The sequence below is a fragment of the Uranotaenia lowii genome, chromosome 3 (genome assembly GCF_029784155.1).
Source record: "Uranotaenia lowii strain MFRU-FL chromosome 3, ASM2978415v1, whole genome shotgun sequence".
Taxonomy (NCBI): domain Eukaryota; kingdom Metazoa; phylum Arthropoda; class Insecta; order Diptera; family Culicidae; genus Uranotaenia; species Uranotaenia lowii.
The window spans coordinates 187,479,376-187,540,323 of NC_073693.1; the positions used below are offsets into that span (position 1 = coordinate 187,479,376).

Below are 60,948 nucleotides of genomic sequence, written 5' to 3' on the forward strand. Positions count from 1 at the left end.
TCAAATTCGAAAATTCAAATAGCATGCGCTTTTTTTTGTTTATAAATGATGAGGGAAATTTTTTCGTTATTCGTTGGTGTCAGCTGCAAGTGTCTCGAAAAAAAGGTTCTGTCCCGATGAAAGGATTTTGGCGAAAACCGACATCGGAGTTGATGAAATAGGAACTAACTTTGGATATGGCGACGACTCTAAGGAGGTGAGGTGAAACGAAGAAGCGATCCGATTTTTGAGCCCACAACCGAGTAGAAGAAAAACCGCTCCAAACTGCAGATAAATGCAGATGGAAGGACTGATGATTGTGTGAGAAAAAAATGGTTTAAAAAACACCTTATAATTACTCTCAATCTTCGCTTTCAGGATAAACTCTCAGCGACAATAAAAGTATCAGAGCTCTTGAATGTATCACACGAAGTTGTCTTCTTACTGCCACCGGAACAGCGTGGTCCGCTTGTATCGTATTATTTGCTGTTCCTGTTTTCTTTACAAGCACATATGTAGCAGTGATTGAAATCCTCACCAATTTTCTCATCAGAGGCATTCAAAATACACACTTTGAGGCCTCCCATAGCTATACAGGAGACGATACATATACATTCATTCAAACCTCCCCCCATGAGGAGGATCTGCTCTGAGAGACACTGTCCGTTTGCTGCCCCGAACGAACTCTCTCAACGTTCGGTTGCTACATGATGCATGAAGAAGACGAGGCACACATACTCATTTACGTTGTTGAATTTGAATCACTCGAGCCGACCGCAAAGGTTGAGGCAACAACAAAAACAACCGAACTTATTGCGTTGCACGGCCCGCAACGTATGGTGAAAGAGGGGGGAAGAAAAAGAAATGAAAAAACTAGCTGCCTGCGTGCGGTTGCTGTGCAATAATAGCAATAGCAGAAAAACCTCACGCATTCGATCCAGGCACAAACGAGGAGACTCGGGTTTGCTCTGCCTTTTGAATTCGGTTCCCTCAAGGTTGTGACAGGAGATGAGTGAGAGCCATTCGTTTGGTTTTTTGGATTCGCTGCCTCGAATGTATATTGCTTCAAGAAGGCGGCCATGTTGAGAGCGTATACATCATCGGTTTTGTCGTTTTCGCTGCCTCAAAGCAACCTTTGCTTCCGAGTAAAGCGTTGAGCGAGAGATGGTTGATCAACTCATGCTCAGCAAAATTCAATCACTGATATGTAGGAACGCCTTATTTGGTTGCAGACCCCTGACATTTGAAAGTCTTCGCAAAAAATTGTACCGACCTGTACTAAACCAGGCCACGCTAGTTGGGAGTTCAAGTGCAGAAAATTATCATCGAGTTGCATCTTCACGAGAGATTTTGTATTGCCCGGGAAGAGAAAGATGCGCTGGATTCTTAGTTTCTATGTAAAGAAAAGAAAATAAATGACATTTTATGCCTATGCTGTTCTTAATCTGTACAATAATTCATAAATTCCATTTTAATTAGCTTGTATTCATATTCCATAACAATTTCAGTTGTTTTTGTTCAGATCTTCTAAAAGGGCTTTCAAGCGTAAATTAATAGGAAAAATTAAGAATTCACGAAAACCACCATTAAACCAATTTGAATTGTACTCCAGAAATTTAAATCTAAATAGTCTCAGTGATGATGAATTTAATATTTTTTTTATTCAAATCTTGATTCGGCAGAATGTGAGGAGAAATTTGAGTTTACGTAAACAAAAATCCTGTTGATCATGTGACGTTTAATTTTTTATGTTTACGCGGTATCGTCGATCAAATGAAAAAGTTTTGCGTTTGAAAGCTTGCATGCAAGTTTAAAGCTTGAAGACTTTTTCGCTGAGAGGCAGCACCGTAAACAAACGTGTCGATGTCCCAGACTACTTGTTCAAAAAACTATTAAGCCGGGTATCTTGTTAGAATATAATATCTTTGGTATTACTCACCTAATTATTGCATTTGAGTTGAGAACGACACACCAACTTTTTCTTCAGGGTGGCCATTTTGAACACGTGAAAATCTTAGATCTTATCTGTCAATAACACATACATTTCATAATTCGAATATGAATTTTATGTGTGACATATGATTGTCATATGAAGCTTATGAAATCTAAGTGTAGAACAATTTTGAAGACGTATATGTAAGGGAAACATACATCCGAAGTGTGGATTTTTTGCAGTGTAGAAGTTACCTTTTTGGCTTTTGCGAGCGTTCACCTTTGCTGTCTCGGTAAATTTTACCTTTTTATTATTTTCCGTGTTGACTTGCCTTGTTGTTGTTGGTGGTGGGAGTAGAACGTTGTTTGTTGTTGGTTGGCTGTCTCGCTGCACTTATTTACCTTCTGCGGGAGCTCGGGCAAAGTGTAGATGCCACACCAAAGTGGGAATGCGACGGATGATTGTTTACAGTCGAGAGAGATGTCCTTGTCTCGCCGGCCGGGGATATCGGATGATCAATAAAAAGAGCAGCAGAAATTGGTGATTTATTGATGAATGCGGTGGTTACAGGAGATTACAATTTCGGATAAACGGTAGGTTTCTGTTTTTTTTTTTGTTTTTACGGTTGTGTCGAGCAGGACTTCGGGTGGGTATCGCACTTTAGGGTGTTGAGCTCAGATCGATCCACGGCCTCGGGTAGGCGAAAGGTGGGGTTGGTGAGGCACGGTGGGAGAGCAAGTGGAGGCGACACTATGGCTCGATCATCCATAATAGAGCCAGCACAATCTTAAATAATTCAAGCCTTTACCTGCGAGAACCGTGGAGATCTTTATGCTGGTGGGTTGCCGGTAGTATCGGAAAATCGGTCAGACGGTATTTGGAGCAGCTTGGAACGAATTGCTTAGCAAAATATTGTTTTTAAAACGGAGCGAAACGGTGATGTAAACAGAAGAAACAGTGTTGCTAGTTGCTAGTTGCTGAAAAATCAAATGAAACAGTTTAAAAATTTGTAGTTTTCAATATATTTGTTATGTCATAATGCATAAAGCACCAACATCAGTAATTTTTGGTTTTGTTTGAATTAATTTTTTTTTCTGTAAAAAATGTTTATAAAGAAAAAGTATAGGGGTGCTGCATGCATTTAGGGGTAAAAAGTACTTTAAAAATTCTACTAGCCTAAATCATAGAATTTAATGTTTGGATGGATGAAATTTTGAAATAAACAAACGCGTGATGATAAAAAAAAATCCAGAATCCAGAAAAAAAGCAATGTTCCAGATTATGGAAACGAGATTTCAAGGTGGATCTTTGATTTGCATTAAAATCAGTTTAGCCCAGGCTTGGAACTGAATCATAATAACATTGATTTAAAAAAAATAGGTGATTTTCCGCAAAATATTTTTACACCAACAGTGTTGGTATAGGATAATAAAAGCAATATAACGTTTGAAGGTGGTATCATTAAGTTATACAGGGTAAAGTTTATACATAAATGTGTACATCTGCTGCTGGATTTTTGTAAATTTCTATGAGAATAAAAAACTTTTAAAAACTATCTCACTATGTAAGAAACTATACCATCATCATTTTGTTATCATTAAATGAATACTTTATTACATTATATTGAAATAAAATTTGAATAAGAGTTGTGGTATATTAATGTTGCATCTAACCCTGCTGTTGAACGATGCCCCTTTTGACGGTACCTACATTTTTTCAAGTTCATCTCCCACGTCGATTGCATGTCAACTAGTCACGATTACTTCTCATCCTAGATCTTCTCGGCTTTTGGCTCAAGCAATAAAATAAGCAAATGTTTTACACATATAGACAAATTCGTAAAACGACAGTAGAGTTTGAAAAAAAATTATCAACCCTAAACGCCTAAATGTAGACTATAAATTTGTATATGTATAATATGAGTAAAAGTTTTTTATAAGGTATTTTTGTTCTGCCAAAAATACATCTATAAACCAAAAAACTGTTTTTCAAAATTTGACAATTTTTCCATTTACCCCGATGTAACTACTTCTTTTTTTAACAGATTTTAATTCTGACGATCCAAAACTATAACAAATAGCTCCAAACGCCTTGAGTCTATGAATTTATAGAAACGTTCAGAAATCAAGCAAAAACTGTTGTAAACGAAATGTTTTACCCTATAACTTTTTTTTTTAAACAATACGGAACTAAAATACGCCTTTTTTTCTTATAGAGAGGGGATAATCCAAGAAAAAAAACAAAAAAAATGCCAATATTTACTTGAATGGAGGCTTTGAAAGTAACGTATTGGCTGACAAAGAAAATCAACTGCCCAATTGCCTTAGGTGAACTTTATATACTCATTAATGAACTTGGAAGTTGCAAAAGTTATTTTATGTGTATGTTGTAAGCTACTTAAGTCAAATAAATGACACAAAAGTGCTCAAAGCGGGACTAACTAAGTCATAAACAGTGCATTTAGGTGCTTTCATCCTGGCTGCCAGGCTTTCTGGTACGGCGGGTGCGCCTGCAGGTATGCTTTTTTTTTGTTTTTTTTTGTTTTTTTTTTTTTTTTAATAAAACTGTTGTAATATCGAAATAAATAACTCAAGTTTGTATCGGAAAACTGATATCGTAATCATCTTTATTCAAGTCAAGTGATGTTAAAAGGTCAGGTTACAATAGTGATTGATATTGATAAATTGGTAATCTGCCATATTGGCATCACTTCTCTATTGGTTTCCATAGTGTTCAACTGGCAACACTTCCAGTGAACACTACGAATTCACTCTTCATCGATTGTTGAAACAATAGCGAATTGACGTTCTCACTTGAGACTCTCTGTTATTGTTTACATTCGCCACGCGGTCAGTACCGTATAATCGCCGCGGTAAACAGTCGTTCGTCCGTCGGTCTTCGTCGCGAGTGAGTTTCAACACCTCCCCTCAATTCGCACGTTCAACTTCGTCGAATCGTTGATTCCATGATCTGCTAGCTTGTTTTAAGCCATACAAGCTTTTCTGCAGTCTGACGAGTTGTGAGTTGCCCATTTCGTCGTTCGGAAGTCTCATATATATCTCTTCCTCCAATTGACCATTGAGGAAGGCTGTTTTTACGTCCATCTGGTGAATGGTTGAACCAGACTGGTTAGCTAGGGACAAAATTGTACGAACGCTCTCCATTTTGACAACGGGAGCAAACGTTTCTTCGTAGTCATAACCAGGTCGCTGTGAGCAACCTTTCGCTACTAATCTTGCTTTGTACCTTCCGTCTTCTTTAATCGCAAATACCCATTTCGATGAGATCGATTTTCGTTCTTTGGGTAAGCTCTCGACCTTCTTCCAGGTCTTATTTTCGTTCAGGGCTTTTAATTCTTCGCTGATGGCAATTTTCCACTTTGGCCAGTCATCCCTCGTTTTCAACTGGTCAACAGTTTGTGGAACGTCGCTATTATCTGTTGCTATCTTGGCAGTGTAAAATTCTGGCGCCCTTCTATCGCGCGTGCTACGTCTGATCGGCGAACTACAAGCGGGAACCGGTTGTGACCCAACCTCCCCTTCGCCGTCAGTGTGACTGTCAAGATCTTGTGCGCTATCATAATCAGATTCATCAACGTTACCCACGTGATGTTCTTGAATTGATTCTTCATCGTCAACCACGATGACTTCGGGTTCGTCTTCAACATTCTCATTACCCACGAGATGCTCATCTTCGTTACCCACGAAGTTCTCAGACGCTTCTGAACTTTTTGCTGGAGGTTCGGATTCTATAACTGGCGTATTTTGGCTTGCTGGTTGCGAAATTGTAGAATGAAGAAGATCATTTCGACGATCTAGCAATTCTTGCTCATCAAAGACTACGCTACGGTGTATCTCTACTGTACGTGAGGACTTGTTGTATAACCTGTAGCCGTTGTTTGCGTAACCCGCAAAGATAAGTTTCTTTGTCTTTGGATCTAATTTTTGCCTCTTCTCTTTAGGTACTAGAGCATACGCATTGCAGCCAAAAATGCGTAGATTGCTCAAGTCAGGCTTCTTGCCATACCACATTTCGAATGGCGTCTTGTTATCCACAAGGGCTCGTGTGGGCGATCGATTTGTAAGATAAGCTGCGCAGAACACAGCTTCTCCCCATAACGATTTCGGAAGATCGCATTCGTAGAGCATTGCTCGTACTTTTTCCATCAACGTTCTGTTGATTCTTTCGCTCACGCCATTCTGTTGAGGAGTATATGGTACCGTTAGAACTAATTGGACGCCTTTTGCCTTGCAAAATGCTTGGAAATCTCGTCCTACGTACTCACGGCCGTTATCGCATCTAAGTTTAGCCAACTTTTGATTAAAATGCGCTGTTGCCATCGCTTCGAACTCTTTAAACTTCTCAAAAACCTCGCTCTTGCGTTTCAATGGGTAGATAACGGTAAAATGTGAATAGTCATCTGTGAATGTCACGAAATATCGATGACCATCAAACGTTGTTTCTTCCATATATCCGCAAACGTCAGAGTGCACTAGTTCAAGTGGCCTACTCGACCTCGGTATCTGCAGACTCTTGAACTTCTTGCTTGATTGTTTTCCAGCTAAACAGCTTTCGCAAACTTCGTTTTTGTTGGAAGTCTCGATACAAAAATCCACTCCTTCTACCATTTTCTTTGTTATCAGTGTGGTTACGCCAGTATTGCTTAGATGACCAAGTCTTCTATGCCATGTATCAAAACCTAACCGGTTCTTTCCAAGCAAAGCCTTGGAGTATTTAAGATCCGAAACCAATTCCAGGGAATTGTAACCGTTTGGTACAATCTAACTATTTGTGACTTCGCCACAAAATCCTACCACTCCTGTACTCCGTTGAGAGTAATACCACAGTAGATCCAATTCCTCTTTCCTAAACGCCTAAATGCAGGCACTTTTCTCTGAGGGATATCCATGGGCGTCGGGTTTAGGCAGGGTACATGCCGGGGAAGTGTGATCACCCGGAAAGCGAACACACCCGCGTAAAAATTACATTCTCCTTCGTATGTGTGTCGGTCAAATGTAACGTAGATTTTTGCACATACGGGGCTAGTTCTTTCTGCCTGTGACCGTTTCAGAGAACGGAAGTGCGCGTCGTTATAAGTTCGTTCGAATTGTGAAAATTGTGGTGTAAATGTTTTAAAAGTATTTTTCATATTTACAGATATAAAGTAGCCAAGTAAAAGTGGCTTACATCGGTTAAAAAAAAAACTAGTTAAAATCTTATAAACTAAATGTTAAAAGTAGTACGGTTAGTGGAAGTTATTTTTGTTAAAAATTGTAAAACTTATTTAATGTATATATTAAATAGATTAAAAAAGTGGTTAAAAACACAAAAAACCACATTCAGTGTGAAACCCAAGTCGACGGAACACAACATTAAAAAGGTAAATTGTAAATCGAGAAACAAACAAACATAGAAATTGTAAACCACGTGTAAACTAAAAGACGTCACAGATATATGCTATAACCCTTTTGGCAGGTCCAAGAGGGCCTTTTTTGTGTTTCCCCCAAATTTGCTCAACAGCACGACGCAGCTGACACCAAAGCGGGCAGGAAAGAAGCGGTCGGAAAGCCAAAATCCGACGGACCATCGAGCCTACCAAGAAGCACGTCCCCTCGTGGCGAAAACCCTAACTTCGCCGGTGACATCTTGGAAAGGATCGTGGGCTCTTCCGGGACGCCGGTAAAGAGCCTGTGATACCCTGGGCGGTGCCGTAACAATCAGCCGTCCAACCCTGGTCTCCAAGTACTCAATCAACATGAGCCGTACAACACAACAAAGTTCAGCGGAAGGCCAAAAGTATTAGAACCGCAAGTATACATATCCATGTGACGTCATGAGGGAACCAAATTTGTTAATAAACACCCCCCAAATAATGTAAAACACATTAGGATTTCTGTTCTTTATGGGAGAACTTTTGATCCACTTACACCATTTGCTCGGTAACGTTACTGGCTGAAAGCCGTCCCTCCAAACTTCACTTTTGAACGGTCCAGGTTGGGATTTGCTAGCTCCGATTTATCTTGATTTTCTTAAAGATTTTGACCCGGTTGATAGCATGCGAGGTACCACCCGGTACGTCCCTGTCTAGCTTGGTTCCTTCTGGATATCCCTTCTGTGAGTTCCCCGGAGGAAAGTGTCTTGGGTTGAAAAGCATACGATCCTGAGTTCCATCATAATTTCTTTTCCCATGTTCCCCACCCACTGAGTGTAGCAGCTGTCAAGTTACAGAATACAAACCATCAATTACTGTCCCTTGAGAAATGACCTCCCCCAAGTCTGTAATTGAGACCTTACCATCAGAAAAAGTAACCCTTTTATTCTTAGTGGTAGCCTTTCTAACCGAAAGGAGATTTGTCTCTAGTTCAGGAATAATAAGAACATTATACAATTTTATCTTATTTATTTTGCCATTAACCATGGCCTTAAGCGATACAGTGCCCTTTTTATACGCCTTCATCGACTCACCAGTTTTGGCTGTTGAAAGCTCGATCGGTGTGGCCAGCTTCGAGATATTCTCCACCAATCTCTCATCACATACCATGTGATGAGTCGCTCCGGAATCCACCACAAAGCGAACACGCCTTTCGCTCTTCGTAGTGGCCTTGGTGGCAACCTTCGCCTGACCGATGGCCTTCTTCTGGGTTCCGCTAACCTGCGGAGAAGCCGACTTTAGTATTCCGCCAGCCTGTGGAGGTGCGACCTTCGAAGTTGGGCTCGCCTTCTGAATTCCGTTCGAATGCGGGGCTGCCACACCTGCAACTGTTACTCCCAGCTGCTTGCGACCTGCATCAGATGTCTCGCCAGGAATGGCGACAACGCGCCGCACCGATTTTGCCGCTGATCCGCGTTCGGCAGCTGCACTAATGGGACCAATAGTGCTAACCGCCCTAACGGACGCCTCTTCTGCCAGCTTGCGCTTCACGCGGGCCAACATTGCGTGAGCGCTCACCTTGTCACGCCTGGAACCGTTCTTCTTGGCCGCCTTCAGTTTGGGACAGCGCGACTTGAAGTGACCCTTCTCGCCGCACCCGAAGCACCGACTGTCACCTTTCTTCGACGCGGTTCGCAAGGCGTGGTTAGCTACCGCTGGCTCACCTCGTGGTTGAATAGTCGATGCGCTGGTGTTTTGGAGGAGCTCTGAATCAAGGAACAATCGCTTGATGTCGACGATTGACCTTGAGCTCAACTCCTCTGGCGGCAGAACAGCCAGCGCACCCTGGATGTGACTGTAGCCTGGCGGGATTGCCAGCAGCAACGAGTGGACCTTCTCGCCTCTGCTCAGGTTCGCTCCCATCCGATCCATCTCCCGTATGATGAGGTCGTACTCATAAAATAGAGACGACAATGAGTCAAACCTCTTCACTGCCGTGTTACGCCGAAGTGACGTATAAACCATTTTCGTTTTAAGCGAATAAAAGCGATTTTCTCTTTTTCCTCTTTATTCGTTAATCTGAGACTTTTCATAAAATGTGATCTGTAGAATTTATGCATAGATAGTTGACAAATGCAGCCTTTTGAAACACAACTCTTTATTTTGCGTAAAATTCGTATAATTACTTCAAATGGATATGCGTCAGTTCGGCGTATAAACGTTTGTTTTGATTAGACGATTCTCCGTCGGAGTGACGTTTATCCTTAGTCTTTTCGTGCAGTTGGAACAAATTTCGTTCTTAGTTAAAATGGCCAGTGCGTTGGATCTTCTTAAATTGTATTCGAGTGAGGAAGAAAATTTTAGTGATGCTGTCGGAGAAACTTCTCAAGGTATGTGTTTCTTTGTACATAAAAAACAATTTCCGTTTGTTCGTTTGTGAGTTTTTTTTTTTTTAATTTGACCTCAATTGCCCTCTCAGCCCTAGTTTTAGCGTTAAGATAAGACCTAGAGAACTGAAATTCGGTATAAGTGGGTGCTAATTATTACCAGGAATGAAGACAAATGTCAGATTTGTAGATGACTCATAATGTTTTACATTGGATTTAGATGAAAATTGACATACAGTTGCGTTCAAAAAAGAATAAATTTGCGCGAAGCGGCGTACTCACTTCCAACTTTGACAAGCTGCCATTTCTCTCTCGGTTGATATTTTTTCATGAAATTTTCACACAATTTAGTTCAACTATCTAATTAACGCTCTACGTAATTTGAAGTCTTTTCAATGACTGGAAACAAAGATACAGCTGTTCCCATAAAAAAGGGAAATTCGGAATTGCTTCATTAAATATGCTGTATCTTTGACAATTTTCATTGGAAAATCTTGAAATTTGGTCCAAAGATGTAAAAATGTTTGATCTAGTACCAGGTCAAGTTTCGTTAAAATCAATGAACGTGATCAAAAATGGTTCCGGGTAGAGAATGAGGTTCATTGGACCCAATTTCAAGATTTTTCAATGAAAATTGTCAAAGATACAGCACAATATTGTTGCTTCACAAAAAACTTACCACAAACAAATTTCTTTGTAACAAAAACAACGCAAAATTAATGTAGAATTAGTTTTGTTCTACAAATGTTAAATAATTCCTCGATTTTTTTTAATTAATGTAGATGTCGACGTTTGCATTCAAATTTTATTTATCAAAAAGGCTCGACAACTTCTTTGTTTGGGAACCCTTTATTCTGAGGAAAGGGGGAGGGGGGGTGACTTTTTCATTTTATTCTAAACCGATTGTCATGTTAAAATATGATTTTTTACAAATCTGAGAATGTCGCCTGTAAATTATACGGGTTATTGAAATTGTTCTGTATCACTTTCAAAAACGCATGGATATACGTCACTTCGGCGTATAAATCGCACTTTTGGCGATTCGTTTTTATCGATTTTCTCAAAAACTGTTTGATATTTTCTAGATTTGTTGAAAGCATTTGATAGCTCATAGAAAAACGCACACAATAGCGTCAAAAAGTCAAAATTGAAAGAAATGGATATACGTCACTTCGTCATATCACGGCAGTTCATAGGGAGATTATTGAGGCGCCCACGCATTGCAATGATCGCACTCGTACCTTTTACTAGGTAGGAGTCGCAGAGGATGTCCATGGCGTCTTTAACGAAGTTGACCCCAACAATCTTGTTAAGGACATCGTTGTTGATGGCCATAACAAGCTCGTCCATCGCAGCTTCCTCCTGTTCCATCCGCCTCTGGAACCTTTCAGCTCTGGCGGCTTCTTCCACAGGGTCCTCCAACGACAGCGAGTCCACCTCCTCCGTTGGAATCCGGATCAGGAGAGCTTCAGTCTGGCCAGACGTCTCTCAAGGCGCATCTTCCAGGCTCCGAAGATCTCCGTCCGACCGTCGAACAGCAGTTCTTTCGAGAACCCGGCTGCTGTGTGAGGTAGCGTCAAACCTGCCTCGGCCTGAGGTAGCTGCTGGCCTCTGAAGGTTGGTTGACCACCAACTGCTGGTTGACCACCAGCTCCGCCTACTGCGATGCACCCTTCGAACTTCGGGTTCGACATCGCAATCCAAAAGCAATATCCGAAAACAAAAAAATGAAAACTACTAAACAGTTAAAGCCAGTTAACCACTGGGCCCATAACCTGTTGTAATATCGAAATAAATAACTCAAGTTTGTATCGGAAAACTGATATCGTAATCATCTTTATTCAAGTCAAGTGATGTTAAAAGGTCAGGTTACAATAGTGATTGATATTGATAAATTGGTAATCTGCCATATTGGCATCACTTCTCTATTGGTTTCCATAGTGTTCAACTGGCAACACTTCCAGTGAACACTACGAATTCACTCTTCATCGATTGTTGAAACAATAGCGAATTGACGTTCTCACTTGAGACTCTCTGTTATTGTTTACATTCGCCACGCGGTCAGTACCGTATAATCGCCGCGGTAAACAGTCGTTCGTCCGTCGGTCTTCGTCGCGAGTGAGTTTCAACAAAAACTATTGAATTTGTTTAAAGCTCATTTCTTAGAATCTAGATACAATCAGCAGATATTAAGTCTAGTACTGAAATGCCTCTCAAACACAGTCCTATAGTTCCATCTAATCTCTCTGATACTTTTTTTGAAAGCAAAAAGACTACAACGAGGAAATCTTTCTAAAACAAAACTTATGTAATGTACCACTAACCATAGCAAAGCTTTACTTCGACAATTTGTTTTGTTTTACTGGCAAAAAATTATGTCTTCCATGTTCCGGAATTCTACTCCCATTTGCGACCTGATTATATTTTCTGTCCATTCTTTGATTTCAGTTATTGCAGGACACGGTTCTATTCTGTGGAAGTTGCTGTCTATCTCGTTACAAATTTCGCACATGTCATCAATGGGATTTCTCACGCCGTATTGTAGCAGTTTTTTTCTTATTCGGTATAAGGTCATTCAGCAGCTCGAATATTTTTGAACGATCTCTTGCTTGCAGAAAAGTGCAACTTATATTCGTCAATGCATGTTTCCATTCTATTTCTGGATATAATTCTTCTATTTTTGGAGTCCAGTTTTGCTTTTTAACAAAATATCCATATAACAATGGGCACGTAGTCAAGTCTAATTCATCTGGTATTTGAATCCCTTCCAACAGCCATTCTCTGCCATTCCTAGTTAACCTTGAATGCACTCCAAGATCTTTCAATGCTTCAGAATCATATCACCATATTAAGTTTTAGTTTCAGTTAGAACAACATGCGAAGGTTGCGATTGCGATTAGTGTAGGAAATGTAGGGAAGAAGCAATTGAGCAGCAAATTGAAGAAACTTCGGCAAACCGCAATTTGTCGAGTTTGGAATCCGGCGCGTGGCATCATGGCTGCACCATGTACTGAACATAATAAATAATCAAGAGAAGGTGATGAACCTATGCCAAGGGTGCAATTAAGATAAAGTAAGAATTTTTTGCTCATTTTATGATTTTTGGAAGCTGAATTAAAAGACCGGCGGAATAGATTAAGGTCATTAAGACTTGTTTTGAAACTTGAAAGTTTCAATAGGAACTTAAATTTTGAGCTGCATAGAACGTACTTCATATAAATAATGGAGCTAAGTAAGTTTTTTTGTACATGTTTTATGAGACTTTTGGTAGCTTGGAAGTGTTAGTCAGATAAATGCTTGAAATCAGTAAGGGGTGTTTGGATTTGGAACTTTAGTTTGCATTAGTGATCATACTCTCTGAATAAAAGTTTGGAGGAAAAAAAATATTTTCAACGGACTTAAAATGCACAGGATACATTATAATAATATATATACATTATGGTAATTTTCCTAAACACTTAGATCGTCAACTGCTTTCAACAACTAACGAATCAATGATCTACACTTTTGTTGGATTGTTAAATTTAACACGCATCCTGTCAGCTTAGTGGAAATCCTTTCCATCAGACCGGATAAACAAAATATACCAAGAGAGGAAACTGCCATGGAGGCGTTCAGTAAATTGGAAAAAATCGTTATTGTCGAAAGCTCAAATAGCAAAGGAGAAAATGAACTTAACGCACATCATGCCCTGGGATGTTTGCCTTTGAAGTATACCGAGATAATATTAAATCCACAAAAGCGGTTTCAGCAAGTTCAATCAAATACGATTCCTTTCGGTTCTTTTTTGCCCCACTTTGACAGTGCTGTTTGTTCACGGTCGGATAGATTCGGATCCTAGCACAACAACTTCTCTTCTATCGGCCGTCCTTGTCTGGCAGCAATTTCCGATTTTAGAATGACAAAAATTGAAAATAAACTCAGCTGCATGACTGCAGGCCATCAAAAGATGGACACGACAGATGGACGGACAAAATATTTTTATCCTTTAAATCATATTCAGGCTAATTCACAGATAACCAAAACTATTTTAAACTAAACTAAATTTATGAATTTTTTTTCTTAATAATTTGATAAAAAAAATCACTTTCATCATTTTACTCAAACATCGAAAATGTGTTTAAAATTTTTTTATTTCTCCCATTTCTGTAACGTTAGCATTACTCCTCTCTTCGTCTTACGATTGTCATGAAACAAACGTTACGCTGACGATAATTCATTCTTTAAACTTTGCTAGTTAAGCTGGCCAATGAAAGGGTCGTAAAATTGAATTACGTAGAAAGGAAACTAACAGCGGATTATGGCAGAAACCGAGTCCGCAAACTATCCGCTGCAAATTTGCTCAGTTTTCTCTAGCTGTTTCTTGCGTGTTTGAGGAATTGAACTTAATTTCGACATGGCACTGATAAATGAGAATAGTTTTAATCCCTTCGAAAGGACTTTGCTGGCCATGTTTTGTGATTATCCAGTGTCTGGTGATATCGAGAAGATATTTCAAATATGTGAAATAAAATTACACAGCTTTAGCAAGAGAAATGAGATCGCAATACTATCCAGTTATGCAAATAATCGGAGCGAATATGAATATTGGTGCCATGAATTCGTTTTTTTTTTATCAAAAATCAAAGCGTTACTGAAAATGTTTAATTAATCTTATTGTAGTCATCTTTAATGCATAACTTCAGGGGCTCTCACAAAGAATAAATCAATTCTTGAATCTTCCAACTTTTTGGGCACTGATAGTGTTCCTGTGAACACTCGGAGTATTCGAGCGACGAGTGTTAAGAACCATCTTTGCCGGCCTGCAGGAGAACAGAGTGTGGAGGCGAAGGATGAACCACGAGCTCGCGCGACTCTACGGTGAACCCAGTATCCAGAAGGATAGCTGGACATGTTGCGAGAATGCCAGACGGCTATCCTACAAAACTGCGAAATTATGGTCGTCAAGTTACGTCGTGAAACGGAATACAATGAAAATAAAATAAATAAGTATTCCAACAAGTCCAAAAAGTAATAATATTTTCGACCATATGGTTTGATTACATTGAGCAACATTGAAAATTCAACCGGTTTCTCAAAGAATTTATTGTTAGGAAAATCGCGTTTTCGGTACATCCTTTCGATAAAATTAATCGTTTCATTCTTGTTTAGAGGTTAGGATTGAGGCTTTGAGGTAAGATAGTGCTCGTAAAGATCTATCAATGTATCCTAATAGTGTTACGGATATATGAGCAGCGGTAGACCAGCCAAGCCGAGGTAGGGGAGATGGGGGCATAATGGCCACCTTAAGGAAAACGGTTATTTAACCTTAGAAAATAGCTATAATATGGAGGTTACATTATTGTTTCGTGTTCAGACACTTGAAAAGCCTATTCCCTAACGGGCTGAAACGTGAAAAACTAAATGAAAACGTTAAAAAATGCATTTTAAAAAATTTTGCCAAAAGCTGAAAACCAGCCACTGTGGAGGCATAATGAGAACCCCCCCTGAGGCAGTATGAGCACCATTAATCAGAGCAAGATGTGCGTTTTTGCCGGGGAATCTAGCAGCGAATTCAATTCGATGAAGTCAGGTGAGTCGTAGATTCATCAAACAAAGCAATAACAAAATAATCTAGGTCTGTTTGTAGAATACAAACAATTCACACACGCTCATACATTATGTGCTTTGTTCGGAGGATGATGCTACTAGCCGTATAATGTAACAATAAAAAAATCGATCATGAATTGTGAATGGAAAAAAATCACCTCGAACAGAAATCTAACTCTAGTCTTTTGATTACCTCTCCGACACCTTACCAATAGGCTAAATTGTCGGATGAAAACTAGTCAAGGTGAGGCGCTATAAATTAATTTTAATTCGCTGCTAGATTCTACGGCAGAAAATGCTCATTATGCCTCGATAATATGGTGCTCTATATGCCCCTAGTCAACAAATTTAAGTAAAAACGTGTTTTAAAATTGATAAAAGTGAAAAATCAAAAATTTTTTGATGGAAAAAATTGAGAAACAATGTGTACATCATGTTGCAGTGCGTACATTATAGATCAAGGTTATTTTAAGATCATAAGAGCTTATTTCGTGGTGCTCAAAAATTATAATATTTTCGTAACTTGAGAACCAAGCTAGTTTTTTTTAAATATCTCTGTAAAGATGATAAGGAGATTCCTTTTTTTGTGAAAAATTAATACTATAGGAAGTACGAAACAAATCCTCATGAAAATTTATTTAAGAAAATACGCACAGCAAGTCATAAATGGCGAAAACAGTGATTTGCGCTTTTTTATTTGTGAATATTTAATGCATAAATAAGGTGTGAAATAGTGTGTGGAAATTCATAAAAATAGTGTTAAAACTTCGAGGAGTTACCATAGGATCAGGATAAGTAGAAGTCTTAAATCACTTTGAATTATTTTATGTTCCTTTCGAGAGTTAATTAACAGCAGTATCAAGCGAGAATTGATGAAAATCTATTCAGAGCTTGTGCTGCTGGAGCGTTTTTTTTTCTTGCTTTGTTTTATTCTCCACACACAATTGAACTCAGCCAAGCGAGCTAGCGCGTCCTCCGGGTCGGTCGTTCGTAGGTAGAAACAATGAGTGTGTGCAAAAAATGTGGATTGCAACTGAAGTGCTCGGACCAACCTTTGACCTGTTGGTGTGGATCGGTTTTTCACGCCACTTGCACCAACTTGCAAAGGTCGGTTTCGAAGCTGGTCAATGATAACGTTAATCTTCAATTTAGATGTGATGATTGCATTTCAGTTAAGAATATTGTTCCAAATATCGGATCGATCGGAAGCGACGTTGATGCGTTAGCAAACACATCGTTATTGATTGAAAAGATTCAGAACGACATTCTTAACCAAATTAGTACTAAGATGGATATTGTTGTAACACAGATAAGAAGCGACATGCAAAAAATGTTGGAACAAAAAGTCGATGGTTTATGTAGTAATGTAGATAGTAAATTTTCTGTTATTGATGACAAAATAAAATCTTGGTTTGAAAAAAACGAAAATTTGGTGCCTGGAAACAGAAAAAGAGTTTTTTCTACCAGGAATACTAATTCTGAATCGGGTCTCAATCCAAAAAAGAAAACATTAATATTGAATGATAGAAATGATGAACCGTTGCAAATTGATGCTGATAATAATGAGTTGGATGATGAAGTTTTCAGTAAAAATTCAACGTTATCGTACGCGGCAGTAGTTAAAAGAAAATTATCTTATAGGAAAAAATCAAGATCAAGTAATCGTAAAGTTCGTCCGATCATTGTGATAAAACCTGCGCAATCTTCTCAGCAATGTGAGGATACACGTGAGTTTTTGAAACAAAAGTTGAACCCCAAAATTCACAAAGTTAACAATTTTCGAAATGGGAAAGATGGCTCTATTATTGTAGAGTGTACAACAAATGAAAATATTGAATCAGTTAAAGATGGAATAGACAAGGATCTTGGAGATGAATACAGCGCTGTTATTCCCCCTCCAGCAAGACCAAGGGTTAAAATTATGGGAATAAGTGAAAAATATTCGCCCGAAAGATTCATTGAGATACTTAAGGATCAAAATGATCTTACAATTGGCTTTGTAAACGTTATCAAAAGTTATGAAAATCCACGCTTTAAATATAACAAGTACAACTTTATTATAGAAGTAGACATAGCGACTTACAAAAATCTGAACGCATTGAAACGTGTTAATATTGAGTGGGATTCCTGTTCGGTATTTGATGCTTTTGGTGTCGTCAGATGCTTTAAATGTGGAGAATTTAATCATAAAAGTACGGATTGCGTTAATCGGGAAAGATGTTCCAAGTGTGGTGATTTCCATAAAACATCCGATTGCTCTGCTGATCAAGCTAATTGTATCAACTGTTTAAAAATGAACTCAGAGCGTAAAATGAACTTGAAAACGGATCATACAGCTTACAGTCTGGATTGTCCAGTTTACAAGAGACTTTTGCAAAGTAAAAAGGATAAATTTAACTTTAGCGAATAGCAACCAATTAGAACTGTTTGTTCCGGGATTTCTAGTATAATATACTTAAATATTAATGGGTTAGCTACAAATTATGTGGCTTTGAAACAATTAGTAGAATCAATTCGTCCGTCTTTGATATTCATAACTGAAACACATGTTAAGGTAGCAGAAGCCTACGATCAGTACAATATAATGGGATATAATGCAGTTTTCTGTTTATCTCATTCAAGTCATACAGGTGGAGTAGCAATCTACGCGAAATCATCAATTGTTTTAAAAGTTCGATCAAATGAATCAATTGAAAATAATTGGTTCTTAGGCGTTACGATTTGTAGAGGCATGAAGTCGGGTAACTATGGTCTACTGTATCATTCACCAAACTCAAGTGATCAGCGTTTTCTAGATATTTTTGAAAAATGGATGGATAATTTTCTAGATGCAAGTAAACTAAATATCGTAGCAGGTGATTTTAATATTAACTGGTTGGTTGATAGTGATTCGAAGCATTTGAAACGGATTGTAGAATATCTCAACCTTAAGCAAACAGTTAATGATTTTACCAGAATTTCAAGTAACAGTCGCACTTTAATCGACCATGTATTTAGTAATTTTGAGTCGGTACAGTCTAAAACTGATATTGATTTAAAAATAACTGACCATGAAACTATAATTATTACGATTTTAGAGGATTTAATAGAACCTGAAAGTAAAGTTCGAATGAAATGCTGGAAAAAATATTCGCAGCAAGCGTTATCAGAGCTTGTAGCAATGAACTTAGGTTCGAATGCTTTTAATTGTTGCCTAGACCAAAAAGCTGCTGTTCTAACTGATATTTTGAAAACGTGCACAAATCAGCTTGTAACAGAAAAATATGTACAAGTTACTAATTCCAGTAGCTGGTACAATATTGAACTTTGGCGTCTTAAACGCAAAAGAGATAGACTTTACAAAAAGTTCTGTAGGTCAAATAGCCCTTCAATGTGGAATCAGTACACAATCGCAAGAAACATATATTCAAGGTCCTTAAAAAAGACTAGGAGTGAGTATATTCAAAAGAAAATTGATCACAACAAAAATAATAGCAAAGAACTATGGAAAATTCTGAAAAATCTGATGAATTCACAGAGTGCAACCCCGAAAGTTGTCACTTTTGACGGAGTCGAGGAGGAATCGGCGCACGTTATTGCTAGTAAATTCAACGAATATTTCATTGGAAGCGTCTCTCAAATCCACCAGAGTATCGAGTCTGTCAGTGAGCCTGATGAACTTAATTTTCAGGTTAACTGTGCATTAGAAATTTTTCGAACTATAAGTTACATTGAACTAAAAAAGATTTGTTTTTCACTAGAGAAATCAGCTGGAATTGATAATGTAAATGCACAAATTCTCCAGGATTGTTTCCATGTCATTGCACAACCATTGCTGGAACTTATTAATGAATCACTAGAAACTGGACATGTGCCGCAGATTTGGAAAGAATCACTTGTGATTCCTATTCAGAAGATTGCTGGAACGACTAAATCCGAAGAGTTTCGTCCAATTAATATGTTGCACACACTTGAAAAAATTTTAGAACTTGTAGTTAAAGAACAGTTGATGGAATATTTGAATCGACACAATCTACTCATACCAGAACAATCAGGATATCGAGAAAAACATTCATGTGAAACTGCATTGAATCTTGTTTTAGCAAAATGGAAACATTATATTGAAAAGAAAGAACCAGTCTTGGTTGTATTTTTGGATTTGAAACGTGCCTTTGAAACAATTTCTAGACCGTTGTTATTGGAAACGTTGAAAAAATTTGGAATTTGCGGTAATGTGTTCAAGTGGTTTGACAGTTACTTATGTAGCAGAACTCAAAAAACATATTTTAATAATTGTACATCAAGTCTTTTGTGTAACTCTCTTGGTGTACCTCAAGGAAGTGTGCTTGGGCCCATTTTGTTTACAATGTACATTAACGATATAAAACGAGTTTTACGATTTTGTGATATAAATCTTTTTGCGGACGATACTGTTTTATTTGTTGCCGAACGGGACTTTCTAAGTGCTTTGTCGCATCTGAACGAAGATTTATATTATCTTGATAAGTGGCTCAAATTTAAAAAATTGAAATTGAATATAACTAAAACAAAATACATGATAATAACAACTCGATTTGATAATTTTGATGGTCATGTCAACCTTAATGGTGAGCCGATTGATCGCGTTAGAGAAATAAAGTATCTTGGAGTAACAATTGATGATAAATTAACGTTCAAGAATCATATTAACACTGTTATTAAAAAAATTGCTAAAAAATATGGAATTCTGTGTCGATTGAAAAACGACCTAACAATTGCCAGTAAAATCCAGTTGTACAAATCTATCATTGCACCACACATTGATTTTTGTTCCTCAATAATGTTTTTAGCTAATGAAACACAAATGTCACGATTGCAGCGCTTGCAGAATAAAATAATGCGTCTGATTTTAAAATGTAGTCGATATACTTCCTCTCGATTCCTATTGGACGCTCTGCAGTGGTTATCTATCAAACAGAGAATTAAATATTTAACAATGGTGTTCATTTATAAAATAGTTAATAATCATTTGCCATCGTATTTAAGTAACCGTATAATTAGAGGATATGATATCCATAGATACAATACTAGAAATGCTTCGGAGATGAGAACACCCACTTTTTTTCTAAGCGCAACTCAAAATTCATTGTATTTTAAAGGTATTAGTGAATATAATTCGTTACCACGGGAAATTAAATGTGCTCAAACTTTGGCTGAGTTCAAAAAACTTTGTATTTCACACATAAAAAGAGTAGTAGTTTAAGATAGATAATAAGGGAAGATTGTATGTAACATTTGACGAATTTTGTAAAAGATTATAGTAAAAAGACAAGCAAATCATTGTTTTCGTCCGATGATGATGATGAGATTTGCTTTTATTTCTTAATTTGTGGCCTTCTGCCATTTGTAGAGTAGCGTAAAAGATAATGAGAAAGTCTACATATGTTTGAGCCACGCGCGCGCATATAAAATTAGATTGTCATTAGTTTTTTTGTACTAAATGTGCATTGCAAGCACAAAACAGAAATCAGTCCGTTTTTTTTGCATACTGGTTCTGGAACAACAATACATAAATTATCTTAAAGATAACTCGACCAGCTCAAACCTGTGTAGGGGAATGAGGTGGGACCATCATCATCATCACTTTCGTAGAAAAGCGTAGTTCTCATTATGCCTCGGGTGCTCGTTATGCCCTCATCTCCCCTACTTTAAGAGACCGGCTGGCTACAGGGTAACCAAGGACTTTACGGATAAAATACAGAAAACCGGAAATTTCAGGTAAATTATAATTTTGTTGATGTTTTTATATGGCGTGTTGTCTGTGTGTATAAAACCATGTTCTATGTAATTTCTGGCGTGTATTTGGGCGACGTCGTGGTTTCGGAAATCCAGTTCCGGAAGCAGGAGGGCCGTTGATCTAAGGGCATATCGACGGGGTGCCGAAACCGTCGACGAGAGCGGGCGTTGCTGAACTCGGTCACGAGAGAGCCCCATATCCGGACAGGCCGAGAAGGGAAGTCCTCCTTGGAAGTTAGGATTCCGCAGAATCCGAGGACGATGATGCTGGTCTTTTCGATTAGGCGTGAGACCACTAAGGGTCTGCGGGCCGATCCGTGTAGCACTTTATCTCTCGGGGGAAATCCTTGAATGTTCACGAACACTGTAAGGGAACCGACTTAACTCACGGACGCCTGATTTAGAAGAGAGCAAACTTTCCGGAAGTAAGCTTCCTTTTCGCCTTCCAGTTTCTCCTTTGTTTCATCCTTTTCCTCCTCTGTGAATTGACAGCAGCTAGCAGTGAAAGGTAGCCTACTGTGGTGCTATCTTGTTGTGAGACTAGACAAGGAACATGAATTTTCTAGAGCTAAACATACAAAACTACAAAATTAAAACAAAAATCATACGATTTGTAACCAAGCGGTTACAATAGGTTTATATAGAATGATGGCGCTCTAAAATGCACATGCTAACATTATGAATATTTCCAGAGAACAAATCAAAAATAGACTTAACTAAATTTTTTCATAAAAATATTGTTAACACCATTAAAGCTGAAATGTTGAAGCCTGGGATGTATCAATAAAATAATAACAATGGACAATTAACACACGAAACTCAAATAGCGCTTTCAAACTTTACTTTAAATGGTAGTTTAAAAAATAGAAAATGCATGTTTAAAAAAAATACAATCAATCATTCAAAATTTGATCACACAATTAAATAAAAATATTATTTTTTAGAGGTGCTACTTCGCTCTTTGTCAGTATTCACCGGCAATCAAAGGTTCCCAAAACATGAACAGGTGGTACAATTAATTGCATCGTAAGTATTTCAGAGTGAAATTAAATTTCACACCAAAGCCACGGACTGCAGACATCGGGCTGTTTTTGTTCCTGTTGTAGCACCTCTTTTACTCTATCAACAGTTCAAGAGTCTGCTCTTGCTGTGTGAGTGGGAGATGTTCGAAAATTTATGGGTGGTGAATAGTCACTGAAGCCGAAGTTTTCGGAAGGAAGGAACCAATTAGCAAGGGCTGGGTAATTGCAAGTTAGTTAAACTGATCCCATGGAACATTTTCCAGAGTCACTTCTGTGATAGCTACCTATGTATTTCTGGCTGGGTAGCTGAATTTTTTGGCCTTCCTGGAAGAATAATTTTGCCATCCCACAGTTTAAGTGGAATTAGGATATGTATTACATCGCAATGCATGCACGTGAAACCAGAATTTGTTGTCTTGCTTCTCGTTAAAAAAATAAATAGGCAAATCACTCCCAAATTACCTCCTTTTAACTCGAACAGGTTCATCAAAGCTAAGCCATTTTTAGTGAAACGATTTTCTATAGGGATTTTTCAATTTTTCATAGTAACCCAATGTATTGCTTACATACAGGCGTTTATTGACTTAGCTTTAAAATATAGAGTAGGTAGTATTATAAACTTTGCTGTAAACATTTAGGCGCATTTTTGTAGTACAAACTAGATGCAAGGCGCTGTCGATGATTGGCTCTTCCAATGGGGTGTAATTTTGAGTGACTGAACAATTCGATGTATGTGCTAGTTTTAAATATTAGAAGCTCTGTAAAAAAACTGTTTCTTACTCGTTACTTTGTAACTTTCTTAGATCTTTCTCTATAATTAATACTAGGACTTATCTTATAACGATAGCTTGAGAAGAGGTTAAGAATATTTATTAAAAATGTAACATCCCAAACACATCCCAAACTCTTTGTGATAAATATGTAAGTATAGACAATTTCAACTATTTTTCAAAGTTTTTGTCCTCCTCCCCTCTCCCTCAAAAAATCATTCAGCTCAAGTGATCCAGTCCAGAATTGCGCAATTGAACTTTACCACATACCACTAATGAGCCCTTATTGCTCAATTTCAGTAAGGTATAGAAATTTAACCTAAAAAGTATGTTACAATTCATCCACGGACTGTGGTCAATTGCCTGTGGTTCATTGATCTGTGCCAATTAATGGGGAGATTTAATTTTAATACAGTCCCCCCACAATCATTAGTCACTTAAGATATACTTTCACCACAAAATGGTCGTTTATTCGGATGTTAGTGGACCAAATGTCAAGCTTTGCATGAGTTTCAGTCATTTAATACTTCCTCTTTGAGTTCAAATATGTTTTGATTTTCGATTTTGTTCAGAAATAACATAATTTACCGAAACAATCAACGTTTTTCAAATCCACAATTATGGGTCAAAATTGTAACCCGCAACAATTACACTAGTTTACAAAATTTTAAAAAAATCGTGAACTTGATTAACTGACCAACATTTTTAATGTGAAATCGGGCGCTGAATCCGAAAATGAAATTCTAAAAAATCTCAGTAGAACCGTTTTTGAGTTATGCTCCAAATATGAAATTTCGAAAAAATTAAAAAAGTTCTTTTACTTAGATTAAAATATCTCGGACGGCATAGCAGTAATTTGAAATCTCTCTTTTGCATATTGAAGGTGAATAAGTTTTCTATCGATCATCTGAACACTGTTTTTGCGTTTGACCAACAGTATTGCTGATATTAGTGACTTTTTGAGAAAAAAAATTATAAAAAACGCATTTTTTTAGAGAAAATTTTGTTTCAACGAAAGTTTTAGACTCAATGGTAGCATTTTAAAAATCTGTGCTTTTTTAAATCTCTTGTGCTTGAATGTCAATTTAAAACAAAGATTTCAAGTGGTTATTTATCAAAATCGGTTGAAAATTGAAGAAGTTATGGCTACTTTACCATAACTGTAATTTTTGCAGTTTTTAATAATTTAACGAGCCGCAGTACACTTATCATAGTATAGGAAGAATGAAACATGATAAATCTCACTCGCTCCAAGTCAAAATTATTTATTAGCTTACCAGAAGGTCACATGCCAAGTTTCAGGAAGATCTGACCATAGGGAGGGGTTGCTTAAGTCTCAAACGTGAATAAAATTTTGAGGTATTTTGCCCGGAAGGAACGAAAAATACAGGTTTTTCATCAATAACTTTTTTCATCACTAGCTGATTGTTTTTTGGTTAATTTTCTTAACCTTCCAAAGTCGTTCGGGTCAATATGACCCGAAGCGCACATTCAAATCATTATAACTCTTCGAGAAAAAATCGCAAAAATTTGATTTTAAAAACCTCCCTGGGGAATCACGAAATACACAATCTGTAGTACCAGGCAACTTCCTGTGACCACCGGAAGTGCTCCCTCAAAAAAATCCGTAATTAGGCTGTTCGGGTCTATATGACCCGAGAGTTTGCGTAAGTTCCCCTGGCCGCAAATATTGACCGATTTCGATGAATTTTAATTTATTGTATAGATAATTTATTCTAGTTTCTCAATATTGAAAAATAAAGTCGAAATATTCTACGAAATCACCAGTAGCTGATTCCGAATGAAAAAAGTCCCGAAAAAGAGCTCTTTTTAGAATGCCTATAACTTGAGACAGGTTCCAAATATTGCGCTGATTTTATAATATTTGGATTTGTCAAGAATAAATCTATCCATGGATGTATAAATTTTTGGAGGTCCAAAGGAAGTTTTGGCCGCTATCCCGGAACTTCCGGTAGAAAAAATTCTTACTTCAAAAAAGTCACCCAATTTTGGCTTTGCATTGCTGTATCTCGGTTACCAATGGATCGATTCTCTAAATTCAAATTTTAGTTTTTTTTCGTTAACTTTATTATTATGTTCGTAGAACATAGTTGGTTCCTCAAAAATCTCAGTTGTTCAGTATATGGTAATGAAACTCACATCTTTTTTGTCATTTTTCAAACTCCCCCTCGTGTCGGTGGGTTTACGCGATTTTGTTAGCGTGATTTCTCTAAAATTTGAACTCAAATTGGTCAATTTTTATATACCTAGAGATTCATTAGAATCTTCTCTTCCGATTGACATACATTTTGTGTGGTGTTTTGAAAATTTGTAGCAACGTTTTTTGAATTTACTGAAAGCTGCCAGATTTCACCCAGTTTGGTCCACGTTTTCAACAGGTTGGTGTACAAATCTCGCACCCCTCACGTAGCTGCGGGAGAAACAAATCCTGTAGCTCTCTTTTTGTCGCTCACCAAATCTACCACCCAACCCAGCAGCAGGAGGAACTGCCGTCTCGCCGCGTAGTTTGTTGATTGATTGTGCTGATGCTGATGCCTCTTTGCCTAGTAAATGTTTTGATTTTAAAATAGAGAAAGATTATTTTTCCAAATTGAAATAAGCTTCTTGAATCTTTTTAGATATTTTATCATTAGAATTCTTCAGTGATACATTTGTTTTGAATGTTATCATGATTCTTTTCTGAATTTTCTGAATTTTAGAATTCTTCAGTGATACATTTGTTTTGAATGTTATCATGATTCTTTTCTTTTATTTCAAGCAGTGTCTACTGCAGGAGACACAAAATCTATGATTCAAGTAACAAATATTCTGAAATTTTAATCAGAAACTTTAATCAGAAATCGGAATTTGAATCGGAATCTGAAATTAGAGTCTGAAATTTGAAATTGAATCTGAATCTGAAATCGAAATCTGAATTTGAAATCTGAATCTGAAATCTGAATCTGAAATCTGAATCTGAAATCTGAATCTGAAATCTGAATCTGAAATCTGAATCTGAAATCTGAATCTGAAATCTGAATCTGAAATCTGAATCTGAAATCTGAATCTGAAATCTGAATCTGAAATCTGAATCTGAAATCTGAATCTGAAATCTGAATCTGAATCTGAAATCTGAATCTGAAATCTGAAATCTGAATCTGAAATCTGAAATCTGAATCTGAAATCTGAATCTGAAATCTGAATCTGAAATCTGAATCTGAAATCTGAATCAGAAATCTGAATCTGAAATCTGAATTTGAAATCTGAATCTGAAATCTGAATCTGAGATCTGAATCTGAATCTGAAATCTGAATCTGAAATCGGATCTTGAAATTTAAATCTGATATCTGAATCTGAAATCTGAAATCTGCAATCTGAAATCTGAATTCTGAAATCTGAGATCTGAATCTGAAATCATGGACGTAAAATTTAGAAATGTTGCCCATCCATTAAAATATTAAATCAAAAAAGATTCAAGCAATTCCTACAACAATAAAGCATTCATTTCGTTATCAGCATCAGCTCAATCAAACAGCAAACCACGCGGCGTGACGGCAGTTCCTCCTGCTGCTGGGTTGGGTGGTAGATTTGGTGAGCGACAAAAAGAGAGCTACAGGATTTGTTTCTCCCGCAGCTACGTGAGGGGTGCGAGATTTGTACACCAACCTGTTGAAAACGTGGACCAAACTGGTTGAAATCTGGCAGCTTTCAGTAAATTCAAAAAACGTTGCTACAAATTTTCAAAACACCACACAAAATGTATGTCAATCGAAAGAGGAGATTCTAATGAATCTCTAGGTATATAAAAAGTGACCAATTTGAGTTCAAATTTTAGAGAAATCACGCTAACAAAATCTCGTAAACCCACCGACACGATGGGGAGTTTGAAAAATGACAAAAAAGATGTGAGTTTCATTGCCATATACTGAACAACTGAGATTTTTGAGGAACCAACTATGTTCTACGAACATAATAATAAAGTTAACGAAAAAAAACTAAAATTTGAATTTAGAGAATCGATCCATTGGTAACCGAGATACAGCAATGCAAAGCCAAAATTGGGTGACTTTTTTGAAGTAAGAATTTTTTCTACCGGAAGTTCCGGGATAGCGGCCAAAACTTCCTTTGGACCTCCAAAAATTTATACATTCATGGATAGATTTATTCTTGACAATTCCAAATATTATAAAATCAGCGCAATATTTGGAACCTGTCTCAAGTTATAGGCATTCTAAAAAGAGCTCTTTTTCGGGACTTTTTTCATTCGGAATCAGCTACTGGAGATTTCGTAAAATATTTCGACTTTATTTTTCAATATTGAGAAACAAGAATAAATTATCTATACAATGAATTAAAATTCATCGAAATCGGTCAATATTTGCGGCCAGGAGAACGTACGTAAACTGCAGGTCAAATTTCTCAAAAATAGATTTGTACGGAAATTTTGCGAACGGCTTTGGAAGGTTAAAGCCCAAGTTGAGACAAATATTTCACCCGAAGACTGTAACTCGATTGGATTTGAAACAGAAAAGTTATTGCGGTTCAAAGGCCGCAAATTTTGTCCAACACGCAATGAGTACTTTTTACGCATTGCGTTTTATACGACAATTTTCGACCAAAATACAATCTTTGAACCGCAATAACTTTTCTGTTTCAAATCCAATCGAGTTACAGTCTTTGGGTGAAATATTTGTCTCAACTTAGGCTTTAAAAAAATCAACCATAAAAAACAATCAGCTAGTAATGAAAAAAGTTATTGATGAAAAACCAGTATTTTTCGCTCCTTCCGGGCAAAATACCTCAAAAATTTAATCACGTTTGAGACTTAAGCAACCCCTCCCTATGGTCAGATCTTCTTGAAACTTGGCATGTGACCTTCTGGTAAGCTAATAAATAATTTTGACTTGGAGCGAGTGAGATTTATCATGTTTCATTCTTCCTATACTATGATAAGTGTACTGCGGTTCGTTAAATTATTATAAACTGCAAAAATTACAGTTATGGTAAAGTAGCCATAACTTCTTCAATTTTCAACCGATTTTGATAAATAACCACTTGAAATCTTTGTTTTAAATTGACATTCAAGCACAAGAGAAAATCAGATTTTTAAAATGCTACCATTGGGTCTAAAACTTTCGTTGAAACAAAATTTTCTCTAAAAAAATGCGTTTTTTATAATTTTTTTTCTCAAAAAGTCACTAATATCAGCAATACTGTTGGTCAAACGCAAAAACAGTGTTCAGATGATCGATAGAAAACTTATTCACCTTCAATATGCAAAAGAGAGATTTCAAATTACTGTTATGCCGTCCGAGATATTTTAATCTAAGTAAAAGAACTTTTTTAATTTTTTCGAAATTTCATATTTGGAGCATAACCCAAAAACGGTTCTACTGAGATTTTTTTGAATTTCATTTTCGGATTCAGCGCCCGATTTCACATTGGAAATGACCTTCAGTTTATTGAGTTCAAAAATGCTGTAAACTAGTGTTATTAGTCAAATTGCCCAAAATTATTAGTCACGTAGAAGCCCATGACAACACCCGAATATCAACATAGAAATCAACAAGTTTCCAACAAACATTCGGGGGCATTCTTTGCTAGTATACATTCAAGGGGCAATTGGGTTGAGCTATAGCAACCAAGAAATGTTTTGCTTTGCTTGAGAAAAAGTGACCCATGATTGTGTGGAATTTGGTGGATTCTGTAACAATTATGGGTCACTTTCATCTTGCCAAATAGTATTGAATTTTTGCGTTTTATTCGCTCAGTTTCATTTGGAAAATATAAACTCGTCCTTTGTGCTTATATGAGGCCAATTTATTTCGTTGGAACCTTTGAAATACCCGCATAAGGGGCTTAACGGTTTAAGATGTCAACCTTATAACATTGGAATTTTATGTGATAGTTGGACAGATAATAGCTGCGGTATGATAAAAACTATTCAAACGGCAATTTTACTGTTATGAATACAGTAAAATTACACACATAATATTTTTTATGCATTTTGATGATGTAAGCGATTAAGTAAAAATTTCTTTCAGTTCAGTAGATATCAGCAGTTCAAATGATCGGTGACTAATAATTGTGTGTGACCCATGATTGTGGGGGGACTGTAATTGTTTGTAATTTTCATTATTAATTTTAATGTTTTTACATATTTATATTAAAATAACTTTAACCATGCAATACCCTGCAACCCCTCCTCTCCCCCTTTGCGTGCCTGTATGTTCCGTGCCTGTATGTTTGTCTGTGATTAAACTTTAAACTTTTTTTGTGATTTCAAATCCATTAACGTTCATCAATTAAATTACAGCTTACTTACTTCACCCGAATCATTCCACCGAGTTCGTACCATTCGAATGGAAATAATGCGTGCTACACGATTGTGGATTGCTTATTTACCAGAGATTTCTGGACCCGCTTCACCTGGACCGGAATCAACCGAGGCGAAAAATCGAAACGTGGTTTCAGAGAGTTTGGGAACGTTCTACATCTTCTTCTCAAACTAGTCTGCATTGGTGATCCAACATACACTGCTCAAAAGTTGGAGGACTTCATCAGATCTCGTTTGTTCCGGTACTGCAAACCCCGTTCATCCAGTAAGAAGTTACGCCGATCTGCAACCCGCCCTTCGCGAATCAAGTATACCGAAGAGAATCCTGTGGAAGCTATGGATGCACCGGAATCAGCTAGTACTGATGTAGTTGTGGAGCAAGCTGGTGATCGTGAATCGGTAATGATTCTGGGTGACTTAATGGACGATAAAGAAATGTATGCTGGTGAATATGTTGATATTGAATATTATGATGATGAAGATGCTGGTGGTGAAGATGCTGGTGATGAAGATGCTGGAGGTGAAGATGCTGACGGAGTACATGATAATGGTGAAGATGACGGTAGCGAAGATGATCGTAGCAAAAATGATGGTAGCGAAGACAATGGTAGTGAAAATGATTATAGCGAAGTTGATGATTAACTTTTTTTTTACTGTTTTTTGATAAGAAGATTTCATTTGACAATAGAATTAAACAAACTTGTTAAAGCATTTATTTTCATTTGATCAATACACAAACTAAGAAGGAAATATCTTACTAAATGAACACTCGGAGATAAGATTCTATTTCACAGAGTGCATGAGAGGAACAAAAATAATTTCATTTTTCCTCCGAATTGCAACCAATTTGCACATAATACAATTGATGTCGTACATTTGATCTTTAGAATAGTTTATATTCTGTTCTCCAGCTGCATAAATAAAAATAAATGAGGACCTGAAAGGTTTACTGAAAAAATCATACTTGCAAATAATAGAGCGACCCTGGATTTTCCAAACAGAATTTACCTGTTCAGCATTATACATACAAACTATTTCGAGATCTTTAGTCAGAATCCATTTGTCTTCGAAATTAGTACTTAAAGTAAAATCTGTTAAAGAGATTGTTGTTTTCGTTTCCGTCTTTTCAACTGATTGAATAGTTCTGAAATGAGATGAATAAGTTTCTCTTATGCGATTAGAAGCTTCACTGTCTAGTTCTGTTAGACGATTTGCAATTTTGTTTAGAGGTAGTGGCCCTGAACGTAGCATTTTCTTCAGTGAATGGAGGTAGTTCTCGAAAGGATAAGCAGACAGTGTGGACAAAGGTCCGAATCTTTCCACCTCATCCACGATGTGGCAGAGGTTATGAATATTGCTAGTCAAATACTCTATGCCGTATAGAGCTTTGTATTCATATGCTGACCGCAACTTGGTAACCATTTATCATTATGCCTCCCTCTAGAATTGGCAACAGCTCGTCAATGAGCGGGTTAGGGAATTCAGAAGCACTTTTTGGCTTACTGGTCCCATAGTATATTCCGATTGCCATTGGGGCAACTTGCGGCAGTTCATGGATGTTGCAAAGTATCGGCCAAAAGTTCTTTGAACTGCTCTTATGGATTGGCAGACCGTCTACGTTGATGTTGAGCGATATTGATGAGGGCTTATTAATTGAAGTCAATGCTTTGCGCAGGCAGCTCTCAACACCCTGATGCCAATACTTTCCACCATTTCCCATACTGATTATGCTCAGACTTCTGGGTGTCCTCAAAATGGTGCGGGCATCGCTTGGAAGATTTAAATGTAAGTCAGAGTTCAGAATTCCTACAAGGGAGTTCAAAGCAGCGTGGGTAATATGGAATTCGGTAGACCAGTTTCGATTTTTGTCAACTAGTCTTGTGCTGCCAGCTAAAAAAATAGGACTGTAATTTAAGCATATAGTATAACAACAGTATCTTACAGTTTTCGGAGGCTTCCTGATCCCAATCGGAAATTTCCTGTGAATTTTTATTTTCATCGACAGGTACGATATTGGATACAGCATCGGCCTGGATTTCGGGTAGAAATGTTTCGCCGCCGCGCTCAATGTGAACATTCTGAGAAGAATTTTTATTACCAGCAGATACCTTAGTACTTTTGTATCGCTGAACTAATCGACTGTAGGTACCACTCTTCCGACATTTTATATTTTTTCTTTTTAAAATATAATCTCTCATTTTAGCAATCTTGTTCGATATAAAAATATATTTCTGCTAAGATCTAACACCTGGTTGTTATGATAATATAAATCGTATTTCATGTTAAAGGAAATCTTGATTTCGAATTATTTTATGCATAGAACGACAAAATCTGTCAATCACGGCTGATCATGGTATATCGGTCGTTTCACGGATTTTTTGCGAATTGTCGTACACAAAGGTTGAGTTCATATGTACATAAATACGAGTCTCTTTTTTTGTCGTAATAAAATCATGCATTGCATTTAAATACGATAAAGAATATACATGCGCCGCACAATGTAGGTATAGATATACGAAAAGGAGTTTGAGTACCATTCTATACGATATAATCTGTTAAATAAAATACGACTTCTGGTTGTCTGGGGTGTACTAAAACTTTAGAACATAGCTTATGCTTGAAAAAATCGAGTTATCCAACCAGCAGATCTGTAATTTTCTTAAGTAAATTAAAAGAAGACGATCAGAAAATTGAATAGAACGGCAATAATAACCACGATATCAACGTTGCGAGTGGTGGGCGTAAGAACGATCGGAAAGTTTTTTGGTTGAATCATGATAAGATCCATAAAATCCATTCCAATTATTGAACACGCAAACATTACATTGTCTACATTAATAGGTATTTCCTTTGATAGTATACTCGAAGGGGCAATTCCAATTCAACTAGCAACTAAGAAACAATTGCTTCACCTGAAAAGAAATTCAAATCGGATGCTTTCAAATAATATATACACTCAGAAAAATCCTATTAGGTATGCCATAAGATTCTCTTATGAAGTGGCGCCATAAGAAAAATTAATGAAATTCATAAGATTTTCTTATGACGCGAATGAATTCTTCAGATGAACACCTACATCAATGACAGGTTGTTGATTTTCATAAGAGGGTCTTATGGAAACAGGAAATTTCATCTCCAATAAGAATTATCCAAAATATTTGATGTTGAAAAGTTTCAATTTATTTTTTGGCAAATTTGCTTGGAATTGCATCATTGGTGACCAGCAGCTTCATGAGCAGCTCATCAACAACCGGTGAAATTTTTTTTCGCCGTATCCTGCCCTTAAATTTGGTGCTTTTTGCCAGTCAACATACTGAAAAGTAAACGAAAAATGTTTTTGAGTTTACAAATATATTGAACGTCTACAATAAATAAACTGCGACTAAAACTTACCATTAGAAGATCAAAATCAAATGAATTGTTAAGAAAAAGAACTTTACAACTGCTGACTGCAAGTGCTTTTGTTTAACAACGATGACATAGATGACTGATGGAATGAATGTGTTCATTATTTTTCACAATGCCGTTTTTTTCTATTTCTCATAAGAACTTCGTATGAAAATTGAAAGAATTTTATAAGACTCTTATGAAGAACAATTTTGCACTCTAAAATGCGGTTCATAAGACGCATCTTATGAACATTATAATAAGAATTTGCCTGAGTGTAAGATTTCCAAGAATAAAAATAAAATTGTTACAATTTTCTTTCAAGTTCGGGCCGATTAGTCACTATTCCCGGTTTTTTTATTCATGTTTTGCCTCTGAAATATTTACAACTTGATTATTTCAATTTCATACAAGACGGAATCATTTAATTCAACGTAAATGGATGAAGTTGGGTTTTGCCTCCGATTTTTGTTTATCAATAATAAAAAAAAAGCATTTGCTAGGAGATTTGTCGAGCGATTGCTTCAGATTTGGGCTTTATTCATACCAAACTAGCTTGTTCTAAAAATAAAAGCTCCTGAATGAGAAAACAGCTGGCAAAACAAACTTTATTCATAAAAACCGAAACAATCGTTTTAAGCGTCTACTCGACTGATCGATTTAGCTTAGCAAAAGCAATTGCTAGGTTTTTTTCATACCATCTAATAATTTACGGGAAATTAAAATTTAGTCCAACAACAACATCTTCCAACCAAACATTATTTAAAAGCTTGTATTTATCAACACTTGTGTCAAGCCTTGTTATTTTTGATTGATTGGCGATCATCATCATATTAATTCATTTTAGCAAGTAATATTAAAATCTTAAAAGAATTTTTGCATAAAAAATATATCGATATCCGTGGCCAACTTTTCGCCTGAAGGTAGACTCAAATTATATGTTATCTGAATTGAGCCCTTTTCTTTGAACTGCAATAATTTTGTGCCTTGGCTTCCGAGCACTTGGTGGCAGCACTATGTTACAGATGCTGTCGAGTGAAGTACAGTATCGGGTAAATTTCTCATTAATTTGTCCAATTTAACAGATTTTTTTTAAATATATGTAGGGGAGATAAGGGCATACGGAAAGCGCATATTAAATCACACAAACCACTCATAATATGTGAGTTGCATCACTGGATCGTGTTCAGACACTGAATAAGTTCATTTCGTGCCCGGTTGAAAATTTTAAAAGTTGATTGAAACGTTGAAAAATGAATTTTAAAAAGTACGACAAAAGAGGTTCCATTTAAATATAAGCTTGTAAGATGTAAGAGGTACTAAAACTCAACACATTACACTATCCTTGCTCATATTTGAACATACAAACATTTTAAATAAACATATATTATTTTCATGATGCTTTGTTTAGAATACCGTATTGTGGCCAAAGCTGCTAATAGCCACCCGGTATTCCTCTTGTTGGTATGCAGCATTTCTCAAAATAAGTATTGATGATATAAAAAAAATCAAATTACAAACCTATCAAGTTGAGTAAGCTACGTATTTACATTTATTAAAAAAAATAGAGTCTTGTATTCAAATTTTAAATATATCTTCCAGATTTATTACAATTTTTATGTCAAAAAAATCATTTCTTTCGCCTACGTTGTAACCGACTGAATTCAAAATCGTTCTTGTATGGAATTAAAATTTAAATTGTAACTAAACTAAATCTTTCATAGTAAAGTAATTTGGCCTTATTATCTTAGTTCTAAGCAGTAAAACAAGGAAAAATCATGTTTTTGCTGTTTAAAACTAATACAGGGTAACGGACTTATTTTGGACCGGAGGACCAAATTTTGGACCAGAGGACCAATTTTGGACCACCTTGTCTAGCTCTCTTATAAAACAAATAATCATGAAAATTTTTAGCAAACATTGCCGAAGCCCGGGCACTTAATGTAATTTTTTTTTTTCATTATTACCTAGTTGCTTTACAAGGTGGTCCAAAATAAGCCCGTTACCCTAATTAGGCTGAAATCGAATAAAAATTCTAATATTACGTTTTACCACAGGTTTTACATTGATTTTTATTCATTTGAAATGAAAATAAAAAGTTACAAAAAAAATCGTCTGTTTTGGATGTTGCCAAAACGAACGGTTTTGCACGGATTTTGCCAAAATCCGTTAAATAATCTAGTAGTGAATTTTACTAACATATGTATAAATTGAATGAACATGCTCTCGAGCATTTGTTATTTCACGCTGCATAAAAAGCAAATATAATACAGAAACACATTATATGTATTATAGACATAAGTTAGTTAACGGCAGAGTTTTGATTTACTTACCAATACCTTAGGACTCCCTTAATTCAATGTTCATTCGAAATCCTGCAAAAATAACGAAGCGGAAAAACGACATAGACGCCACAAGTAGACACCAGTTGGAAAGATAAAACACCCAGAACGATGATACAATAAACATACGCAGTATTATTTTATCAACTAAAACTATTTCCATTTATTGGCATCAAATATTTACATATTGTTGTTAGTGTAAAAGTGTTAATTTCAAAAGTGGTTTGTTCGTTATTTGAAGGTTTGCTTAAGACATATGTATGTAAATGTAATGTTATTATGTTGTAAGGAATCCAAAATGCCTTTCTTTTATCAAATATCTTTCAAAATTCAAGTGACTGTTTACCACAGTCGGAAAGATGCATTTATTTTCACCAAGAAATAAGCGCATTCAAAATACATTTGTAAATATGTTAATTTCAATGTCGGAAGTGGTTCTTCAAGAGCAATTGGAGCTCCTTGTTTAATCCTCCATGCTTCCGTTGCGATCTGGTGAGTGATCGTTTTTCTGCGGCGATGCCGAACGGGATTTGCGGTCCTTGTCGACCGAGCGCGAACGATCACGTGTTCCTCGAGAGTTGGATCGCGAACGGGAATAAGATCTCGAGCGAGAACGTGACTTGTGTTCCTTGGATTTGGAGCGAGACCGGGAGCGCGAACGGCTTTCGGACTTGGAACGTGATCGGGAACGGGAAACATCCCGGCCACGTTTAGGAGAACGAGAATCGCGATCGCGCTTGGATGAACGAGAATCGCGATCACGTTTCGGCGAACGAGAATCACGATCACGTTTTGGGGAACGAGAATCACGATCGCGTTTTGGTGAGCGTGATCGGGACTTCGATTTGACGTCACTTTCACGGTTCTTGATAGAGCGGGAACGGGACACAGAACGTGAACGGGACTTTTCTGCTGACTTCGATTCACGATATTTCTTGGAGCGGGTGCGAGATGGCGACCGTGATTTTTCAGGTGACTTCGACATTTTCTTGGATTTGGATACACTGCGATTCTTCGAACGTCTACGCGGCGATCTTGAGCGAGACCGCGACACAGGCGAACGACGACGGGATCTTGATCGCGATCGACTTGGAGACGATCGAGAACGTCCACGGCCACCTCCTCCTCGGCCGCCTCTATCATCGACCAAACGGATGCGACGACCGTTCAACTCCGTATCATCTAATCTCTCGATGGCATTTCTCATATCCGAATGTGTGGCAAACTCTACAACACCCTCATTCATGCGCTGATTATGGGCATCAGCATAAGTGACTTCACCTGCCTTGCGCATATAATCCTTCAGGTCTTGCCAGTTGACACGAGATGATAGATTTTCGACAACCAATCGGTACTTGGTACGCAGCGGAGGTCCAAAGCGAGAGCTTGATTTTTCAAAGCGACCTCCACGGCGATCTCGTTCACGGCGGCCTCCACGAGCTCGGGCAGGTTCCACAATCACTCTTTCACCCAACAGTTTTCTCCCGTTCAGCTCATGTACCGCATCATCAGCATCACGATAATCCTCAAATTCGACAAAGCCGTATCCGTTCCTTAGCAAAATTTCCCGAGTTCTACCGTAGCCCTCGAAAAACCTTTCCAAATCACGTTCACGGACACCGCGTGGCAATCTTCCTACGTAGACCCTGGAACTTTCCATTACTGTTTGTGTTTGTACCTATGCACTTGCTTTTTTACTTTAAATCTATCAACTTTTACGAGCGAATACCACTAAGAGTCAAACGGCAGAAGATGAATGATAGTCCTTGCTGGAGCAGCCTACGGTTTTATTCCTTAGGGAATTACAGATACCAACAGCAATTAAACAGACCTGCTGAATAGAGCACTCTCGGATCCGAAAACAGGCAACCTGCAGGTAAAGAGGAGAAAAAAATGTAAAATAAATACTGTATTACCAACTTTGAAACGAAATTTACTTAAAAGCACCTGGTTGGTAGAGTTAAATCATAGAAAAGGAATACTGGGAGCTGTTTTTCCGAAGTGAGGTATAATTTTGATTTGTTTTGAAAGCTAGATAGTAGTCAATCTATAAATCCAAATGGTCGATACGTTTCACCTTTACTTAGTATTCCATAGCTCAACAATCAGGTTTTAATTTACGTTCACAATGTAACAATTAGGGAAAAAATTAACTTACCCGTAACGAAAAACCAGGAAGAGAAAACCGCTTGATAAAGAGAGCTTATGCGTGATTAACCCATCTACTAGTAATGATGAAACCTTCAGTCGCTTACTTGTCTAATTACATCAGCGATGCCAGGTGGTTTTATCGATTCTTTTTTTGTTTTCGATTATAGCCGTTTTAACATCTTTATGTTTTAACCACTTTGCGAAGTGGTGCTTTATATTTTTTAAAGGGATTTCAACTCCGCGCAGGAGGCATTCGTCCCTACAGAGATGGTTTTATGAAAAATCATGACAGCATTAAAAAAAGTCAGGATTTTTCAGAACACCACAAATTCTGCTCAAGTTTCATAATGACGGTGAAATACATATACTGTTGACGCCTTAATTTACGCACTGAGGCGAACCGATTCTTTTCTGACCTGCAGTTTATATGGAAAAACACCATTTAAAGATCAAAATAATATCTGAACCGAACTTTATTATCGGTTAAACTATTTCATCAAAAAAGTTTCGATATCCTGATAGTTTAAATATAAATTCAATTGCAATTAAGATATTTTTATGAAAACCTGGTCAGTTCAGAGAATTCGTTTTAGGACAATCAGAAAATTTTAAAAATCAGGACGATCTTTTGAATATCACGAAAAATCCTGATTTATCAGAATACTTGGTATCTCTGAATGACATCACGCAGAAAAAGATCGGGGATTGGTTTCAACAAAACGTATTGTTGTTTAATTTTATACTATTAATTCTGATTTTTCAATACTTTTCAGAAAAAAAGCTGAATTCAAATAAACGAAAAATATTGTTATTCGTACACTCACATTTTTTACTACTTTTATTTGAAATCTGGTTTGTTTTAAAACGAAAAAGAATTGTTTTCAATGACCGTGTAACTTTTAAACGATAAGTAAAAAAAAAAGAAAAAAAAGTGCGTGGAAAAATTTTCTTTGTAAATTGAAAGAGGAACGGAGCTTGAGTTCTTTGTGCTGGGGGTCTGACCCGGAGTTCCCAAAGGAGCGTTGGATTCATTCCTTATGGATCCTTATACTTCGATTAAGGTGAGATGTTCAAGAGATTTGAGATTTATTGTAGATTTATAATTTTTATAACAATTTGTTTTCAGGAAAATGAACGGCAGGCCAACTCTAAGAGATGGGTTTTTTGCATTTCCCTCCCATCTTTCGTGTAAGTCGAAGCAGGCTAAACTCCAGAGTGGATGCCCATCGGAAGAATATAAGTAAAAACCGAAGTAAATAAAGTAACAAAATGTTATTTTTGGTGGTTTTTTTTAATAAACTTTTATGAAAATCCTTACTATTTAAAATAAATTTGAAACCAAATTCATCTGCTTTTCATTTTAATTTAAAATAAAACTATTTCAAACCTTGAAACTGTTGTTATTTTGATTCGGTTTCTCATTCTCTTGATTCCAGAAAATTTTATGCGTTTTACCCAAAAAAATATTTATTTCGATAGAAATTTTGATTCATTTTTAAAAAGGGTGTATTTTTATTTCCAATCAAACGATAAGTTTAAATTAAATCGATATTTTTAATCAGGGTTACCAAAAATATATTTGTGCCTTTTCCCAACCAAAAATTTTATTATTTTTGGCCGAAATCTTATTGTTTCTAAAATATATTTTTCTGCGTGATATAGATTTAGAGGAATGAATAAAATTTAATGTTGTATTTACATAAATTAATTTTTTTTTGGCCTCTTAAAGCTTGAACGTATGACTCATACGGTATGAGCCGTTTCAATTGATATAGTTATAAAAATAATTAATTTAACAATGATTCAAAGGTTGGCAATATAAAAAAAATAACTGAATTTATAAACCACAATTTAAATGTTGAAGATGAATTATCCAAATATATATTTTGGTTACAAATAATCCATGCTTAAGGTGGCCAAATAGGTACATGAAAATGTCTCGCCCCATAAAAAGACCTTTTCCTCATGTCAGACACCAGGACACCATGACAAGGATAAATTGATTGTAAATAAATAAATAAACAATTCGTTTATACGGAAGTTATCTGACATTTTTGTTGATGAATTGAATAGGTTTTGAAGAAATTCTTAATTTTCTGAGATTCTTTTTTCAAGATTTAAAAAATTTTATGAAGGTTTACATACCTTCATAAGAACAGTAAGCAGCTTGTGATGCGTCAATTGACACGTGTCAATTGACTGGCTTTTTGCACGCTGCTGTGGGATTTGAGGTGCCAAGTGTCCTGATTTTTCAGTATGAGTATTCGAGAGACCGTTCAATTTTTTTTTGGGATTTTAAAATGGAGACTGTTGAAATTTTTCTAAAACGATGAATATCTTTTGATTTAAATAACGGGCCAGCATGAGTAAAGACATCAACATAACCTGAACTTTGCCTTTGTAAATGAAGTCTGTGTAGTCTATTATCTTTCATCAAACTATTGATACTATTTGGTGGATTCATATATTATGAACCGTAAATAATTATCGGTAAAATTAGCTAAACTATTTTCTACAAGATTTTTTTGAATGTTCTTATCATTTAACTACCGATTCAATGATTATTTAGATTGTTTTTCAATCAGGACAATTAAGTACATAATTAATAAAAAACAATCTGGCGTTTTGGAAAAATCAGATCCTTTCTTTTTTCCTCCCGGCCATGATGGCTCTAGATATGGTGATCTCAGATGCCAAATCGCCATTCCGCCATATTGAAAAAAGTTTTGACAGCCGGCTGTAGTGTTTACGAAAAAAGGGGTCAAGGGATGCCAGGTGTTAGTGATAAAAAATCAGATGGGAAAAAAGTGTGTATATGTGCAGAAGCCAATCGTAAAGGAAAGTTAAAAAGATTTAAAACCGTACTGGGGTTTAGTTTATTTTATTATATTTAAATTGAGTTTTCGGAAAAAAGCAATGATATGAGTATATTCAATGAATTAATTTGTATTCTAAACACTTTTTTTCAATAAAATTACAATACAGTTCGGTCTATCCGTATGTTCCGAAAAAGAAAAACTTTTTTTGACCGTTATGATAGAAAGGATCTTAAAGGGTGGAACAAACAACTAAAACCCTAAACCGGATGTTGTTTGCTCCTTATATTCTTTTTACCTTATCCAAAGAGCTATTTTGTTTCCCTTTAATCGAAAAGTGTTGGATGAAAATAAACGTAAAACGGTTTTGCTAAAGGAATGCTCTAAATTCTGCTATTGATCATTTTCATGTAAATGACAAACGATTTTATGATTCGAAATGCTACCCATCAGATCCGGATTACTCGATTGGATCTTCTGGAGCAGCGATGGCAACAGACGGGGGTCCTCCTGAAGCAGCTTTTTCATCTCGATGAAGATCGGATGTTCCTGCAGGAGGGCCAGCCGCTTCTCGGACGATGGAATGTAACGCCTCGCCATGTTACCATCCGATTCGATGACTTTCTGCTGCTTCTAGATAGCTCTTGAAAGAAAAAAGTGTTGAATAAGCATAAATTTGTCATAAGTAATGCAAAATTAATGTTACTAACCGCTACCGACAAAGCTGGCACCGTCGTTTATAGGTCCAACTTCTTCCAGCTTTGCTTACCAGCCCGGAGCTCAGCCGGAAGATTTTGTTTCGATTCTATGAATTATATTTGCAAAAATCAAGGCGAAATCTTTGTCTAAGCAATATCTTGATGATTGGCAAAACTTCGTGTTTTACAAAAAATCAGAGCACCTGGCATCCCAGCCAGCCAGCAGCCAGCCGAACAGCCAGCTGTCAAATTTCGGCTCCTCCTCCGCCTCCAACCCTCGTCTACTTTTTGCCAAAGAGAGACCACCATATCTAGAGCCATCATGCTCCCGGCACCTCTAAGGTCGAATTCACAGTGAGCGCGAAGCGAAGTGCGAAGCGAATTTCCAATTCGCGCGAAAAACCGCTTCTCATTGAAACACGTTGAAAAAGCATCGACCGGCCACAGTGCAAGCGAATTTTCGTGCGAAGACCCGGCTCGATCGCGTGAATTCATTCTGTTCATCCAGACATACACTGAAAATATTCTTTCGAATATTTTTCATCGCAAATGATTATTTATCAAAAAATCTTTTTCAAAAGTTTATTTATTTAATTTTCATTGCCGTTTCTGTGTTGGTTATGAAAAATTCACGGTTTTTTAAAGCGGATTTTTGAACAAACGCGGTTTCAGTCTTTTTTAATTGAAACTAATTCTAACTGGCAATAAACGTTCGGCATAGGTGTATAGGGTGAAGAGATTGAACGGATAGAAGTTGGAATTCGTTGTCCGACGCCATCTTGAAATCCAATATGGCCCCTTCCTCTCAACATTAAAATGCTGGCAGTGACTGAAAAGCACATGAAACTTCCACAATAAGGGTATTGGATGAAAGTGCTCAATAAGTAGAAGTCGAATTTGGCTGTCCGACGCCATCTTGAAATAAAAGATGGCGGTTTCCGCTAAATTCAAAATGCAGTAAATAACTAAAAATCGCATGAACCATCCACAATATAAGAAATAAGTAAAAGGGATCTAAAAGAAGATGAAAAATAATTGACAAAAATTTAACGAAAATTTTAAGAAAACTGCAAAAAAGCAGTGAAAGAAATAAACAAAAATATGACAAGTGTTATAAAAATAAAGTAATATTGACAAAAATATAACAAAACTGTGGCAAAAATATGAATAACTATTACTAAAATTTGACAAATGACAAAAATTTGAAAGAACCATGACAAAAGTATGACAAACAAAATAATAACAAATGACAAAATTTTGAATAAAACACGAAAAATGTGCTGAAAAAATTATGCCGAAAAATATGACAAACATTACAAAATTTGACAAAAATATGAGAAAAATTTCACATAAATGGCAAAACTATGACAAATGTGAAAAAAATATGACAAAATTATAATTAAAATTTGACAATAAAATAACCTGACAGAACTTATATATATAAGGATAACTATTTGACTACTAATTTACAAAAATGACAAAGTAATAAAAACAATTTACAATAAAATCACAAAACTGACACATATATAAAACTATAAAAAAAAATATTTCAAAGGTGGTAAAAATATGGCAAAAATTTGACATTAAAATGAAAAAAAATAAGACAAACGGGCTAGAATATGACAAAGTCCTGGAAAAAATATGACCAAAATTTAACAAAATAATGACAAAAAACTGACAAAATTATGAAGAATGAGATAAAAATTTAACAAAATACCTTTAAATATATGTAAAAAAAATTACAAAATGATGACAAAAACGACAGTAGAATTACAAAAGTTTAACAAAATATGACAAAAGTCCTAAAATATAATGAAGAATGTGTTACAAATATATGGCAAATACGACGAAAAAATGACAAAATATGACAAAGACAAATCTATGGGCTTGTGATATGTGTAGCTCAATTGGCGAGTTCAAATACAAGAGTATACTTATAATCATTATATAATCATCGAACACAGTTGTACCGGGTAAGACTTTCAGTATGGAGAGAAGATGGTAAAACGACTATAATCGAACGAAAAAAGACAACTATAAAAAAAACTTACAATCAAATGAACAAAAATCTGACAGAACCATGAAAAAAAAACGACAAAATGCAGATTTATGTTATTTTATAGCAAAATTTTGTCATTTTTGTAATTTTGGATTAGTTATTATATATATATTTGTCATATTTATATTTCATTTGTCATATTTTCATTTATGTTTTCATAATATTGTAAAATTTCTTTTCATAATGTTGTTATATTTTTGTCATAGTTTTGGTAGATTTTTTTTTCATGCACTTTTCTGTCATTTGAAATATTTTAAAGTTGAGCGGAAGCCGCCGAATTGGATTTTAAGATGGCGTTTCATAGCGTCAGACTGCAAAATTCGACTTCTACTAATTGATTCCTTTTACCTAATACCCTTATTATGGGTGTTTTATACTATTTTCAGTCATTTAAAGCATTTTGATGTTAGGTTGAAGCCGCCATCTTGGTTTTTCGGAATTAACGCGGAATGTTTTTTTTTTGCGCGCGCGCGTAATCCCCGCTCACAGTTTGATTCTGCAAATAAATTTGCAAAGATTTTTTCACGTGTGAATAGTTTTTGCAAGGCACAGGTTTTTTTCAGTGTTGAACCGCTTCGCAATTCGCGTGCACTGTGGCCGGCCTTCAAAAACGAACTTGCGAAATTCATCCGGTGAATGAATATTTCGCTTCGCAGTTCGCTTCGCGCTCACTGTGTTCGTACCCTAACTGACAGCTTATTTTCCCTGCAAGAAAAACGTCTAACATTTGATTGTCTTACCACGATGCAAAGTAGGCTACCCACGACAGGGCTTTTCAGGACACCTCTGAGTTAATGGAAATAATATCCAGCTCTGTTTAGATTGCATAAATGAAAGCGAAATACAGGTGCTGTAAGAGCAAGTTCACTGGTGTTGGGAAAAAGTAATAGAAATTTTGTCACTTTTAGCACATTTTGAAACCACTTTTTATGGTTCTTTCATTTATGTACGAGGATATTAAGCAAATAGCGGTTGTGCTGTTTGTGCATATTTATTACTGTTTGATGGCTTATTACATTATCAAAGGCGCATAACACCTTCAGACTATTTCACGTAGATCACGTCTAGCTAGAAGATGCCTTTATGAAAACTTGATATTTAAATAAGTTATTGATAGTTGCATTCCTTTCGAAATATTTGTAAAATATGTGAAACACAAACTTCATAAACTGGTAGAGCAAAGCTTTCGTTTTGATGATAAAATGTCATTCAACGAAAGAACACAGTAAACGAAAATTACCGAGTTCGGTAATTTTTTTACCGAAATCCTAACATGTGTAAATCGTTAAACTGTTCGGTAATTTTTTCGGTAAAAAATAAACAAACATCGGTAAATGAAGAGTCGATTTACCGATGTTCGTTTGTTTTTTACCGAAAAAATTACCGAACAGTTTAACGATTTACACATGTTAGGATTTCGGTAAAAAAATTACCGAACTCGGTAATTTTCGTTTACTGTGAAGAGAAATGTCGCAAAAAGAAGAGTATGTGCACTAATTGCTCTATCGAAAAAAGAACATTTACCCTTAAAAGAGTACGTATGATCCATATTCTAATTATCGTTTAAGACGGTTTCACAGAAACTGGCCGTACATTTATGAAATACCCGGTGATTTTTGATTTGTTTAAAAATAAGAGAATTAAGAAAAGGAAAGTGTTCAAAGATTCCATTTCAATTTATTTTAAAAACTCATAAAAATATATTATTTTTCAGTCAATTATGGGGTAAAATAATTATTCAGTGAGTGAAAAAATATTATTATCCCTTATTTTTAACAAGTTTTATCTTATCCTAAAAAGTTTTGTTTTTCAATCTCCTCAATAAACATGGAAACAAACAATCAAATTTTTATCTATGTGGGATACATTTTCATCGTTGTAATCGCAACCGAGCTTCGGGTTGAAGCGACTTCCATATGATATCTCACAACACCTAGCCTGAGCATTAAACAAAATGTACAATGCATAACAATGGGTACCAATTAAAGTCAATACAAAGAAACTGTCACGATGCACTTTAGTGATTCAATTCTATTAATTGACCAATCAGCTTTAATTGAAACATTCAATAAGTTTCAATTTTCCCTTTGTTTATTATTTATTCCTCTGGGATACGTTGAGCTGTGTGGAATGGTGCTACGTGTTCTGTTGGAAAATCAGTTTCTCATTCTTGCCACGAAATGCCTGAACAGATCCATATAGGTACACACAAGCGTATTCCGATACAACACTTTATAGGGTAAATGTACCTAAGACAACGGCTTAAGGAAGCTTTTTTCATCAATTCAATAGAATTGCCTTCCATGTAGATTTAAAACTGATATTTATTCATAGAACTATATTTCGAATACTGTTTTATGAAACTATGAAGGAAATAGATCAATCCATTACGTACTTTTGAGTCAATTTATGATTTATTTTCCTCATTCAAGTTCCTTCATTGTCGTACCAGGTTCCTAATTCCGTCGTACAAGGAGACCGAAATTGTCTCAATTTATTCCACCCTCTTCAGAAATACATTTAAAACTTTGCGGTTGCGGTTCACGCAATTGGCATCAGCTTACATCGAACGGATCAACCGCGCAGGATAACAGCAGAAGTTCTCTCGAGTAACCAGTCGCAATAAGCTATGAAACTAGGATAGCTTTATTGTAAAAAGGTCTACCATTGCTTGGCTAATAGAGAATTCGTTTTCAAGTGGTGGTGCACCGGTGCACTACCGGTAGTGCACTTTTTATCGTTTTCATGCTCGTTTTCACGATAAGTAGTGCACTGGTAGTGCACCATAAAGTGGATGGTGGAACACTCTGAAAATATTTGGTGTTGCTTGCGCTCTCACCAATACTATCATGAATTTTGAAAACACGTGCTTCCCGATGTAAACAAATATCAGCTGGTTGGTTTATTTCTATACCGCAAAAATTGCGTTCGAGCTGTTTTTTTCTCTTTTTATCCCGAAGAACGGAAACTTGTTCCGGATTCAATACCAGTGTCGTTTCCAACAGAGGCGGAGAATTTCACCTGGATGGCACGTTCCAAAGCAAACAACGCTCCCAAGAAGAAATGTGTCCAGAAGGCTTGCTGCAATCGGTTCCAGGCGATGCCGAAAAAGAGCAGCAAATCAGAGTGCAAAAAGGCCAACCCAAAGATCTGGTGGAATCGCCCAAACCGAAAAGTATTCTTGTTCGGGAGGGTCCTATAAGTTGGTCTTCACAGCAAGAAGCGTTCAGCTGCATCGAAGCTATTCTTCTACCAGCAAGCTTCGAGCTGTGCCTTAGGGTGACGATGCTCGGTTGCGCCAAGTCCCGGATTCCCACCCGTTGCCCTTCAAAAACGGTAGTTCGATACTACACCCGCATTGGGAGCTTGAATTTCGTTCGTTTCGGTCTGTTAGCAAAATTTTCTTCCCCGACTTCCGCGATCCGAGTTCCAAGAATTTTTTTTTTTGTAATCTTAAATGGAAATAGGTACTCGAACGAAGGATTTGCGAGAAATAAACGTTCAAAATACCGGAACCTTCAAGCTGGGGTAACTGCAGTCTAGCAGCAGCAAACATAGACCGCCCAGAATCAGCCGGTATTGCAGTTCATCAGAGCCAGAGGCGAATCTACTAAGCAAAATAAATCTGAAATCTTAACAATTCAACATAATACATAAATTCATGCTAAAATTTTCATATTGTTTAAAAGACAATGATCAACTAAAGTAAATTTCATTTCAATTTTCGAAGTAAAACGAAAACAAAATACCAGCTGTAATGGATTTTTGACAGCTTGATGTTTTTTGTTGACACTGCCGATTTCACGCACACCTACAAAGGAGAGTGCAAAACTCGATTCATGCTCGTTTTCAGCGTGGATGGTGCAAAACTTTCGGGTGGTGAAAACGAATACAGTATAATGCATCTGCAGGCAGCAAAATATTATACCTTCTCTTCAATTATACCGAAATTGTCTCAAACTATTCCTCCCTCATGAGGTATAGATTTGAAATTTTGCGGTTGCGGTTCATATAAATGCGAGTATTTACTTCGCACGGATCGACCGCGCAGGATAACTGCAAAGTTCGAATGAGATCTAAGTCGCAATAAAATTGACTTGCCAAGAAATCCCAAGGTAGCGTTTTTGTAGGTAGGTACCATTGCTTGCCTGAGGCAATTGCAGGCAGCACAATATTAGACCTTACAAATTGAATCCACCCTGTAAATGTATTTTGTACCAACACACTCTCCAACGGACAGAGCTGCCATGATCCAAGATTTGTCTGTAAAATAAGATTTTATAACATTCAAACAGACATTTTTCACAAATTAAATGGCACAAATTTACACAGTAACTGCATATATTTAAAGAACATCAACATTTGTAATAGTACTATATGTTTTTCTACGCAATAAGACTGAATAGTAAGACATTTGAAGAGAGGCAGAATCACACTTGCGTTTTGTCAACATGTGTATTCTTATGCATGTGGGAACCCTGGCGAAGGATATCGACACAAAGCAAAGCCACGTTGATGCGAGTAATGCGCAATAGACTGGTTCAGCTCATCTATTCAAGTATTTTTGCGAGCGATTAAAATTTTTGCAAAAATGTTTTTGGAAATTGACGCTTCGTTATTCCAACATTTTGTTGTTTGGGTTCAAATTTTTGGGAAATGACGTAGAGTAATCCAACTGAAATTAAACTTTTCGACTTTTTTCATTCAAATTGTAATATGTCAAAAACGACAAAACATCTTTTGTTGAAAATTCACCGAGAATTTATAAAAATGCAGCAAATATGAGTCAAGTATTAAAACTTATACGGTAAAAATCAGAATATAAGCGGGATTGATTTTGTTGAATTTTGAACGATTATGTGTACAAAAAATCATATCTACCGATTTTTTATCCAAACTTGTATTTAGATACAAACCAGAGACTCATGAACTCTTATTTCAAAGTTTAAATGATCCATTCATCCAAATTCTCTTGTCATTTTGACCTACAACGGGAATTTTTTGCATCGTTTTTCTATGCATCGTAAAGATTCAATAAAAATCGAGGTTTTCGGTCCAGGAATTGAAATTTTGTCCTCGAGTTGATCCCAATTTAGAGAATTTCTGTAAACTGCAGACCATTCTGTAGAGCAAAGCGTTTGGTCGTATGTGCGATATTGCAGTTTGAATGCAAAAAGTTTAAAAAGTCTTATTTTTAAACAATTGATGTATCTCATGTTTCAAACACTTGAGAAAGGTTTAGTGCCATCAGATAATAGAACAAAAAATAATCAAATCTTAAAATATGAAATAATTTTGAAGAAACAATGTCATTGGAGTTGAATGTTAGAAATGTGAAAGTTGGAGATATTCTTGCGTGCACCCAAACGTCTATTTAATAAGGCACGATACTGTTAGTAAATATTTTGTAAAACACCAACCACTAAGCTAAAAAATCCATCAATTCTTTGTTAATTTGAAACCATGCATCATAAGCAATGCTGAATACATTCAAGTAATTTATTAATATAAATAGACTTTTTGCACTTATCTCCCAGCGCATCAAGTTCCTAGCTTCAAAATAAACAAAATTACTGTATTGTGTTGTGATTACTTGGAAACCCATTATGTTCATTCTCTATGAGTCCGACTGTGTTCAGCAAAAAATAGTAAAAATGAACCGGTCTAATTCCAATTCTTGCAAAACGGTTTCCTATTCCTGTCGCAAAATTACGACGAATGATGGGGCCCGAGCGGTTCGATTTCAATCGAATATTGGCAAATTTATATAGTTCAGATTAGTTTGAAATCATTTTTCTAATTTTATTTCAACACTTTTCTGTCGAATTTTATGATTTTGATCGTTATATGCATTGACAGGAAGCGATAAAACAAAGAAACACGTTGGGGGGATCACTAAGTTCGTTTTACAATATGGCGGAGTGCGTCAATAATTCAATTCACTTCGCGATTTCAATATCAAATAAATTAAGAAATAGTTTTAAAAGTAACAAATTTGTGATAGAAAATAAATTCACAAGCTTAAGTTTATCATGTGAAGTAGCCGATTAAAGTGGAAAGTGATTTTTCGGCTCTAAAACATGCATTCTTGAATTGCGACGAATCAGAGGGATACGACGGAGGAGGGTACACCTACCCTACTTAATTTACTGCCATTCCAACGTTCCAGATACGTATGTTGGTACGCTTCCTGCTTTCCAAGCTGGTTCAGGTCCAGGAAACACTTTTCATCCTCTGCATAGCCATTTTTTGTGGTTTCAAATTCCTGTACCTACATTGCCTATATTGTGAGTATCTAAGATTGATCGAAATTCTCTCCATATCGTTCTTATTCATCATACCTGGATCCGGAAAGATTTTCCATTCTGGGGCCCCTTGGAACCTATACTTGCCAATTTTATAATTTATTTACTCGCGTTCTTGAAAGTTTAGCTTAGTGCAAGATTTGCCGATACACATTTCTATGTAGTTGTGTTGACATGTGCTGGAATATTAAAAATCATCAAAGCAACCCCACACCAATTTTAGTGCTGAGAACTACAAATACGAACTGATTCACCAGTTCTTCATTTCAATGGTCTCGTTAATATGAAAAATTTGTTTTGTACATTTATAATTTTCAAATTAGTCTAGTTATTTGTTATTTAGGTACTTTTGTAATTTGCTCTGATCTTACGAAAAGATTATTTGTCAGCTCCATTCTCTATGCAGATTTATTTTATACGTTTTTTTATCCACGTTGAATGTCAAAAAAGAGTGATTATCCGAAATTATTATACTTTTTCAAACATCTATGTAACATCTAAACAAGAATATTGTGAAAAAATTTCCAATTTTTTGTTTGGTACTTTTTCAGAACCCAGTCAATCATTGCTGGAAGTGTTACTCAAGGCAGTTTTTTTTTATTTTGAAATAATTTATTTTTGGTTTATTCCCTCGGTTGAAGAGCTAATTGAGGATCATCCAACCGTTAAAATGTAGCTCCTCTTTCTACATTTACGAAAGCAACATCATAATAGCCGACGTAAGCATAAAAAAGTGCTTGCCATACTTTGGCGCGGTATAATGCTGTAGCACCACCCGAAGCACGGAAGCTTTTACCAGCAACCGAATGCTCCCGGTGTTCGAAGAATGATGCGCGCACAAATTCCGTCATGCGAAGGAAGCAATAACTCAGTGATTAAATCCGGATTTGCACACATTTTCATTTATAAAATGATCAATTGAAATCATAATTAATAATACAAATGGCTCGGTAGAACAATAAAATTGTTTGTATCAATTGAACGGTAAAGCCTGTACCTAATATTCTCGCTGCAGGCTGTTTTATCGTTGTTTTATTGAGCGTTTACTTTAAAGCTTGAACTGTAGGTCAAAGGACAGTGCTGAGGATATTTTTAATCAAAGTATTGGACAATGTGGCCAGATTTTTTATTTTTAAAGAAATCAGATAACGCTTTTATAAAAATTCAGGTTCTTTTATATCCTTTACAAACTTTATATTGGTTCAGGTACTCTTTATCAACACTGTTGTTAAAAAAAAAACAAAAAAAAATCTCATTTTTTGAATAATTTTTTTTATAATTTTTACCTGCCTGAGACAAGATTCAAAAACACACGTTATACACGCGTTTTAACCATAATATTCCATCCGTCGAAACTATTGTTTCTAAGCTTTTAACTACGCAAAATAGTGAAATTAATTTGTAGAGATGTACCGAATATGGACCTTTTTAACTATTTGGCTAAACGAATATTCAGTCGAACATTCTGTCGAGTTTTTAATAAAAATACAAGAGCGAACCAGATGATGTTTTACAAAATCTTTTCAAGTAAGGGCTTCTAGGGCGTTTATCACCAAAGAGAATAAGTTGCTGTGAAATTTGGGAGAAAGCATGTCGAAACAGGTGCCAATCAATTTCGAATTACCCATTTTATATCGAATTGGATAAAATTCGAATTTGAGTAAATTATCTTCGAAAGTCGTTAAAAAGAACGATGATCTTTAACCTTAAGCATACCATTCTTTCTACCGGTCGGCAATTCAGAACGAGTTTTTTGAAAAATTTGTAAAAAACGGGCAAATGTACAGGCCAAACACATACAAGAGGAAAATGAAATAAAATAACTTGAAATTTAAAGTTTTCAACAGCAGTGTTAAAATCGTATCAAAGGATAAAACAAAAATTTATGTTCATTGTGAAATCTGTTTTATCGTTTCCGTATCCGGGAAGCTTTAAACAATATCTGAGCATTCCTGCCAGATTGGACTTATCTCGAATCCTTTATTGGATTTATGGGCAAGCCTGGAGATATCAAGAAAATCTTGAATAAACGATAATCAAACTGTAAAGCTATCCCAGTGAACGATACATCTAAGACGTTTTACTAAATCCTTAAGTTTTTAATGATTATGTAGCTTTTTCAACATTACTTTTAGATATTTTATAAACTATCCAAAATCATTTGAAAATTTGACCAATATGTTGTTGTATAAATATTAAAAATAAATATTCAGCCCATCCGGCTTATTCGGTCGAATACTAAGCTCAACTATTCGGTGGGCCGAATATTCGGCCTCACTGTTTTTGGACGGTATTCGGTGCCAAATATTGCTGATCCACTCTTTTTTTCTATTTCTGCGATAGCTGATTTGGGCTCCCGTAGGGCACCACTGTAAAAAAAATTACAGTATTCAAGAAAAAAATGAGCATAGTTCTACATCGCAATGTCGTCATGTAGTTTCATAAGAGCGGTTTCTGTGCTGTGAGATGAACGAAATCCGGAATGAAATTCAAATAGAATGTTGTTTTGGTTAAGGTATTCAGTTATCTTAAATTTAATAAATTTTTCAAAGATTTTGGAAATTGTACTTAATATACTGATTGGTCTAAGATTGGATAACTCATGGGATTTATATTTTTTTGAATAGGAATAACTTTCGATTGTTTCCATTGATACGGAAATCTTGAAGATTTAATAATTAGGCTGGAACAAATATCAATTTCTTCTTTTGTCCCCCCCCCCCTTCGAAATTTCCAAAATCCCGAAGGGGGGGATATATAAAGTTTGAAATATTTTAGGTAAATTTCAAATAAAAATTCAAATATCCGGAAGATTACAAGACCATGAACCAAATTTTGGAAGATGGAAGTTAATTCACATTTTGTATTCTTGATTTTATTGAATTTTTCGATACAAAAAATACATGATTTATAAGTTTTATGCAATAATAAAGTATGCAATTTGGTTGCATACAAGCTTCGTGCAATTCATTCCAATTTATTTGTTTTTCGCATTATTTTTTTTGTCTCCCCCCTCGCGATGTTCCAACTCGGAGTGACCAAAGAAGTATTTGAACTTTCTTCCGGCCTTATGTTAAAAATATGACTCATAGCGGGTAGAACATATGGTAAAATTATTTTCATCCATTCCTACTGCATTTGATTTGATAGAATGAACTGCGTTTATGATTTCATATTCTTCAAAACATTTGAATTCAAAGTTATTCGGATAATACTGTTGTTCATTGCTAGTTCTAGAAAAATTTGAGGAGAAGTAATTATTGATCTCATTAGCTGTAAAATTTGTTGTTGCTGTATTTCCTGGTGAGTAGTATATGAATAGTGCGTTTTATATGAATGTTTTTTTTGGGTACGAGAAATGTGTCTATGATTATTTGGAACTTCACCCTCTACGATTGGGGAGATACAAAGGGGAAGGGGGTCTTCCATACAATTTAATGCATTATTCGATAATTAATCATGCAAATGAGTCCAAATTTCACTTACGGAGGTATAAGGCAACGAGTCAAGTTTCTACGATTTATGAGACCCATCAGACCCATCTGTCCTTCCATTTTGGGTTCTCCTTCTTATGGATCCTTATGGATCTCCCATATAGTTTTATGCAACACACACAAATTTATCATGGAAGTTTATTTGAGTACGAGATTTTTTTTTATGTTTCAAGAAGGAAGAGGAGTTCAATAGCAGAGGGTATTGTTTCTATGATTGTTTAAGGCTTCTTCCTCCTTTCACTGATTCGATAGGAAGGTGGAAGGTGAGCTCCCATACAATTTTTTTTAACAACTAACAAATTGGGAAGAGTATTTAAATTGAAGAAATATTTCTAAGATGATTTGTTTCCCGTCACGGGATAGGAAAGAAAAGAGAGGTGCGTTTGTTTTGATAAATTGAGCTCATCAAACAAATTTAGCCAAATTTTACAGGTAAAAGTATGAGGGTACGCGAATGGTTCTTTGGTTATTAAAAACAACCGTTTTCACCTTCCACTAGGTGATAAGAGAGGGCCATTTTTTTGTATAACTTGAGAACTTATCCAACAAATGGAGCCAAATTTTAAAGAAAAAGTATTCGAGTACAAAAAATGTTTCTATATTTTTTAAAAGACAGAACCGGGAATCGGGGAGGTTTTATCGCATAGTTTTGAAAACTTGTCAAGCAACAGAATCCATATCTTACATGAGAGTTTTTTTTACAGATTCAATACCCCTCCTTCTTTCAGAGAGAAACGGGAAAAAGGAAAGTATGTATTGCTCGAAAACTTGTCAAGCAAATGGAGCCAAATGTTGTTATGGCAGTTGGTGGACTCTCCACATTGCATGGGAGAAAGGCAACTATAAACGAGATAGATTAATTAATAGATTTAAAACAATTATTGAAAAAAATAGATCAAGTTAAAAAAAATCATTTAAGAGAATCTAATCTTATTTGTATTCCAATAATAATTTGATGTGAAAGCTCTCACTGTGAAGATATCGAAAATTCATTTATATTGAAATTATTTTCGCACTATTTATTGATTTTAGAAGGTGTGGCAAAGCACACCGGGTTAGCTAGTATACTAATAAACTTTCTAACTACGTAAACATGACATCCCATCATCCTTAAAACTCTTAACGAGCCTATAGTAAACAGTCTCTTTAAAAACTCTCTAAATTAGCAAATATAAAACTGAATAATATGTTTGAATTGGTTTTATCTCGTTTCTTAGACTGTTTTGAACAGTTCAAACTAATTTTTAACTGAAATTTCTCTGTAAGAAGCCAATATACAAAGTTATTATAATTTTTTGCAATGGATTCATAATTCATACAGAAAAGGATTTAGAAGATTTTCTTCTCCATTTATCATGAAAATTTTCATCAATGGGTGTGTTTTAACGCACATAGGACTAGTTATTTCAGAAGTGCTCCAAAGCAGTTTTAACGCTCTTCAGGTGGATAATGTTATATTTTTGAAAAGCTCTATTTGGAGGCACCACGCAATTTATGGACGGTATTTTCTGCGTCCTACAATGAGCAACAACTAGATACAACAGGTCTTTTGATAATGGAGTAGAGGTAATAAACGCAAATTATGGCACGCATCGTAAGACATAAGGTGCAATCAGTGCTGCGACAATGATCACGGCTCTGCTCCCAACGCCGGGCACGAGTGTAAACATAGTAGATTAAACAGTCCTAACAGCTAAGCACTTCACATTCTAGCTGCCGGAGGAAGTCAAATCAGCCCCATTAAGTTTAATGGTTGCGTCGTTAGCGTTGGGAGCAAATCACTCCTGTTTGAGGATGTGATTTCCCTTGCAATGGTAACTTTTTGAACTGGTTCTGTGCTTGTAATTTTCGGGACGCGACGATCGATAAAAGGAATGGAGATTTGAAAATTGAATTTCGATAGGATTAACAAATCGCAAAGCAAAGTAAGACATCTCAATTGATGTTTGTTATTTCAGAACTCAATGGGTTTTATTAAGCCTTTTGATTTACACTTTCAACCGACAAAAACTAATTCTTTTTGCGCTAGTAAAAGAAAAAGTAGATTAGGTATATGCAATAATCAAAATAAATCCTCAGCTCAGATTAAAACCTCTTTCAGTTTTCGATTTGAATATGGAATCAGAACTCTGAATCTAACTTGGAAATCAAAAATTTAACTGCCACTGGTAAATATATATCAAACTAATGATGAATTTCTATGAAAAATTATCAATTTTAATGTATGGTCGCAAACTAAACTGTGTATGTGAAATTTGAATGTGTTATTAAAATAATGATTCAAAACATGGTATTATGATATTCGATCTCATATACCTAGATTTTGAATCTTAGTTTATGATCAAGTTCTGAATTTTGCATATGAGATTTATATTAACTGACTGACATCTAATTCGAAATTCTGATTATGAACCTGAATCTGGAATCTAAATTTTAAATCTGGAGCAGAAACTTGAATCTGAAATCTCAATCTAAAATCTGATTCGGAAATTTGTATCTGAATCTTCAATTTGATCTGAAATATAAATCTGACATCTAAAATCTTAATGTCCTCTTCTTTTGTCAAACCCCCCCGCCCCCCCCCCCCCCCAACGATATTTTAAAAATAAATAAAATTTTAAGTATTTTATCGAAATTTCGAAACAAATTTCAAATATCCGAAATATTACAAATGCCAAAAAACAAACTGTGGAAGATGGGTGTTTAATCACCACTTGTATTCTTGATTTTATTGAATTTTTCGATAAAAAATTACTTGATTTATAGGTATTGTGCGAGGATATTATTTGCGATTTTGTTGCATACAAGATTTCGTGCAATTTATTCCAATTAATCAGATTTTTGCATTATTTTTATTGTACCCCCCCTCGCAATGTTCCAACTCCGAGGGACAAAAGAAGGATTTTAAATTTGTTCCGGCCCAATTTATATAAAAACGATAAAAATCCATCATTATTTCAAACTGGATACACGTACATAATTATCAGTGATCAGCAACAGTACGTTAGGTACCGAAATAGTTTCATCTTTTGGCAAACCAATTTCAGTGACAACATGTCACCATGTGAGAACACGATGGGGTATCGCAGGTAAAAAAAAACTAGCAGAGCTGGGCATGTCCATTCGATAGCAGTGAAGAAAAATAAGGAAGGCTGTACCTGGCAGATGCAAGTTCTGGATAAGTTCTGGATGGTACACCGGAAGGAGACAAGACAACACGACGTTTTGAAATATCACAAAAAATGGTATAGACCTAATTGATGAAAACAAAATGCCTAGAATAATATTTTCAAAATATCTTGTGTCCTAAATTTCGATTAAAATCACTTAAAAGGTAAATGACTCAGATTTTAAAGACATTAAATAAATTAAAAAAGGTTAACACAATTCTAAGATTATCAAATAAAAATTAAATCATAAATTAAAGTATTCGGACAGCATAAAAAAATAAAAACTTATGATTGAAAATTAAGTCAATTAGCAGTCATCCGAGCTTTCGAGTGAATAATGTACATTTTCAAAGCATCGTACTTTAAGATAATTCAAATAAACAATAAATAAATATGAAAATATGTAACCCCAAAATACATCAAGCTATAAAAAGGGTATACTTTGAAAGTTGATTCTATAAATCGAACACCTTAAAAGCGGTCAACATTCTCGCAATTTCGTTTCCCAAAAAATTCAAAATTTTCAAGGCACTTCCAAAATATTGTTGAATAAATTAGCAATAAGAGTAACGGGCAATGGTTGAGATTTATTAAGTGAAGTTATAAGTCCCTAAGCAATTAAACACACTTTATAGAATCAAAAGATCGATTTTCTTAAAGCAATGATAAAAGAAAATCGTTTCCACATTTAGATAAATAAAATCGATTTGATTGCGGAGCTTAGTATGACGTCACTGCGCAGAGGTTGCCACGGCGTGCCGGACCACACCAAGAACGTTCGAGCCAACCCGAGTTGGACCGGTTCGACGGTCTCCAACTTGTTGCCACTATGTACGTTTCGGCCTCGCGAATGGTTCCGTCAGGCACCGTTATGCCCCCAACATGTTTGGATAAGGTATCTAGGAGAACCACCAGGTATCGCTCGGACCCGCCCTGTTGCGACCGACAACACTACGTATCGTTAGACCTTGTACCGATCGGACCAGTTCGCCAGGTTCCGCTTAATCTAACCCAGTCGCATCAGGGTCCTTCAGGCAACATTCAGAACCAAAACAAGAGAAAAAAGTAGACTCGATTAAATACAATCCGGCTCGTGTGTTTTTATAATGTTTTAAATTATTTGTATCAATGGAATGATCCCCACAAACTTCACTCAAAACAAAAACAAATAACCGTTAATTAGAACATGATAGCTATTCGTACCAGATGAAATATATGAGAGTCTGTAAACTCAAACAATGAAGACATAAATAATAAACACTATTTTTTGTCATTATTTTTTTACCTGTAGCACATATTTTTATCCAGCAAAAATATTTTCAAGGATACGGGCGAAATTATCGAAAAGCTAATACATTTGTTTTAAATATTATCAAAAAAAGTCAGTCGTTTATCAGTATTAGTCGTTTACAGATGTTTTTTCAAAAATTAAATGGTAATCAATTTGTTTCATTCGCAAAATACATTTTTTGTTGAGCAACCACAAAAAAAATAATTTGGACACACTGTACGTCTCGAGTCCTAAAGTGCCAAATAAGCTTGGGTGAAAAAAACACCGTTACGGTTGCCATTTTGTAATCGATTTTTTTTTTCAAATCCAAATTTTACATGGGTTACAAAATTACTTGAACACCAAAAATACACTGTTTAAAACTTTTGAATTGCTTTTTTACATTGCAGGGTACTTTTGATGAATATACTTTAGAGTTTTCACGCTTTCATTACCCCACTGGAAGCTTCGGAAAGAATGCCGTAACACTTTCATTCACACAAAGGACGCTGGCGATTTCCAGTTTAATTGAACACATAATCAATATCCTCTGTACGTAATGACTAACTATAGCAAATGATTCGTATTTCAGGAAAATTAATCTAGTCAACTTGTGAGGAAGGAACAGAAAAACCGCGCGAAAAAAAGACGCCGATGCCGGAAGCTTCAATTTTCATTTCAATAAGCCATCTCCGACCCGAAAAAAAACCTATCAAATTTGATATTCTTCGTCTTTTTGCATGCGGTATAGCTTCAGCAAACACTTACCAATCGTTTTACTGTCCTGGTCACTAAAAACTTGCGGAAAACTCCAGAAAACTCGCGAAAATTAACGAGACACTACCGGCGAGGTTTGTTTATGTTTATCATGGCTGATCTAGGAAAGAAACACATGGACGGTGAAAATTCGTGCGCTGTCATTGGTACACGCTCATCGTAGCCTACACAACGTACTGCGCAGGTAGAACCAGTGTTGCGGGAACAAAGGTATTGCTGTGCATTGCAGAGGATGCATGTTCTATTCCAAAAGATTACTGAAATCTAAAATAACGTACAATTGTAAACATATTGCATTTTCAAATTTTCTCAACATGAAAAATGTCAATGAGAACGTGGTTAAAAATCGTTTGGACGAAATTGTTATTTAATTTTTCTTAGTAAAATGTGTCTGAAAATGTGTTTTTATTTAATACTAATGCCAGGAACGCATTTGAAGATAATTTTCTTTCATTGATTTTCTCGTATTTTACAACAATGAATCAGATCATTGAATGTCACACCAATCCAATCTTTTTATTTAAACTTTTTTTTTAATTTGTGCACTGCGACTTAAGTGTGATATGACAAATCAGTCTGAAATGTGTTATATTTTCTATATGTGGTAAATTTTGGTTATACTTTATATGGAATAATGCTACTGACATGGTATAGAATTAAATTATTAAAACATGACAATGTAAAGTTATTTTTCAGTTAAGAAAACAAAAAATATAAATTTATAATTATCTAACAGTTTATATCTAGACAGTTTTGGGAAGATATTACGAGCCTCAGTGTAGAAGATGTTCAGAGTTCGATAAACTGAGTCAATGCTTTATTGTATTTACAATCATACACATGTATGAGTAAATTATACTCATTTTCTGCATTTATTGATAAGTAAATGTTAGAAATTTTACACATTTTTGAAAGAAGTGAAGAAACAAAAATGGTTCTACCTTGATTTTTTTTTCCTTTTTTACTCAGGGATTTTAAACTAAGTAGGTTTATTCATCTTGACGGGTTCTACCTTGATAACAAGATTGTTTTGCACTAAAAAACGGATCATTTTGATGTTTGGATAGGTACAATTTTTTAATGTTCGAGCGAAATTCTACCAGTAGGTAAACACAGAACGATAATGATAGGCTTTTCTGCATGGTTACCTGACCTGGTTTTCGGTAGGATTTTTCAAGCAATTTCAAGAAAAACGGCGTTAGGTAGTGAATGACCTAAAGACGGCAACATAAATGAAGTTGCAATTGATAGATTTTTTACTGACGTTTTCCATTGAAATTGCTCCGGTTTCAAGCTACCGTGCCTAAATCTGTTGAAATATTCATCTTGTAATATGCTATTTTTTACACGTGTTGGGTTTGCTCCATATTTAAAACACGGCTTTATTTTACAAGATTTTTTTTGTCATTAGAAAGATTATATAACGGGGTTCTTACGAATCAATGCGGTTTTTCAGAGAAAATGTTCTTAGCCCCATATATGAATGGCGGATTTCATTCCTTATAAAAAACCTTGGAGTGAAACTGTATGTTACTTGTTACGAGATCTTCATTTTCGTTTCATGATTTTTTATTTTCTTAAAACATAATCTTAAACAGTTAGAAATAATGGGTACATCAAGAAAAAAAAATTAAAATAAAATACGATTTTTCCATTTTTCCATACATTAGTTGTTGAAAATTTGTAACTTTATGAAACGAAAGGTTAATTGAAACTTGTGACTTCAAGTGCTTGAAGGTATGAATACACAGGCAAAGGCCATAGGAAGAACCGTCGCATGTGGGAGGAGGAAAATCGAAATGATCTGGGATGACTGATTTAGTCTTGTATTTTTCGCTCAAACGATGCATGAATTTCATCTAATTTGATTTGAGTATCGAATTAGATTTAAGTTGATCCTTTTTTAATTCGGTGGATATTTTTTTAAATCATGGTTTTTCATTAAACAAAACTAAGAAACTAAACTGAGATTCTAATTCAAACTTGTAGTTTTCAGCTGAATTGTGAATACAAACTGAAATCGATTAAAATTCGAAATTTTGAGATTGAATTAAAAATTAACATTTTACGTCTGCGATCCCTTGTGATTTGAATTACCTCAATATTTTTGCGATTCAAATTATAGTCATCTTGATGTTTTTACTTTGATTTTAAAACTCATTTACGAGCTGAACCTGAATTTGAAGTAATTGTTCTGAATCATAACTGTAAACCTGAGATGAAAATTCCAATTTTGAATCTGTTTTCGAATTTGAATACGGTTTCTAAAATATACAAAAAGAAAAACGATTTGTGAATTCATATTTAAAACACACATTCAGAATTTAAAATACGCTTTTGCTATCTGCAAAGATTTCTTAGGCCAAATAGAGAGTTATGAAAAATATTTTGTCCATTTTTTCCAGTGCAATACAGACGAACATAAATCCTACACAAAGAATTTCGTCGAAATCTTCGCGAGCCTGGAATAAAGAACAATTTGATCCTACACAACTCCCTTTTTTATTACCTCATCTGAAATTGCTTTCAAATCACTAAATGAATTATGAAATTTCAGTTTTGAGTCAACTTATAAACTTTGCACGTTATCTAGTCAACTTGGATATGGGGGCCCACCTTTCCCCACAGTTTTTCAAAATCAAAAAAAAAAACTTTTTTTTTTAAACAGTCAGAACTTGGGAAATTAATAAATTTTAAAAATAAAAAAAACGCCTAATGATACCTTAAAAATGTAGAAAACCTTTCCATTCACTTTTTTTCTTTCGATCTTTTATAATAAAAAAAAGTTATGAAGCAAAGAATTGCTATGGCTAGTGAACGGTAGACAATGTGCAATTCGAGACCCCATACACCCAACCTTCGGGTAGTGGTCATATCACCTCTTGTCTGCAACTCCGATTCTCTACCTCCCCGTGGTGCTAGCTGGGGTGCGAGCAACCTTAGCGGAGATCGGGTACCCAACCCCGGTGGATGCTTTGGTCGCATGCAAACTGAGTTAGGGGGCTTCGTACGCGTCTGTTATCCATGTCAGGGGCGGCGTGCGGAGTGCAACAACGTCCTGGTGGTGTTCGGGACTCAAAACAGCACCATCACGACGGTCCTCCTGCGAGATAGTGGGGTTAGCTGCGGGCCTTGTGAGCCCGTGACTACAAAAACATAAGCAACGAACAACGAACAACAGGTTTCGGATGGAAATCGGCAAAGACCTACGCGACGAAAAGAGACTAGCGATTGGAAACTTGGAACATGGAACTGCCGATCTCTAAATTTTGTGGGCAGTACCCACGTGCTCTCCAACGAATTGAAGAGCCGCAAATTCGACATCGTAGCGCTGCAG

The 60,948-nt window shown here is 35.8% G+C and overlaps 1 protein-coding gene and 1 long non-coding RNA gene across 3 annotated transcripts; one reads left to right on the forward strand and one right to left on the reverse strand.

Moving 5' to 3' along the window:
• Nucleotides 1-35,006: 35,006 nt before the first annotated feature.
• LOC129757803 (serine-arginine protein 55-like) lies at nt 35,007-57,779 on the reverse strand. 2 transcript variants are annotated; one of them, XM_055755110.1, is made up of 3 exons: nt 57,603-57,759; nt 36,703-36,741; nt 35,007-36,602 (listed from the first exon to the last, which is right to left on the reverse strand). In XM_055755110.1, exon 3 carries the CDS (start codon nt 36,529-36,531, stop codon nt 35,335-35,337), a length of 1,197 nt encoding a protein of 398 aa, XP_055611085.1. In that variant the 5' UTR covers nt 36,532-36,602; nt 36,703-36,741; nt 57,603-57,759; the 3' UTR covers nt 35,007-35,334. The 2 variants fall into 2 exon arrangements, 1 of the variants encoding a protein (XP_055611085.1); XR_008739809.1 differs by lacking the exons at nt 35,007-36,602; nt 36,703-36,741 and adding an exon at nt 56,132-56,592 and having other exon boundaries at nt 57,603-57,779.
• Nucleotides 37,941-38,365, forward strand: LOC129757804 (uncharacterized). Its single transcript, XR_008739810.1, has 2 exons — nt 37,941-38,083; nt 38,149-38,365. It is a non-coding gene; the product is annotated as an uncharacterized LOC129757804 (long non-coding RNA).
• Nucleotides 57,780-60,948: the final 3,169 nt, after the last annotated feature.

Excerpts from the sequence above, each read along its gene's own strand:
- LOC129757803 (XM_055755110.1), bottom strand. The coding sequence starts at position 36,531 with ATGGAAAGTTCCAGGGTCTACGTAGGAAGATTGCCACGCGGTGTCCGT.